This window comes from Fundulus heteroclitus, unplaced genomic scaffold, assembly GCF_011125445.2.
Source record: "Fundulus heteroclitus isolate FHET01 unplaced genomic scaffold, MU-UCD_Fhet_4.1 scaffold_62, whole genome shotgun sequence".
NCBI classification, from domain to species: domain Eukaryota; kingdom Metazoa; phylum Chordata; class Actinopteri; order Cyprinodontiformes; family Fundulidae; genus Fundulus; species Fundulus heteroclitus.
The window spans coordinates 1928362-2000450 of NW_023397055.1; the positions used below are offsets into that span (position 1 = coordinate 1928362).

The following is a 72089-nucleotide window of genomic DNA, read 5'->3' on the forward strand; positions in this document are numbered from 1 at the left end:
AGGAATTTTATTTTATTTTATTTATTTATTTATTTATTTATTTATTTTTCCAGTGTCCTGTCTAACAATGTGGCAGTAAGAATTGATGTCTTAATGCCAGATTGAGCTCGACAGATTTTACTGTCGAGCTCACAAGTTCACAAGTGGAGCAAACAGCTTTCGCCATAATGCTCCGCTTGATTTGTGCATGTAAATAGCTTTATTGTGATTCCTGCAGGGAGAATTTCAAATTATATGGACACTACAATGGGAAAGTAAGAGAGTAAGGAAGAACAAGAAGAGAAAAAATAAAGAAAGAGAAGAGGTGAAAGAAAGAAGAGATAAAAGGAAGATAATGATAAAATGCCCTCTGTCTGCTCCATCACCTGGAAAGAGACACAAAAAGAACAGCACAACCAACAGACATAAAGCAACAGATACAATCGAGTAACACCTTGATACCATTGCTAAATCATATATAATTATGTAAGCTGACATGTGTAATGTGATACCTGAAAAAAGAAAGTGAAAGAAAATAAATAAATAAATTATAGGCTTTCTGTATATAAGTGATCATTTAATACCTGGGACCCAGCACCTGTGGGAGTTTGTGAGAGTGCACTAGTTTAGGTGAGAATTATCCAAGGCAAGGCAAGGCAAGGCAAGGAAAATTTATTTATATAGCACAATTCAGTACAAAGACAATGCAAAGTGCTTTACATGATTAAAATATAGCAAAATAAAACAGAATAAAAGCAAGTAGGAATAAAATATAGATAGAAAATATAAAAACAAAAAAGTGGTGATTCAGTTAACTAGGACAGTTGAAGGCAATTTTAAACAAATGTGTTTTTAATCTTGCTTTAAAGGAACTAAGGTTTTCCGCATCTTTACAGTTTTCTGGAAGTTTGTTCCAGATAAGTGGAGCATAGGAACTAAATGCTGCTTCTCTGTGTTTGGTTCTGGTTCTGGTTCTGCAGAGTAGGCTGGAGCCAGAAGACCTGAGTGGTCTGGATGGTTGATACACTGATAACAAGTCTGTGATGTATTTAGGAGCTAATTCAGGGATTTATAGACTAACAGAAGTATTTTAAAGTCTACTCTCTGAGATACAGGGAGCCAGTGTAAGGACTTTAGAACCGGGTCCATGTTCTCTACGTTCTTAGTCTTAGTGAGGACGCGGGCAGCAGCGTTCTGGATCAGCTGCAGCTGTCTGATCCACTTTTTAGGCAGACCTGTGAAAACACCGTTGTAGTGATCAGTTTGACTAAAATAAACGCATGGATTAGTTTTTCCAGATCCTGCTGAGACATCAGCAGGATCTGGAAGATATAATAGTATAATGAATAGAAGAGAGGAAATATGGATAAACAGGTTGAGGATAGGGCATACTAGTTTAAATACTGGTTTTAAAATAATAGGGAAACATCCAACAGGTAATTGTTCTTATTGTGGAAAAATCGAAGGAGTAGAACATGTTTTGATTTATTGTAGAAAATATATAAAAGAGAGGAAAGAACTGGAAAGGGTATTGGGGAGTTCAGTAAAGGTGGCTGATTTATTAGGGAAGCATCAATCAGATAAAATAATTAAAGCACTTATTAAATATTTAAAAGATACAGAATTAGCTCGGAGGATTTAGTGTGTATGTAAGTGTGAGTGTGTAAGTATAGATATAATTTAGTTTCATTAAGATATAAAGATATATAGGAAAATATATTTCTAAATTACATCTCCGTCCAGTTGATGGCGGTAATGCACACAGGATGTAAACTGCCAGAAAACACAACAGAAGAAGAAGAAGAAGAAGAAGAAGAAGTCATCACTAGTGTTACACCTTCTTCCGTGAATCTGTTGAAGAAAAGTGAGACGCCTCAATTTAACTCGGCTAGAAATTCTTAGTTTGCCTAAATTAGAGTCATAGTTTCCGTTTAAATTACAACAGAGATCCAACAGAGTTTATTGTTAACGTTAAACTCGTTGATGAAGTTAAAGAGGAAATGTCAACTTTTCTAGCTACGGCACTCGTGTTTCTGCTGGTTTTCACCCTCAGTGTTTCTGCTGGTAAGTTCTTTCTTGGACGATAATGAAACGATGAGTTTTCTTTTAAGATGATTTAAACTATTTTCTGTATGGCTTAAATAACGAAGTTATTTCCTGGTATTTGTACTCCACTTCGGTAAAGTTAGAATGATATTCGCAGATTCGGCTTTTCCGGTGTTTTGCGAAATTGAGTTCGCCTGTGATATCCATTCTCTCCTCTCCTCCCCGAAAACTTTGGGAAATAAAGTGCAACTGTTTCCAAATTCTCAAAAATTGTTACCTGTGATCAGGCCAGCTGACAGCTTTGGTAGGGCCCGGGACAACACAGTCTCTCTCTCTCCCCCCCCCCCCCCCCCCCCCCCCCCCTAATACCTGCCGCCACCACACACACACAAAGTCTACTTAACTGCATACTTCATGCCCTGGGAATCTCTGTATTTTATACTGTAATTTTCAACCCATCTATTGAATTTAGTGCACTAGTTGATCTTTTCTTCATCAGAGAACAGCAGCACTGCAGCCAGAATATGGCCTTTTTTGATCTGCTGTATATTAGCCAGTCCTTAACAATTTTTTCCCTTCCATTGCAGGAAGTAGAATATGTTAGATACTTTGGGAATTCTCTGCCCTCTGAATCTCTGAGAAAGGCTTCCTTTTTGCCATTAAACGCACAACATTCACAGATACTTTTGACATTTTAGCTTGATGTATCATGAAACTGTTGATCTTTCGGGTTTTGTGATTTTTATTCTATTATTACAATTATATAATAATAATAATAATAATAATAATAATAATAATAATAATAATAATAATTTTATGTTTTTTTTTCTTCCTAATCCACCTCATATATCTTTCAATCCTTATGTAATTTTGTCTGTGTTGTGTGCACCTGCCTGTTGCTTTAATCCTATAAATATCCCCGTCGTGAGATAAATAAAGGATTAGCTAAATAAAACTTTTTAATAGTATATATGTACTTCTTAAAAGGTTCTTAAAATGTCTTAATTACATTTTCTCTGTGGGCTCCAGTAGCATATGATAGATAATATCTACTTTGAAAGTTAACATTAAGTGCTGCTGAAGATGACCACTGATCTACCTGGATGTTCCATGGAGGACTGAAACGCCTCAGTCAGTGACGTCAGTCTGTGAGTCTGTCGGGGCAATGGGGGGTTTTCACTGACGTCACTGGCCAACTTCCGGTCCGCCATATTGGGTGGTACACTTCCTTATCTCTAGTTGTCGTACACGTATTATCGTATCGCGAATGGATAAGTACGCCAGCACGCTAGAGCGACCAGATAAGGACGTATATCTGAGGAAATGTTCCGTGATCGACCATATGGACCCCTATGCCCTCCATGGTGCCTTGTTTAGCCGTAATCCAGATGATCGGCCAAATGTAGAGCACGGCGACATAGTGCATTACCTGGTGTTCGGTGAAAACCCTCTGCACACTCTTGAGGAAATGAGAGCTTACAAGGATCTAGAGGCTCACAACCAGTTCACATCTGGTTATGTACATCAAGGAAATCGCCATCATACGTGGACGGGTGAGTTTTAATAAGATGGTAAAAATGTAAACAATCCGACGCAAATGTGTCGCATGCTTCTGCGGTGGCTGACGGCCGGCGGTGCACGAAGGCGCTTGGCTGCAAGGCCGATCGACGCCGCTCGCGGCTTTAATTATTTAAGCAGAACAATGACCAGTGCAAAATTAAGTTGTATTTACCGTATTGGCGCCGGTAGGAGCTGCAGATCATAAAGCCAGCAAACAGTGGGAACACAGCAACTCGTTCAAAGGTAAGCTGCGCTCAGACGGGCTCTGGCACATGCTAACCGTCAGTGCTAACAACCACTCACGCATGTAATGTGCTTTTAACTAGCTGCTATGTGTTTCAAACGTTTAGAACACACTCTCATTGACATCGGGATACTGTGGAAAGTTATGTTCGGTCGTCTTACAGCCGCAATCCAAGCGAGCCGACGACTCTTTGTTATCTTATCTCTTGTTCTCCGTGGTTGCGCCTCCAGGCAGGAAAGCGGTGGAAAATTAATCTGTTTCTATGTTTTTCCCAGGGCGATCATGTGTTGCGCTGTTACAGCCCAAAATACAGCAACGGTTTACCATGGTTGAAATCAAGTTAAGGTGAAATTAATCAAATTAAAACACGGCTGAGAGAGGGAGTACAGTATGCGGTAGTAATAGGCAGTAGAGGCGGCGGAGGCAGTCAACATGACAGCCGCGGAAAGTAATAAGTCATAACGCCCAGCCCTATTATTAATATATTCTTCTTACATGTTTTAAATACTTAACAGTTAATTACCTGTGACAAAGTGAGCACCGCAGACTCTGGCGTATTCCAGCTTAACACCGTCCAAATCGGACCTGGATATCCGTGTCAGCCATAGGTGACGGCGTTGTTCAGATAGATGTTTTGTTTTTTCACACTGATTCACTATTACGGCTGGTAGGCGATAGAAAGAGCGTTGATCTCCACCTCCACGGGCCGTGCAACCAACCATTAAACACGTTTTCCCCATTGTTCACTTCCAATACTGCCTAAGGCGTCATACAATGCAGGTCAACGGTGCGAAACGACTGCCACCCAATATGGCGGACGCGCTGAGTAGTCACGTGAGCGTGACGTCACCTGAAAACCAACTATTAGAGAAGTTTCTTCTCCTTTTCTGTTTCTGGACGTCTGCTTGCTCATGGTTTTTCACGTGCTTAGATAAATTTGTTGTGTTTCCACTGCATTTAACCGGCTTTTTACAAAACATACAGCTTGATTTCATGTACGGTATTAAAGCCAAACGCCGCTTATTCCCCTCCTCCCAGTCTGAACAGGAGCCGCGTGGTTGTTTGTGTGTTGAGTGAAGAGAAGCTGAGTGGGCGGGCCAGGCTGAGCCTGCGTGCTGATTGGCTGGTGCCACTGAGCCATGTACGAGAGGGGAGGGGGAGCAGCAGAGAGCCTTGACACACAGACTGCTGCTGCAGTTAGCGCGCGCGCTGACTGACACTGACCATTTTAATGATCAGAGGGTCCGTTTTGGGCCCCCCTTCTGTCGTGGGCCCGGGACAACTGACCCGTTTGTCCCCCCCTGTCGGCGGGCGTGCCTGTGATAGCATGTAGTATACTAGAAAGGTCCTTAATCCAGTAAACTGTCATGTTGTATTACAACAGGATTTAACAGGAAGTCTACACTCTCGTCTTTTGAGAAAGTCTTAATTTTTGTGCCCTGCTATCAGCCATCCTCCTTTTTCAGCAATGTAAAATCATAAATACACACTATGTGTTGGAATCCTGTGTTTGGCGGCTTACTTTTATTTGTCAGGCTTAAGTGACAAAAGTTGTGTCGTTTAAAACAACACAAAACAGCGTAAGAAGACCTCATTAATTTATTTTTATTTTACAATTTTGTAAGCAACAGCTGTTGATTAAACTGAATGTTACAACCATGGTCCGAAATTAACACTCGCCAGTCGCCAAATGCAAGTAATTTTCCCGTTTGGCGAGTGAATTTCAGAGGGCTAGCTGCCACATGGCGAGTAAATGTTTTTACCAAAAAAATTAAAAATAACAAAGCCCATCTGGGCTGCGGATGACCCGTTCACAGCTCTGTCCACCCAGAGCTCAGTCTAGACCCGTCTTCTGTGGAGCAGGAAGCATGGGGGAGAACGGCTCCCAGATGACGCCTTCATTCAGAACCAGTCAGGGCTGCACGCTGGATCAGAAAACAAATCTGCTAACCAAATGCAGTCTAAAACGCCAATTAGTCTGTTTATAAGTTTTGTTCTTATTTATTCTGCATTTTTTTAACTACGTGCGCTGTGTCTCTGTGCTTCACCACTCTTACTGCGCCCCCCGCCCTCTTGGAGCCAGGTGCTTTAATCAGCGGCCAGCCTTCAAAACGTGAATCACTATGTTTAATATTATGCATTTTCCCCACTGTTTATCCAGCAGCTGGATCATGCGTAAAGACGAAGCGTGAACCCGTGCGTGCTTTAAAGTCTAACTCTTGGACTGAATGTATTTTTACGCAGATGCATTCAAATAGTCACCAGAGTAAAGAAATGTATATTATATGTGAATTATGTGCGCCGTTTGGAAGTAATTTCGATAAAACTTGCTGTTGTTATGCCATAAGCTGGTTGAATATGCTTATTATTATTATTATTAATTATAATTTGGTATTATAATTTAAATAATAAATCATTCAACTCAAAATTCCGCTATAACAAATATAGTTCAAATGGTGGTGATGTTAGCTATAAGCTTATAAGTATTTATACCACTAATGTATTAGTTAATTTGCTGTTATGAACTCATGTATGCTGGAATAAATGATCAGGTCGGACTGTTAACCGACCAGGTTTATCCAGCAGGCTGTGAGAACCCCAATGTAACTGCAATTAGAGTTTAAATCCTTATTCCTTATCACCATCCAATGATATTGTCTCTGTATTAATGTCAGATGTTAACTCCAAAGGAGGTTAGCTCTGATTTCTGAATAACCATGTAACTGTGAATTGGACTGAACACAAAACAATGTCTATTCCGCAGTCGTTGGTTTTATTGAACCAAAAGCAATTCCCTGTTACAGTAATTCTCTGATTCAAACAACTTTGGAATTCTTACTCATTACTAAACTAAAACATGCAAAATATATATGTGGAAATAAAGAACAAAACAAAAATAAACAATGGATTAAAATGAGCGGTTAGCAGATCTTAACTTAACTCAAAGTTGTTTAACACCGCCCTCGAAACACCGGCATTTCACGTATCAGCCTTGATAGACAGAACAGCTTCGGGAATCTCACTGGACGCTTTGATGTCTTACACAAAGCTAGTTCAGCTAAGCTACCTACAGTTCAGATATACGTCACCCTCCCAAGATGGCTGCTACGATGACGTATGAGGGGAGGTCCTAATGACGTAACCACGCTTACGCTGATGGGGTAATGCCTCGCTTCGAGAGGGGGCAGCTAACTGGGAGTTTAAAGCAAAGCCCGCGACTTGCTCGGACAAAAGATTAAATCGATAAGAAGAGCGGAAAGAGAGAGGGGGGGAAAGCAGGGGAAAAGATGAAAATAAATGAAGCAGTAACCCACGGCGGGGTTATTGATGAATCACAAATCAAACACAGCAAATCAATTGTAAAATGCATGCACATACAAAGAAAATGTTCAGCAAAATAATTCCAACTTCGTCGTGGAATAAAAGCATTAACCAACACCTACAAAGTTCTACGCCTGCCCAGGCACTTCTAAACACCCTGTTGGTGAAACAGAAATAAAAGGGGAAAAACCCCGTTACTTTGAGGTGCCTCGGGGCTGGATTTGGAGCGCTCCGAGTGTTGCGGCTTTCTGGACGCGTCTTGACGAGCGCAGTTTTCCGCAGGCTGCGGCGGGACGGGGGAGAAGCTCCTTCGTTTCTTCCTCCGGGTTCAACAGTCGCTTTGTTGGCCAGACAAAGCGGGGTCCTCTTCGATCACTGGGAGATACGGCGTCTCTCAGTCTTTTGATCAGAGGGAATTTAAAAGTACTTATTTAAGTCGACCTCCTGTTATAAAGCAGGGAATAACCGTTGCGTCGAAAAATCTCGGTCCAGCGAGCAATCGAACACGTGGCGGGGAATCACCCCAACGGAATCAGCTGTGTGTGTGTCTCCTCGGGTTGGCTAAAAGCCAGGGAAGAAGGAAGATTTTCGTGTGTGATCGGCTTTTATAGCCATCACCATAGCAACCTTATCTTGATCGGCGGCCATTTTGCCGTGTTGCGTGATGGGAGTTGGTGGCCATTTTGACCACATTGCATCATGGGTAACGTAGTCCGTTACGTCCCGAATTGATGTCCGCTTTCTGTCACGTCTGAACTGGCACAACACTGTATAAGTGAAAGAGCCCGAACATTCTTCAATCGGGCAGTTTCGGAATGTGACGTCACAAACAGAACTAGTACCGTGCATCCGGCTGCTAACACTACGACTTTCGCTACCGATTTATTACATTTAATTAATAACTCGTACTCTAGGTACAAAAAAATAATAAAAAAAAAATGTCTGATACATCTACAAACTCCACCTCAAGCATCGGCGACCCCGAAACCGAATATATATACGAAGAAACGGAGTTTGAACAAGGTGAACCTGAGGAGACTATATCTAACGCTGCCCAAGACATAGAGCTAGGGCTGGACAATAATTCAATAACAATATATATCGATCGATAGACGTGTGGCGCGATAGGAAAAAAATAGGGTCGATAAAAGTTCGATAGAAACAATTTTCTTCCTTCCTTTCGGCCTATCATCTTAGTTCACTACTTCCTCTCGACCAATCATAATCGCGGACCCAGGCACGCCGTCACAAAGTGCCGCCCTCTCAAACCACAACACAGAGCACGTGAATATGTCGCAGCAAGTAGCGGCGGAGGAAACGGTCCCAAAACGGGGTTTTACTAGTTCGCCAGTCTGACAGAAATAAACCACAGTGATTTGTAAAACTTGCAAAGAACCGGTAAAAACAAAATCTGGTAACGCAACCTACCAGTATTCATCACGTAAGCCGCTCAGCCGCTCACTCCGCACGCCGCTGCTGCGCGAACTGTGCAGCCCCGCGCGACACCGCGGGCATGCTGCTGTTGTCTGCAGTTAAAGGTATACTATGCAACCGGGGTTGATTTTCCAGCGAGGCTCCCCCCAGAGGGCGAAACTAAAAGTGCACTGTCGTAAAGATGCTCAGCTGTTCTGGTTTCTCCATCAAGCCAGGCGCGGTTGTTTTGAGCTTAGCAGACAGGCGAACGCAACGAAAAGTGGAAAAAACGGCAGTACAAACAATGACTAACACAGTGAAGGTATGAACATCAAGCTTCCCGCAGCGGTATCTTGGCGAGGCGGCGGCCGCCGCGCCAGTTTTTTTAAAATTATTATTATTTTTTTTTTTATGTTGGCGAGACACTACCGCCACCGCCTCGCCAAGCCGCAGCCGCAGCCGCGGTAGCGTCTCACCAACATAATAATAATATAAAATATAATAATAATAATAAAACTCGATACGCTTGCATGTTTATTTGACGTTAACACGCGGTTCTTTGTTGTTGCTTTCGCGCGTGCATATAGTGAATGGCAGGGCAAAAACACATGGAGTTCTCACCGTAAAGCGAGACTTCTGTGTGTGCGGGCCGAGGGCTCTTGCAATTGCAAGTGCGGTATTTCCCCCACAGACCCCCAGGGCGGCCTAGAAAACCTTTGTTCGACCTGAAATGACTCATTTAATCATCCAAAACGGTATGGAACACATTAATTAACTGAAAAATGTTGCATAGTATGCCTTTAAAAAAACCTGGCTTCAAACAATTACTCGCCACTCCGCGAGGTATAAAGTCTGCGATATAAATTTCCGGTATGCAAGTTTTTCTCTAACAGCGCTCCCTAAATTGTGCAACGAGTGCCGTGAATCAGTGCAAAATGAGCTGCAGTCTGTGTCCTTACACGCCACAACCTCGGACCTGCGTCAGCCTCTCAATTATGAAACTTGAGAAGTAATTAGTGAACTATTCCCACCTAAATTGGCTATTTTATTTATTTATTTGGTATATTTATTTCGGTCTTTATTTAATAATAAAGTCTTTATTTAATAACACAACTCAGGTCTCTTAAGTTATTTTTCTTAAAAAATATTCTGTTATGGTTAAAAAAGTTGGTTAAATAAAGATTTAATTGGAATTCTGTGTTTGTGTTCTTTATTAAAATTAAATCATTTAGCAATATCATACAATGTCCAGGCAGAGCTGCACATAAAATATGGTTTTAAATATTTTCAATAATTATCGATATCGAACAATATGCATTTTTTTTGTTATTGATAAGCTTTTTTTCTATATCGTCCAGCCCTACATAGAGCCCTTGCTCCATTGTAAGTACCCCTCAAAATCCTCGCTCGTGAAGTGTGAATTGCATAAAACACTTTTCTCACTGCAGGCAATTCAGTCCTTTCGCGTTTCTTTTACGAATTTATCCCATTTCTTTCGGACCTTTTGATCCACCGGCCAAGTATGTAGCGCTACTTTCTGGCCTGCACTAGACCGCGGTGAAGTTGGCTTGACATGGACATTCAAGCTCCGCGGAGTCAGCGGAGAACTCTTGAGAAACAAAAATCAAATCAGATATGTTGACGGTCCCACCGTGTATGGGAGGAGGGAGCAGCTGAGAGACGCTGGCCGAAATCGGAGTCCCTTAACCGGATCAACCGTGAGCTAGATCCCGCTGACTCCGCGGAGCTTGAATATCCAATGTCAAGCCAACTTCACCGCGGTCTGCACTACAGCCACCAACTACGGCTATTTTTTTTTTTTTTATATACGTAGATGTACAATGTATGCAAGTCCTCTGACATGAGTCTGTGAAAAGGATTAATAGGACAAAAACACCGAAATAACTCTTAGTGAACAATGTTTGTTTTAACCACCCGGGCGGGTCTTCCTCTCTGCTGAGGCGCTGTGTGTCAGACTCCGCTTAATGCTGTTACACAAACATGTCTGAACATCCATCCATCCATTTTCTGACCCGCTTAATCCCTCATGGGGTCGCGGGGGTTGCTCGTGTCTATGTCCCGATATAAAATAATTGTAGCCGTCCAGTGGTTTCATACTTTCGTGCTCTCTCGTGTGTACTGCCTGCCGTGTTTATAAGGCAGCTGTATATGTCGCGGTACGGAACCCTTGGCCAGCATTTCACAGACTCGCTCCGTTCCTTTAGACTTTTGCTGTGTGGATCTGGCAATCTGATACCATCAACCATCAAGTTACTCTTGAAACGATCTTGTGATACGTTATCCAAAGAAGAAAATTACGTCGAGAACTCGTCAGTTTCCTCTGTTTGTGCCCGCTATGTGTTCGCCTTCTGCCTTCCAGTCCGGCGCGCATGCGCGAAAAACCCGGATGAAAACAATAGCAGTGAACTGGTCTATAAGCGACACTACAGCCACCAACTACACACCTACAAGGCATTTTATTTTGGACTTTTTTTTTTTTTTTTTTTTAAAGCGCTTGCTTAAAGTAGACGTGGATCAGCAGATTTGGTGTGTGAAAGAAGATACTGGAAAACATCCATATATATCCATGTTCGCCGTACCGGTTGTACAACGTAAACGCCTGTGTGTTTCTATGCAAGTTCGCTTCGCGCATTCTTGGTGTTCTTGAACTGACGTCACACGTCGGAAATGGCCGATTGTAAACGAAGGCAGCACTCAAACGCCGAATGCCATAATTGGTGTAAAAAATGCGCAATATTTCATATTTAAACTTAATTTGAACACTTTTGATACATGAATATTCAAAGTTTACCTTGTTCTGGAAGTTATTCAACGGTTTTCAGGATTTTTTTTCAGTCCAAGAGTTAGACTTTAAGTGTTGCAGCTAAGGGAAAAATGTTGGACCATAGGCTTTATTAAACTCTGCCTCATGGATAGAATATTGATAATCTGTAGTGTTTTCGTATTGCCTGGATGTGAATCTGATAATTCATATTGTGCCTTTTTATAATAAACTAATATTTTCCTATCAAGGGTAGGAAACAAAGATTTCTTTTACAGGGTCCAGTCAGCCACGCCCCCAACCCCCCCCCCCCCCCCAAATTAACATAATCTCACTCTTAATCTTTGGTAAAAATTGAGAGGTCTGGTGAGGATTAATATTTTGGCCGGTAAAAATATGCCTGGCCAGTTGATTTTTACATCTACCGGCCAACTTGGCCGGTGAATCAGGAAGTTAATTTTGGACACTGCTTGTGGGTCTCCAAGTCCTTGGAGTAAATAATAATATCAAGGTAGATGAACACAAATTGCCCAACCATATCCCTAAGAACCTAATTTTCTAGGGTCTGAAAAAACACTGGTGCATTGCTTAAACCAAATGACATAACTAAATACTCGTAGTGGTTTGGTAAGGGTGTTTAACATGGTTTTCCACTCATCCCCCTCTCTGATACGCACTAAGTCATAGGCATAGATCTGGGCAACAAATATTAGCAGCAATTGTATGGGCGGTAAGGAGGTAACACTGTGGCCTTACACTTATTAAAAACTTCCTTAAAGGGGAAGTCCGGTCAACAAGGAAAAATCAGTGGATCATTAGCTTTAACTAAAACTAATATGTGGTGATTTGATGAAGTTAGCGCTAATCAACAAGTAAGTAAAATCATAAATTGTCGTCTGGATCACTGTGTATGGGGGCATATTTGCCCATATTTGGGCAGTAATGGCCGCCTGACATCATATCCTGTGACGTAACATCACGGTGAGCCGAGGGCAGTTCTCTGCACTTTACAAGCAAACTCAATAGGAGCTGTTGTTCACAGCTGTGATCAGCAACAATTATTTTCGGGTTTCGAGAGGACTTCACCATTGAAATTCGCGAGAGCTATTGTTGAAGCAACAATGTCCACGTGCACGTTGGATGTTTCAATACATTGGGTAAAAGTGGAAAAAACATTCGCTTTTTCACCTTTCCCATTTATCATCCACCACGGGCTGTTTTGTTGGATTAACAACGTGAAGAGAGAGAGGATTTGCCTTCGTGCTTCTGGCCAGAGAGAAAACACGTCGTCTGTAGCCAACATTTGGAAGAATAATGTCTTCAAGATGACATGAGAGTGAGACTTTTCGGTAGGTTTTTCTTTTTTTATTATGTAGAATTTGTGGGAATATTTGTTTACTCAACCAGAGGGGCAGAGTAGAAAGAATGCTCACTGTTGCGAAGCCCACTTGTTTTATACAACTTTGGTCTTATTTTTTTCTAAAGTCACTCGTAAATTTAATGAGTTGTGGGTTGCAGTTTTTTTTGGGGCTTGTTTCTGAAAGTGAAGTGGCTTGTTTTGGCTCTAAACTAAGTGACGCCGAAATATCCCTCCGCCTCATAACGCACTGCAGCTCATCCTGACAGCAGCAGAGAATAAACTCAGAATGAGCCGCTCTGCCCCATATTTTCTGCAGTTTACGGTTGCAATAACAGATGATTCAAGTCAATCAGAATCAGAATCAAGTTTAATCACCAAGTAGGTTTGCACGTACAAGGAATTTGACTTGGTATTGATGGTGCACACAAAAAAATAAGAATACAGTAAAATAAGTAGTAAGAAGGATGTATACACGGAAGCTGTATACACTCAGCAGACTGTGCCTCAATGTAACGCAGAAGCTTGTAAGTCCTGAACGGGGGAGATGGACAGTGTCCAGTTTCATGGGCGGCTCTTGGCCTTGTTCATAAGGCTGGTAGCAGATGGGAAAAAACTGATGGACCGCAGCCTCCTGCCAGAGGGAAGTGACTGAAATAGTCTGTGACTGGGGTGCGAGGGATCAGCCACAATCTTCCCTACTCGCCTCAGAGTCCTGGAGGCGTACAGGTCCTGGAGAGATGGAAGATTGCAGCTAATCACCTTCTCTGTAGACCGGATGACACGCTGCAGTCTGCCCTTGTCCATAGCGGTGGCACCACTTTCATCTTTATTTATATAGCGGCAATTCATGAAACATGTCATCTCAAGGCACTTTACTAAGTCAAAATCAATCAGATCATACAGATTGGGTCAGATTATACAGATTGGTCAAAAAATGTCCTATATGATAACTGCTAAAAGTAGATTAGGCGGTGCAGATCCCCATTTTGAGCAGAGATTGGCAGGGTTCCCACGGGTCCTTGAAATCTTTGAAAGTTTGTGAATCTGAAAAAATAAATTCAAGGCCCTTGAAAGTTCTTGAAAACAGCCAAAAAAAACACCTTGTCCTTGAAAGTCCTTGAATTACTTTGTGGGGTTGAAAGTTCACACGGATGACTTTTACTACCACACGATATTTGAAAATTATGTTGATTCTGCAGACTTGTAATTTGCAAAAGTACGTTCGCTCTTCTTCGTTAGTTGGTAGTCTACGGTTTAGGCCTACGTGCGTCCAATAGGTTACATTCACGCAGTGTTGCCAACTCAGCGACTTTGTCGCTATATTTAGCGACTTTTCAGACCCCTCCAGCGACTCTTTTTCAAAAAAGCGACTAGCGACAAATCTAGCGACTTTTGGACACTCTTAAGTGTAAGCACGTATCGTTCATACTCTTGTCCTCCAGCGGCAGTTGCTGCCGTGGGGCGCCTCCCCCGTCCCAACCCCATTCTCCCGCTACTGCAGGAGCCACAGCATGTTTACCCTCAGCGTCCAGACTGCAAACGAAGCGCGCATGCGCCGGGATTGACGGCGCAGGTTGATCATAAATAACTGATTTTGAAATATTTTATCTTAAATACATAACGGCATTTGATTCACACAGCCACATGTTCATGTTTTACCGTGATTTGTAGGCTCCTTAGTGGACCACAAGAGGAAAAAAAGAAAATGTTAAAAAAAAAGTTGAAAAGAAAAAATTTGTAACTCCGCCATAGTGTCTCTTTATGGTTCATTTTGCCGGTCTCAAACCCGGGTAAAGGAGGAGGGTTTGTAAAATGCACTGAAATTGTGCCTTTAACAAAGGTAACAAAAGCCTGAGAATGATTTAAATATATCTCTGCACAGCTTTCTGGCAACCGTGGCACTTTAAACATAAGTCAAAAACTAGCTTAATCAAAGATGAAAGTGAAACAAATTGATATAATTCTGAACATCTGAATGCTGCACTTTTTTCCATAAAATTCCCTGAAACGGTAGGCTAATGTACATCTTATATGTAATGTAGTATGGCATAGCCATTTACTGTGGATATAAATGTAGGCTATGAATATGATCAATATCAATGTAGGCTATAAATTAAGTCCACTTTCTTGCATTGCTTCTGACCCAACAACTTCTATGCCGTTTAGTCTTTTATTGAATTTGCATTGTATTAAAATATGATAACCTATTCAGCGGTCACAGTAGGTAAATGACGCCACGTGTGGTTCTTGAATTTGAGGAAATTGGTCCTGGAAAGTCATTGAAAGGTCCTTGAATTTGATTTTCACCAAGGTGTGGGAACCCTGGATTGGTTCTAAACATGAGTTTTATACTCATAACATTGCAGAACCTAACCCATAAACTGTACGCCCGCCTATGCATTGAAAATGCATGGCGGAGGCCTTATACTATGCACCCAATAAGGGGTTTTTTATTCATCCGTCACCGTTAATACAGCCCGACTCGTAGGGTCTATATCAAAACGTGCGTCTTGACGCCGCAAAATGTGCTTTTTGTACTTCATGCAATTTAGAGATACCGTAGTGACAAAATTCACCAAAAACCACTTCTTCAAACCACTTTTTCAACACAGTTGACCTCTCAATGCACAGCTGAGCACGGCACTGGTGTTTTGGTCGAGTGGGTTAGGTTTTTGGCTGCCAAGCAGAAGATCCGAGGTTCGAGTCCAAGCTGTGCCAATTTCAGATAATTACATTTATACTCAATAGTTCATTTGCTTTTGGCTTTAAACAACTGTATTTCAATTTAAATCAATACAGTTCACCTCATGCCTTCAACTTTTTTATTCACATATTTCATTTTTTCATGCTACATTGAAGTATTTATTCATGTTTTAAGACCACCAGTTTTCCATACTGCTTCGATGCAGACCTTCTCCTGTCGGCTGTTGGCAATTAGCTCATTAGCAGGCACAATACAGAGTTTGGAGCTCTGCAGCGTCCCACAAGAGTTTGCAGCTGTGCAGACACAAAGTTTTCCCCTTGACTGTCGGCTGTTGGAAATCACCTCATTAGCTGCGTCTCAGATCGAAATACGGAGTTTGCACCTTTGCAGAGACTACGCCTTGTATATATTTAAAAACACGGACGGGACAGTTATGTCTGAAAGTTTCATGCCTCAACATCAAACGGTTTAGGAGCTCTTAAACACAGTTGACATCTCCATAATTCAGAGCTGTGTTTATCGCTGGTCTTTGGTACAGTTGGTTAAATGTTTGACTCCCAGTCAAGAGGTTGTGGATTCGAATCCCGCTCTGGCAATTTCAGATTATTACATTTTTACCCAACATTTAATTTTCCTTTGGGTTAAAATAAGTATTATTTTAAGAATTATTTTCTGTTTAAATATCCAGTCGTATTCAATGAATTAGAACATCTATTTAAATGTTTTTTAGTCTGGAAATGACATGTACCTTTTAAAATTATCCTTAATGCAGGTACCAAACTTGTCCTTAAACACACTAATTGTATTTATTTTACTCCTAAAATGTACTATTTTAACTTTAAATCTTATTTTTATTAGTTGGGATGGCTGCCAGCACAACACTGCATTATGTCCTCATGACAGAAATCAAGGCTTGAAAATAAGTCATCTGCAGGGGTTGGACAATGAAACTAAAACACCTGGTTTTAGACCACAATCACAATCATATGGTGTAGGGCAGGGGTGTAAAACGCAGGGGCCAAATTATCATCATTCAACAATGATTACTGAAAAAAAACATACTTCGTTCAATTGAAAACCTGCAGTTCCTATATTGTCCACGAGTGGTGCTGTGTATTATTCAGAGCCGACAACTAGCAGTCCCGGGTCAGAGGTGAACTCCTCCATCTTGTTTGCTACTAGTTCTAGTAAGAGCTAGTGCTGCCGTTTTTCCTAAGTTACTGAAGGATATTGTTGAATCAAGTCCAATTAACCCAGACGAAGGATTCCATTGGGTGTTTTTCTTGCAACTACTCGATGGTGAGTCGTTTATTTTATGTCGGTTTTATATTATGGTAGAAATGCGGTGGCTAGGCTACACGCCACTGAGCTATATGCTACACGTATTGGCATCTTAAAAATGGTCTTATAGCTTAAAAGATCATTCTACTTTTTTTGATTTTGTGGCCAAATACAAAATATGTTCTAAAGGCGTTAAATAAGCCCTTTGATTTTTCAAAATTTTGTCTTTTAAGGATAATTTTAAGTTACTTTTCACTAAAATTGTCAATGGCCTATGGAAGTCTGGAAGGATGGCAGTTCAACCCTAACAGCAGCACTTAGTGTGCTAAGTCCCACACTTAGTGGGACTTAGTGTTTTTAAGTCCCAAAAACTGTGAATAAATGTTTTTCAACATCTTACAATCACTGTGACCAGTTCCTATGCATAATGCACTTAAATAAATGTTTAACTGAGTAAAAGTATTGTTGAAATTGCAAATACTTTTCTTAAACTCTGAGGTTATTCATAATGTTGTGTGAAAGGGAAATCTGTTTATTATAAAAATCAACAACAAGTCCACGCAATGACGCGCCCATCTTTTCATTCAGAAGATTTGGGGATTTAAAATCCCCAAGCGATGAGAGCCTACGACCAAGAAACTAAGAAAGCTTTGCCTTTGACGGTTATGCGCACCACCAGATGGGCGCCTTCTTCAACTTGAACGATTCTAGTGCTTATTTGTTGTCTTTCTATGTCTCTAAAATGTAAAATTAGGATTAATTTAAATTAAAATGCTTAATACCATGTCTATCTTTGTTTAAGATAGACATGGTATTAAGCCCCCCCCCCCGCCAGTGTCCTGTCTAGCAATGTGGCAATAAGAATTGATGTCTTAATGCCAAATAGAGCTCGACAGATTTTGCTTTCACAAGTGGAGCAATCAGCATTCACCGTAGTGCTCCGCTTGATTTATGCATGCAAATAGTTTTATTGTGATTCCTGCAGGGAGAATTTCAACCACAATCCAACTATCCGCCTGCCTGTACCCGACCCCCGGTCCCACCCCTGGACCAGACGCCCCCCGGATCAGGCCCCCCAGGGAGGGGGGCCACCCAACCAGAACCCCCCTCACCCCCTAAATACCTAATAAACCCCCTAGCCACCCCTCCCCCAACTCCTTTCTGGGGAGAGCAGAGGCGTCAGCCCTAGACCCGGCAAGCCGCTCGCTCCCTACAGCAGCCCCCCGCCAAAACCCTGGACCTGGCGGCCCGCTCCACCTCCAGGCCCCAAACTCGGAGGATCCTCCCTACGCCCGCTCAAATGTTGTTGTTGCATGTTGTTCTCAAGTGTGTTTAAAACTGGGAGCGCTGAATGGGGTGCCCGACACAGCCCACCCCCCGGATATTTATATACAAGGGGACAGATAGGGCATTGGGACTTGCTCTACAGTCGATACCGCGACCTGACGTCACAAACTGGGAGGTGGCAGTACTGTTCTTCACCAAGATGCCCTCATAAAAGGACCTTCAAATGAAAATCCCTCATAATTAAAAAGCTTATCATTTATTGAACAGTATGTAATAATTTTATATTTAAATTACTTGCAGCAGTTTGAATTCTGATTTTGACTGGACTTCTCCTTTAAGCCGGCACTCTGGAAAAGTCTGGATATACCTCCTCTACCTCGTGATCAGGAATCTGCTGGGACTGAGTAGAGCGTAAGCTTAACTCGGAACAATTAGGAGACCAATACAATCCCTCAACCTTTTTCCAGTCTATCTTGGGGTTGTTTCTTTAACCACGTCCCTCCCTCTACTGAGTCTGGCCTTTTAATGGGCAGCTCCTATTACGGTCACAATCACCCCCAAAATACAGACATAAGTTTAGTTGATGTCTTTGAAGCCGCAACTCCCTGGATAAATGTGTCCTTCCCAGCTGCATGGGTTCGAGCACCCGTACCCCCCCCCCCCCCAATTCCAGCGACTGTCTGATGACACCAGGTGAAAGTGTATGATGCATTCTATCAAAGACCTGCCCCCCTGCCTGAGTGACAACAGTCCACGTGTAGCTTACCGACAAGGTAGAACAGGGCTGAAAACGCGCACCAGTTCCTGTGAGACCGCCCGATAACAATGACAGATGCTTGATTCGTTCTGCCATTCTGGTGCGCTCATGCGTCATCGCCAGCGCGGACTTCGCTCACCGCTACCGGGCATAATCCTGTCCAACGTGCATTCCCTGCACAATACACTGTACGAGTTTTTCAGTCGTGGTACTTATATACGTATCAAACTGTGCAGCGGAACCGCGGGGTTTAAAAGTTCACCTCTCACGATCTGTGTTCTTACACTGTACGGCGCGATGCTCGGACGCGACCGGAGTGCTCACACTGTACGTCGTGCCCCCTCCAGAAGAGGGGGGAGAGTTGGGTATTCGCTGGCACCGGGCGTCGGGGGGAACGGAGGGGAGTAAGAAAAGACGAGACACCCAGGCGGCCGTGCGACATGGCAGGGTACCCTGGGTACGGAAACAGATGGCCAGCACGTCGCGCGGACCGGAACGCTCGCCCTCCCCAACCCCACCGCGAGCCGACGTCTGGGCCCCGCGGGTCCAGGGCCGGGCGGAGGTCGCTTTGGGGACGCCCGCTCCCCTCCCTCCCCTGGCGGGAACGGAGAGTAGGGGAGTGCGCCCCCTCGTAACTCTGCTTTAACAGTAGGATGTGCTCATGAAAACCTCACAACGGCCGACTGAATATCAAACATGTTTGATTTTCAACCGACCGTCCGATTCCTGATCTGGAGGTAGTCGTGAGAAGCCAGTCGCCCCTCCTCCCCCCCTGTACGATCAAGCTGAAATTCGGCCCGATTCAAAAAATGCTTGCACGACTGAAGAATCGGCCCGAAAAGGGCAAAAACTCGTACAGTGTAAGCCCGGCTTTAGACACATAACAAATTACAAGCCTAAAGGCCCCCCCCCCCCCCCCCCCCCCCCCCCCATAAACGACCAACGCTTATCCACAGGACTTAATGACTTTAGACCCGTCACCCTGACCTCTGTGGTTATGAAGTCCTTTGAGCGCCTTGTGCTTTCACACCTAAAAGAGATCACTGACCCCTTACAGTTTGCCTACAGAGTCAACAGGTCTGCAGACAACGCTGTCGACTTGGCCCTTCACCACATCCTCCAGGACCTGGACTCTGCAGGAACCTACGCCAGGATCCTGTTTGTGGATTTCAGCTCTGCCTTCAACACAGTCATCCTAGCTCTGCTTCAGGAGAAGCTCTCCCAGCTGAATGTGCCTGACTCCACCTGCAGGTGGATTACAGACTTCCTGTCAGACAGGAAGCAGCACGTGAAGCTGGGAAAACATGTCTCCGACTCACAGCTCATCAGCACTGGTTCCCCCCAGGGCTGTGTTCTTTCTCCGCTGCTCGTCTCCCTGTACACCAACAGCTGCTCCTCCAGTCATCAGTCTGTCAAGCTCCTGAAGTTTGTGGACGACACCACTCTCATTGGCCTTATTTCTGATGGTGACGAGCCTGCCTACAGGTGGGAGGCTGACCATCTGGTGACCTGGTGCAGGGAGAACAACCTGGAGCTAAACACTGTAAAAACAGTGGAGAGGGTTGTGGACTTTAGGAGGAACTGAGCCCCAACTACCCCCATCACCCTCTGTCACTCCACAATTGACACTTGGGAGTCTCTCTGCTTCCTGGGAACTATCATCTCCCAGGACCTAATGTGGGAGCTGAACATCAACTCCCTCACCAAGAAAGCCCAGCCGAGGATGTACAACAGCTGAAGAAATTCCACTTGCCAAGAACAATGATGGTGCAGTTTTACTCCTTTATCATTGAGTCCATCCTCACCTCCTCCATTAAAACCTGGCAAGCTGGTGCCACCGGCAAGGATAAGAGCAGACTGCAGAGTGTCATCTGCAGAGAAGCAGCCTCATTAACAAGGCCAAGAGCCGCCCGTGACACTGCCTCGCTCCCCCGTTCAGGACTTACAAGATTATTCTGTAATGAACAGAAGATGCAGGACCCAGTATTCAAACCAGACACAGCGAGTAAATGTTTAGCTGTTTATTTAAAGCAAAACCACCACAGGTTACGTCAGCGTCTGCGGCCAGGACCTCTGGTAGAGACAGCTGGTATGATCACGTAAATCTTGTGAAGTGCAAATGTCACGAACGTCGTGGTCACTAACCTTCTCGGGATTCTCAGTCTTTGGGGAAACCCCTAGTCTCGACTCGAGCCGGCTGGCAACTGAGCAGACTGCGCGTAAACACTCAGGAAGTCCCAGAGCGGGGCTTTGGCAGTAGTACGGTGGTCAAGGGACAGGCACCGGGTCAGAACAGTGGAGACTGTAACAGGCTGGAAGATCCGGAGGGCAAACCAGAAACCGTAGGCCGGGGCGAGGTCCAGGATCAGCGCCAGGTGATCAGAGGTCCATTGAAGAGCAAAAGGGAAATCCAAGACCGGGTCGGGCACAGTTCCATGTTCGGTAATGGGTAGCTTACAATCAGAATGGGTAAGGGACAGGCTGTAAAGGCAGGTAGTCGGGTCAGGTAGAGATCAGGTATAGCAGACAGGCAGGTCAGGACAAGGCAAGCTTCGAGGTCAAGAGGCAGATACAGGTCATGAATCAGCCAACCAGAAAGTCAAGAAAACAAGCGCTGGAGTAAGTCTCACCACAGGGCTTGAAATAATCTGGCACTGATGTCTGGTCTGAGGACTGGGTATATACTGACCGAAGAAGGTGGATGAGTGGTGATGAGAAACAGCGTGGAGCTGATCAGGTGTGTTGTGTGAGTAATCAGACCAGCATCAGGGCGGAGATCATGACACACTAAACTTTTAAACATTCTGGGTTAACATAGATAGTGGGATTAATCTTGAGTAGAGTGCAGCCAGTTGTACAATGCAGTTCATATCTAACTGAGCTCCTTTCTGTGTCTTTGGATGTGCAAACACAGAAAATCTGTAAGCATGTGAGCTTCTTTTACACGGGAAAGTTATGCAGGTGCATCCAACAGTATATGATCAGAGTTACATACATCAATACAAATTTCCACAATAGGACTACAGTGTCTCAACTACCCTGGTAAGGTCTATTCAGGGGTTCTGGAAAGGAGGGTCCGTCGAATAGTCGAATCTCGGATTCAGGAAGAGCAGTGTGGTTTTCGTCCTGGCCGTGGAACACTGGACCAGCTCTATACCCTCAGCAGGATTCTGGAGGGGGCATGGGAGTTTGCCCAACCAGTCTACATGTGCTTTGTGGATCTGGAGAAGGCATTCGACCGTCTCCCCTGAGGGATCCTGTGGTGGGTACCCCGGGAGTATGGAATACCGGGCCCTTTAATAAGGGCTGTCAGGTCTCTGTACGACCGGTGTTAGAGTCTGGTCCGCATTGCCGGCAGTAATTCGGACTCGTTTCCGGTGAGAGTTGGACTCCGCCAAGGTTGCCCTTTGTCACCGATTCTGTTCATAACTTTTATGGACAGAATTTCTAGGCGCAGCCAAGGTGTTGAGGGGATCCGTTTTGGTGGCCTTAGGATTGAGTCTCTGCTATTCGCGGATGACGTGGTCCTATTGGCTTCATCAGGGCGTGATCTACAGCTCTCACTAGAGCGGTTCGCAGCCGAGTGCGAAGCGGCCGGGATGAAAATCAGTGCCTCCAAATCCGAGACCATGGTCTTGAACCGGAAAAGGGTAGAGTGCCTTCTCCGGGTTGGGGAGGATGTGCTGCCCCTAGTGGAGGAGTTCAAGTATCTTGGGGTCTTGTTCACGAATGAGGGGAGGATGGAGCGGGAGATCGACAGGCGGATTGGTGCAGCGTCTGCTGTGAAGCGGGCGCTGTACCGATCCGTTGTGGTGAAGAGAGAGCTGAGCCAAAAGGCGAAGCTCTCGATTTACCGGTCGATCTACGTTCCTACCCTCATCTATGGTCACGAGCTTTGGGTCGTGACCGAAAGAACGAGATCCCAGATACAAGCGGCTGAAATGAGTTTTCTCCGTAGTGTGTCTGGGCTCTCCCTTAGAGATAGGGTGAGGAGCTCAGTCATCCGGGGAGGACTCAGAGTAGAGCCGCTGCTCCTCCACGTCAAGAGGAGCCAGTTGAGGTGGCTCGGGCATCTGGTTAGGATGCCTCCTGGACGCCTCCCTGGTGAGGTGTTCCGGGCACGTTCCACCGGGAGGAGGCCCAGGGGAAGACCCAGGACACGCTGGAGGGACTATGTCTCCTGGCTGGCCTGGGAACGCCTTGGGATTCCTCCTGAGGAGCTTGCCGAAGTGGCCGGGGAGAGGGACGTCTGGGCCTCCCTACTGAAGCTGCTACCCCCGCAACCCGACCCCGGATAAGCGGAAGAAGACGGACGGACGGGCGGACGGACTACAGTGTTTCCCGCAGGAATTTGCTTAGGCGAGGCGGTGAGTTGGGGGGGGGGGGCGCGACAAGTTTTGCGTGGACCGACTCGCGGAGCGGGGTGGGCTGTATAAGACGACAAGTTTTGCGCGGAACGGCGCGCGGGGGGGGGGGGGTGGACGTACGACAAGTTTTGCGCGGAGCGGGGGCGGGGGGTGGATGACGACAACTTTTGCGCGCAAGGGGGGGGGGGCGTATCCATGTGTTTTTTCCCTGCCATTCACTATATGGACGCGCGAAAGCAACAACAAAAAACTGCGTGTTAACATCAAATAAACATGCAAGCATATCGAGTTAGTTTTTTTTTTTTTTTTTTTGGGAATGTTGCCGAGGCGGTAGCGTGAGTTTAGCGCCAAGATAGCACTACGGGAAACCCTGGACTACGTACTGAGCCCTGAGGAATCCCATCATGTAGAAGAGTTGATGAGGATTCAAAATCAGCTATTTTTACAGTGCTTCTGTCTGACAAGTAAGACCTAAGCAATTTTAATACAGTACCACAAAAACCCAGTTGTGTCTGTAAATCAGGGGTTCCCAAACGTTTTTAGCTGTGCACCCCCTTGAGTATGGAGGACCAATCCTGCCATAATTAAAAATACACACAGAAATAAATGAAGGACTTAATAATATAAAATGGCTTAAGAAAAGTGTCTAATAATATTAATTTGTGTGCCATTTAATGTGACAAAATAATAAAAATAAGATATTTCTTCAACAATTCATCAATTATTCATCAAAAAATATATATTTTAACTTACACTTTTATTTTTACTTCTTGCTTTTATGCTGACTTATTTTTAACCCTTGTATTTCTGAAACAATCATTTATTTCTGCCTCTAACATTTCTAGCTGTTTTTTTACCCAAAGGATTTACACCTGCCCTTTTATTTCCTTTTCCCCTTTTTCCACTTCGTGTATTTCTAGTTCTTGTATTTAAAGCAACATTTTTAAAGCATGTTTTTACTCCACCATAAATATTTCTTTCTATTTTATTTTAAACTTATATTTCTGAAACATATATTTATTTCTGCCTCTAACTTTTCTAGCTGTTTTTTTACCCAAAGGATTTACGCCTGCCCTTTTATTTCCTTTTCCCCCTTTTCCACTTTTTGTATTTCTACTTCTTGTTTTTAAAGCAACATTTCTAAAGCATGTTTTTCCTCCACCATAAATATTTCTTTCTAATTTATTTTAAACTTATATTTCTGAAACAATCATTTATTTCTGCCTCTAACTTTTCTAACTGTTTTTTTACCAACCCAATTTTTGCCTGCCCTTTTTATTTCCTTCTCCCTTTTTTCCACTTCTTGTATTTCTACTTGGTGTTTTTTTACTTCCTCTTTTTCCACTTTGTTTATTTCTACTTTGCGTTTTACTTCCTCTTTTTCCACTTTGTGTATTTCTACTTCGTGTTTTTTTACTTCTTCTTTTTCCACTTCGTGTATTTCCACTTCATGTATTTCTACTTGGTGTTTTTTTACCTCCTCCTTTTCCACTTCGTGTATTTCTGCTTCGTGTTTTATTACTTCCTCCTTTTCCACTTGGTCTGACTGCAGCTGTTAATGTTAATACGATGGCAGGGAGGGAGGGGGGAGAGGGGGGCGGTGTCACCGGCAAAGCTTCACAACTATTGGCCAAGGCCTGCCTCCCCGGAAACGAGCCTGCATCAGCTGGCCGCTTTCCCAGAATGCACCGCGGCCGCAGCTTGCTTATGGACAGCGCTAACAGATCACAGTGGTAAGTTAAAAATTACCTTTTCTGCTGCTGTTGTTCTTTAAAAGTACGTTTGAGGCGACAACATTATACTTTTAAGCTTCCCTATATGGCCTGTTTACAGAGTTAGTGTGTAATTAAAAAAGAACAAGTCCGACATGAGTGGACCACAGTGATCCGCAGATTCATTCGGGAGCGTCAGAAAGCTATGGTGCGTTCAGGAGCATGGGACATTTCATGTTTACAAGGAAAGAGGCATAAAACGGAACAGAACTTCACTCATACAATATTGTGTCTATCCAGAAACAGTGTGGGCTTTCTTACAATACTGAATGCTCTATAATTTTATTTGTGTTATTTTTTGATTATGCACACCTGCTAGCTTTTTATTCTGAAACTTCTAATGTCCCATGCTCCTGAATGCACCATAGCTTTCTGAATGCGCTGTGCTGTGTAGATAGATTCACGTCTGATCTTCCGCTTAAGACAAAGCTTTGCAGTTTCAAAACTCATGTCGGCTCTCACGGTTTACTGTTGTGTGAATGACAAGAGACCACAACAAATAAATCAGCCATTCCTCTAGGGAACGCGAAAACCTTTGCGAGGGAACGCAAAAGTATTCTGAGGTAACGCAAAAAAATATATATTTTCCCCATGTCCCCTAAAGGGCTCTGTATACACTTACCTCGGCCTTGTCGTGTGTCAAGTGCTGCTGGTTCTGATGCCGTTTTTTTGTTGTTTTAATTCGGCAAAACGTTATTGATGTAATTGCAGAGTCCGCCTCCTCGGGTCTTACCGCAGAGTTCTGTTTGTCTGTCGGTGCGGAAAGTAGCAAGTCAACTAATCTAATTGACCTCATTTCTTTTCTGTATATACGCAAGAGGAAGATCGTTAGATTATCCTGGTCTAAAAGACCTCTCGGTTAATAGTTGGCTAAACTCTGTGTTTTTTTTTTTCCTTCTGGATGTTTTAACATCTAGTTAAAGGACAACTATTGTGCTATTTTGTGTTCAAACAGACAGATGTTAAGTCTCCTGAAACCTTTCAGGTAACTGCGTACAATTCAAAACTATTTTTACTGGTGCTTTAAGCCCTAATTTACCCATTGTCTTTGTGGTGCTTTATCGATGACTGCCGGAGTGGCAGATTTTACAGGCACCCTAATTATTTGGTTCTTATTTGCGCCTCTGCTGACTTCAAGATAGCCAGTAAATGTGCTCACAATTTCTCCTTCGCTTGAACGAGGTTAAATGGTTTAGAGTTTATTCTGCTTATATTGAAAAATTGGCTTGCTCACTCGTTCGTTCGTTCGTTCATTGATTAGTTTATGCTATTAACTGTTGCTGTAATGCCTACTTCAACTTTTTCGCCCATTAGTTCTTTCATGATCATAATTATCCCTTATTGATGTAAATGTACTTTTCCCATGTCGTCTGAATCGCATACATTGTTCTTATCCACTTTCTTTTAACGTTTAAACGGCCCCTCTATGTATCCCACTCGTTGCTTTAATCACCAATATTCATAAGTTGTTGAACCTGTTTAGGTTTAGCATAATTTCTTAAGCTACTCTATGCTTTCATCAGGTAAATTAACATTTTGGTGCAAAATTAATTTCTTTTAGCGGTGTTCCCTATTTCTTCACGTGCACGTTGTGTTTTTCGAAGCTTGTCGTATCTTAAAGGTGCCTCTTTGAATCTTAGTCAAACCCCTTGTGGGGCTAATAAAATTCCAAAACATATCTATATATGTTTTAGATGATTTAAATAAAAACTTTGTTAGAAAAGTAAAAGAAAATCCTTCTTATCAGAGGCTCAAATCTCATGGTGATTGGGCCAGAACCTCTCTCCCGAATGCGTTTGACCTTCATATCGCTCGCTAATAACAGCTCTGACTTAAAACAATTAACATCCTAGGGGTTTATTAATAATCTTGATTGCTTTTAATCTGTAAGTTTTCTCCTAAGCGCATCCGCCAATGTGTTTGTTTCTAATGTGTGTTTTGTTTTTTAATTGTGTACAGGAAAATCTGAAGTAAAATGCAGAAGGGGCGTCTGCCAACTCATCTTTGTTTCGTGTTGCGGTCCATTGAAGGTTATCTGATGCCTCTGTCTTTGCCCCCGCAATTAGTTGTCCATTTTCAGTCCTCATGTCTGAGTTCAGTACCACAACATCCTTCCAGGACGAGCATTGTCCATAAATCTTCTTTCTTCAATTGTTGTGTCTGAAACCACAAGGAATTCTGCCAGCATTTTGCCAATATGGATTTTGTCCAAAATCAAATTATCTAATACAAGAATTGTCCATCTTCATCCGTAGTGTAGTGTACTTAAGTTGAAAAGAAAAAAATGAAAACAAAAATTACAAGAAAACTGTCTCAAAACAAAATCAACCACATCGTTCCCTCTAAAATGAACTAATCTTAAAGTTCTTCACCTTTACCCCAAATCTTGATTCAAGCAAAATATTTTCACAGATAGTTCAACCTCTTTGTATAAGTTCAATAATCAAAAATATATTTCTCTTAACCTTGTAGCATCACATTACCCATTAAACCTCTATGCAACTTCTGTAAAAATTACTGATTTTTTGTCCAAAATTTGATTAAAAACTGGATTAGGCAGGAGTCAAGTACATCACCTTTTTTTTTTTTTTCTCTGTCCCCTGGACCACTGTGGCACCGCTTGGTACTCACTTGCATCTGAGAATGTCTAAGAAAAAAAGAGACTAAAATCTCTCCGTTAGCACATTCCAATTATATATGACCAGGTTTCCTTGCAAGAAAAAGGCAGAACACAGGTTAGAAATGTTAATGTGAGTCAGTGGAAAGGGGAACAGTGGGGAGGGGTACATGAAAAATTTCAAAAGCCACCTTTCGACCGCTAGAAGGATACTGAATACTGACTTGTGCTATATAACTAAATTTGCCTTGCCTTGCCTAGAAGGTCTCAATATTACCTGGCCTAAGTTTGTTAAAACTTAGCATAATTTAGTCACCATTGTCAATCCCTGCACGTCCATTTTAGATCATTCTTACCATATGGCCTGAAAGAGCTCACTTCCCAGAGTCTTCTGTTGGAACAAAAGTGGCTTTACAGTTTCATCTCACATCATCTGAAAGAAGTAACTCAGAGAAAAACAATTCTGTTAGTGTATTAGGTGACAAAAGAAAACCTGGTCTTTTTAGTGTCTCTGTCTTTTTAGTGTCTTGGTTCTTAATGTGATATGTCTAAGTTCTTGGTTGGTCCAGGGGATGTAGGAATCTCTCGTTCCTTTTCTTTCAGCTTTTTGGTATTAAAACATCTCCTTCTCTTAAATTATCTGCCGAGCAACCTTAAATGTTGTCACTTTTTTGCCACTGGTGATGCAAAAATTAAAGCAAAGGAATCATTTAACAAAGAAATAAGCAATATATATATATATATATATATATATATATATATATATATATATATATATAAAAACAATAGAATCCCAAAAATAAAAATGTCTCCCAAGGAACGTAATCTGTCTTGTTCCAGTAGATTGTCTTATAGCATTCTTTTGATTTCTTTCTAGCCCTTTTGATCATGCAAATTTAATTATTAATGCTTTTCAATATATACAACATCCAAAATCTCTACTGATCTACTTTCTTAAAGTGACTTGACTTAGTTATTTGTGAGCACTAGCAATGATTTTCTCTTTAACTTTATGAACTTCTAGTGTCTCTCTTCCTTTGAGGGTTTCCCCCCGTGATTCAGATTCAAAAAACACCGTCCAAAACAAAAACAAGATTAGAATTACAACTTTAACCCGTTCAAATCTGGAACTGCCCTCATTTTTGCTGATATTCTGTTCGTGCCCCAGAAACATAACACACTGCCCCAGTTCCAAAATCACGTTTCGATGTTTACATCATGGTCAGATTTGTTTTATCATATCTATTGTCCTGTTTCAGGCTGAACTGTCCCTCTGACGTTCGCCTCAGCTCAGCATAACATAAGATGATTTTGTAACTGATAACATGCTTAATGTGGCCTTCTGATATCTTAATGCTCTTAAATTTTTCTCTTTAGGCAGCTGTAAAATCCTTAGTTAAAAATCTCCCCTTAAACATATCCCATCCGGTTCCATTTCTCCTAAACAATCTCCCATATTCTCCCCATATGCTGTTTGCCCTTTTATTAATGTTCTAAAATTACAATATAAAAGCTTCTACTCTATTATTGTTTCAGCTGTCATGAATGCAACCCTGGGATATTTTTGTTTAAGACACGTTAGCATATCTCAGTGTAACAATTTAATTTGGACGGATATTTAATGTGGGAAGAAAACAAACTGTGTTATTGAAATCTCTCTTTACCTTTCTTCAGCTTTTAGTTAACATAGTTCATGATTAAAAACGTCATTTGAATTACGGAGCTGCAGTCCCCATAAACAAATGAACAATTTGAAACCATGAACATTACTTCACCCAGATGAACGTTTAGTTACATACGATACACACATACGTACAGTTACATACAAACGATGACATTCAGACAGACAAACACGTGCAGGCCTGCTTTTTCACCATCTTAAATAGTTCTATGTTTTTCATAATTTTTAAACGTCTATAGCAACGCCGAAAGATGTATTTTCAATGTGTTAAGTTCCCGCTTAGTTTAAAAGTGGAGAGCGTGCGCTGGCTACGACCCCCGAATGTTTCGTTCAAACACGGTTTTACTCTTCAGCCCCGCAAGGATACAACTGTGTCTCGCAGACACCTGGACGCTTACCCATTTTTTAAAGTTATACGTCACATTTAGTAGTTACGAACAATTTTATCCACAACTGAAGTCGTAGTCTGTCCCCACGTAAACGCTTCCCCGGTGCAACGCCCTTTTAGTTCCGTTTCCGTTTCCTTTTTTATTAAATTTTCGCTTTTCTTTCTCTTTTTAATCCAACTGCCCCGACCAACTGGTTGCACTTTGAACACCCCCTGGCGCCAAAAAAAACCAAAAACACAAATACATCGATCTGTAAGCTCACTTACACACAAAGACCCATTTGCGCACACACACACACACACTCTCAATATCCGCGGATCCAAGCAGTCTCTCCCCCACTCACTCTGACTCAATGATCTCATTTCAACAGACACAAAATGTTGTACAAGACATGACGAAGACAACAATATCAGACAGACAGATTGCGCGTAGTTTAGCGACTTATAGTCCGGAAAATACGGTAAGCTTCCATCCCTCAGGATTATAGTTCTACATCTCCAACAACTTTCTTTAATTTATTTGACAGTGATAGGAGTTACTCCACTCATGTCCTGTCCAGCCTTAAATTTCCATATAACTTTACAGTCTTCCATCATTATGGAGCTAAAGCGGAAATTCAATTGAAGAAACTATTGTTTACCTCCATCCAATCAGCGACTCATTCGCCTCCAACGCAAGTCAATCAGCTTTGAACTGCTCCTCCACGAAGCCAATCAGTGTCCTGGATTCATCTTAAAAGAACTTCAAATCCACATCAGCCTTCTACCCAGCAAGCAAGCAGTCGCTGCACAATGTCTGATCTGGACTCTGATGACTTGATTCAACCCACCTCCATCCCCTTCTCCACCATCGTAGCTCCGTCTGGCTTCCTATGGTGCTCCTTCAACATCGTCCCTATCAGAGTGTAATTCCTCCCAGACTCTGACTGCATTCCCTGTCACATCTCAATCGGTCCAGCAGAAGACCGCCGTGTTGAGGCTGGTTCTGCCAGAGGTTTCTTCCCAAAGGGGAGTTTTTCCTCTCCACTGTTGCTTCATGCTTGCTCATCATGGACAGGTTCATGCAAACCTGTGTTTATCCAAGTTGGACATCTATCTTTGTGTGTCCCCGAGTGAAGCATTGGTATCAGCTCACGCAGTCTACTGTATACTAAACCAACTTCTTCTATCTCCACTTCACCGCCAGTTTCAGGCCTGGGGGAAACATCCCTATTCTCATACACCTGCTTATGTTTCCTGCCGAGGTCTGAGCGTTAAAATCTTAAAATATTGTATCAATAAATTCTTCTAATTGTCTTTTTTTTCTTTTCCGTGTGAGTTTTTCAGATCGAAATTTTCTTGTCTTCGTTCTTCCTCATCATCAAGAGATCTTTTACCAGCGTTTAATCCCCTTTTAATTTTATCTCTTCCCTCTCTTCTGTTTTCTACCATAGACCATCTTATATCCATATTTTCATCTTCCGAACACCCTCACTACAACTAGCCATTGTCTTGATCCACTCACAATTCCAGATTATGCCAAAACCGCCTTTAAGTTCAATTTATTACTCACCAAACAATCTCCGATCGATCAGTTAAACTTGCGCGCAAAATTCCTTCCTCCTTCCGCTTCCTCCCTCTCTGCTCTTCCTGTCAGCAATCAAGCTCATTTACTCCAGCTGCTTCCTGCTGCACTGCAGCGCAATCTGTATCATGTCCCTCAGCTGTTCTCTAGCAGTTATAGTCAGCCTCTGGCAGGCAGACAGGGCCAGATAATTGCAAGCCACCAAGCGAATATTATCCAGCACGTCATTCTTACCTGACCACGTCTTCATTTCATGGCTTGTCCCTATTGCCTTGCCTCGTCAGATTTCCCTATTTTCTGGACAACGACCTGCTCCTTGACTTCTGCCTCCTGCCAAGGCCCCGGATTACTAGTGTTGACAATAAAAAATATATCTTAGTTGGGGTTACTGAGGAAAGCATAGTGGTGTCTGTCTCTCCCTGCTGCAGCGTAACATAAACATGGCGTTTTATTGCCTAAATTGGGGGGGGGGGCGTCAGAAAGAGTTCCTTTGTCCGAAACAGATTTCTCCCTCCTCCTAACAAAACATGGGAGTGTCCTACCCTTTAAAAAATGTGTTCAGAGTTGTGTCCGTCAGACAGACTCCTACATCGCGCGGTGAAATCATCTGTAATGGTAATGTAATACTCTGTCTCCATATTTAATTTCTATAAATTAAATATGCATATCAAACTGTTCTACCTCTTGATCAATGCTTTCCTCATTTATTGCCAAATCTGGAACCGGGGTAAGATGGGTTTCAATAGACATGTAGCAGCAGGCCCGTAAACCCAATCGTTATCATGGGGCCGTGACCGTCGGATTTTGGCAGTAAGCAGAGGAAATGTTTGAATATTGGACACGAAGGGAGGCTTGTCAATAGCATCACAGGGTCGACCCAAAACGGGTAAGGAGACCTTTATTCTTCATTGGTGAAATGTTAGATGTGTAGGCTAAATTAAGTGGTGCTGTGGATGAGACGCTCTCTTCTCAAAATATCAGAGGCTGAACAGTACAACTAGGTTTGAATGAAATTTATGTTGAAACCAAGAAATGATTGAATGGGATTTATATGTATGTCCACGTCAAAAAACCGTAAAATAAGATAGAAACGATAAAAGAGATAAGAGCCAAGAAGCCGTAAGTGGTGAGGCTGTCGAAAAATAAAATAAAAGACAATAAAAAAGTTAAAATACAAAGACAAAAAAAGAGTCTCGAGACTTGGCTGCCTCTGCTCCAGACTGACGAGTACTGGTGACTTTAGAGCTGGGATGGGAAACTTTCCCTGAGAAAGGAGACTCTTAAAAGTAGTTTAGCGATAGGAACTGCCAAGAATACATAACATCTAAAAGTTGAGGCTAAGAACAGTTAAGATCCTAAATGGTGAAGCTGTTATAGAAGAAAATAGAGAACTAAAAGGGGCCCCAGGAGAACAATAGGATTGTTTTCTAGCTCCAGAATGGGATTCTGGAGCACGACGGTTAGACGAGGAGATATTAAAATAAGACAAAGTTCCATCGAGTGGAAGGGTACTGAAAGTAGACCCTCTGCGCGTGCAAGGCTGTGTCTTAAACATTGTTTGTCCTGTTCTGACTAATATTTTGAATGTCTCGGTTGTGAATGAGAAACACAGACTGATTGGGCCTGCGGATCTGCAAAGTGTGGGTGTCTCTGTGTGTATTTCTGCGTGGGGTGTGTGTGTCCTCATGAGGGTGTCAATTTCCCAACGTGCATGGTCCTCAGGATAAGAGAAGTGCTGTGGTGCAGAGTGCATTTGGTTGAGTAAAAAGTGATGGGTAAAAACATGGGTAAAAAACTAAGGGAAATTTGGAAATCATTGGAAAAAAGGTCAATGCAGTAATGATGTTTGTTAAAGTGCAGGTGGAGTTTTAATGCAGACAAGCGATTAGAGGTATTGGCTGCAAGATGATTGGGTGAGTTGCATTGGAAAGCGCACGGCCGGCTGCATTTTGGTGAGTTTTGTAGAAAAATGTATATTTTAAATTATAGCCTAAAAGATAGAAAGAGGTTAGAAGTTTGGAAAAGTTGCTGAAAATTTGGGAGAACATTAAACATGCCTTCTGTAAGAGAGTAATTTTAATTAGTGTTATCTATTGCAAAATAGCATTTTAAAATGCCTAATGAATGTCTACACTGTCAGAAATAAAATATAATTTGTGATTAAATAGTGATTAAAAGGTTTTCATTGTTTGATTACATTAAATTACATTTTTATTACAATTCAAATACATCATTTGAACATAAATAGAAATGAGATGAACAAAAAGTTCTCTAAATAAACTTGTCAGTATATTTACCCTGCATCTGACATTGATTATTGTACGTTGTCTGAAAAGGGGTACGAAGAAGTAAAACTTATTTATCATACCCCTTCTCCCTCTAATTACTCTTAAAGTAAGGTGAAGTACTTGGCAGCAGTGTCTTAGGCGGTGTGCTTCTATTCACCTTTAAGGCAAGGCAAGGCCAATTAATTTATATAGCACAATTCAGTACAAAGACAATGCAAAGTGCTTTACATGATTAAAATATAGCAAAATAAAACAGAATAAAAGCAAGTAGGAATAAAATATAGATAGAAAATAGAACAAAAAAGTGGTGATTCAGTTAACTAGAACAGTTGAAGGCAATTTTAAACAATTGTGTTTTTAATGTTGATTTAAAGGAACTTAGGCTTTCCACATCTTTACAGTTTTCTGGAAGTTTGTTCCAGATCAGTGGAGCATAGGAACTAAATGCTGCTTCTCCTTGTTTAGTTCTGGTTCTAGGTATGCAGGTATGCTTTAAGCATTTTACTGGGACTGTAGAAGAACAGAGGAAGGTAAACTGGTCCCTCCATCACGGTGCAAATAGGTGGATATGAAGCAAAGGTCAATGCATCTTTTTCTCTGTGCGTCTTGGTGCTTTTACACAGCAGCCTGGAAGTGAAGCGCTTTATGCAGCAATCAAAAGCCAGAGATGGCTGTCATCGTTTGTGTTTCTGCCTTAGTTTAGGTTCTGTTTTGGATTCTTTCTTGTTTGGTTTCTGTTAGTTTATGCACTAGTCTTGATTTGAGTTATGTCAGGATCTCGGCACTGGTGGCTGGTCTAAATACTCACTCCACACACCTACTTAGCTCTGCTCAGTTAACGTTACTCGCTCATCTGATCCACCTGCATTTGTCATTATATTACAGCCTTCAGACCAGTCATTAGTGCCAGATAATTTCAAGCCTTTTGGCGAATCATCTCTAGTGTTCTTATTTTCTGATACCGATCCTGAACCAGGTTGCCTGCTAACCTGTGTACCAGTCCTACCCTGTTTTTGGATTATTCAAGCTTTCCTGGCCCCGTTTCTGTTTACCCTGCTAGCCTGTGTACCGACCTGGACTGTTTTATTACCACCGAACCCGTCTAACCTTGTTTAGCCGGACTGCTTATCTGTCAACCTGGTTCCATCCCACAACCGTCTCTGTAATAAACCTTCTTTAATCTCATACACTTGTCTGACTGAATACTAGGTCCTCGGTCTTGGTTGTTGATAAGTGGCATCACACAAGCAAATTTCATATGAATGTTTTGGCTACAGACATTATGTGCAACACAGAAAACATTTTCTTCAGCTCTTTTCTCTGGAGTGTGCATTTATGTATGTATTTATCTGCAACTTTCCTTTTTTTAATAAGAGTTATTGAAAGCATTTCTGTAAATATGAAAATGCATGTGTACAATATTCTTTATTCATTTTCTGCAAATTGTATTAATTATAGTTCATTATTTTTCCTATTATTTATTTATCCTCAATAAAGTTATGTTAGGTAGAGGCGCCTTTAACCCCCTTCTGGCAGCTGAAGCTAATTTCCCTATGTTAAGATGACAATTTTTATGTTATCTACATATTGATAATTGTGTGATTTGTTTTCGAAGTTAATTTGCTAATTTCCTCCACTGTTTAGGTGGTGGATCAGCCAATCAGCTTTCTTTTTCCTTCATCTTCCTGCTTAAGACATTCGTCTCACTAAAGTTTTATCTCACTAATCCCAACATTTTGTCACTTTAGGACCTCTCTGAAGGCCCAAGATGCTTTGTGAATAACTTATCTTACTGATTCTAAGATTTTTCCTAAAATGATGTCTCTAAGAGCTGCTTTTAGTCTGAGGATTCTTTGTAAGTACAGACACAGCTCAGTAAACTATCCCTCAGTAACTAGAACCGTTTCCTCCACAGAAATAATCAGCAGTCATGTAAAGGTCCCAACAAACTGATCTGCTGTTGTACCACAGTAACCATAAAATACCAAGATCTGGGTCCGTTCTTCGTACGTTGCTTAAAACATCCAAGATCAAATGACACATCCAAGATGATTTCATCCGGCTAATCCTGATCCGGCTAATTGGGTTCTTCGAACACACCTGTTGTTTACGATTAGTATGGCTGGATTGAGTTATCTGAGACAACTGCGCGTTCATGCGTTTGTTTAAAAGGGGAAATGTATCGATAGTAGAAACATTGATCAGCAGCGCTGCTATTGGCTGTTCAGCATGGCCAAAGAACGCCCACAGTTTTTCTCCCAGCAGAACACGAGCTTTTAATGGAAGGTTATGCTGAATTTGAGTCATTAATTAAAACACCTCAAAATCTGTTAAAGCCAGGAGAGAGGGCTGGCAAAAAGCAGCAGACAAATTAATGCATAAATACTGTCCATGGTAGATGTTTCTATCACTTTCTACAGTATTAATTTTTGCATTTTAATAATCTCATATTTACTTTGTTCTTTTATGTCAGAGCCTCCACGGGACCCACTAGAACACGGGGACAAGTAAAAGTGAAATACAAGAATATTCTACAAAATGGTAGCCTTTAATTATTATACTGTATTTTAAAAAGGCACTTGTTATGTCAAGAGATCCAAATTTCAGTGTCATTCCTTAGATACGGGAAGTAAAGGACCCGTGCAAACTGGGAATTTTAACAAAAAAAAAAACAATCTTTATCCATAAAAATGAAAATTTTCCTTTTCCAAGTCATCCACAGTTTACACGGTAAACTGTATTGCTCCGTGGCTAGATAATCCATCCATAGTTTTTTCTAATACAATATACGGCTCGACAGGAAGCAAGCCTTTCAAAGTAAAACTAAACTTCACAATAAAATGGCCCGAACAAATCTTCTTACTGAATAGGATAAAAATAAAAAGCAAACCACCATACAAATAACTTAAAATTTTAGATTTATGGCTCCAACACCACTTTTTCCTCTTTAAAAGCCACTGTTAAATGATGTGTTTGTCTGTTTATAACAGCCACCAAGAAAAATCTCTACACTGTCGCGCTGCTCTAAAGGATCATGTCTATTGCGCAATACGCGATTAATTCGAAAAACTCTGCAAATTATTCTTGCAGCTTCCGCAACAGGTTGCTGTCGTAATAATGAACATGGCTACGACAGACTTCCCATCTCCTCCGCTTATACAGCCGTGATCTAATCTTGTTTACATGAAATAAGCCTGCTCTGGAGCAGGCTCAAGCTGGCACACTTGTTGCTATGACAACAAGTGCAGGAAGTCTTTCGAAGAACCAAACGATCCAAGATCATGCCAAATCGTCAACAATGAAATCCTGCTAACTGAGTTAGCGACGTACGAAGAACGGACCCCTGGTTTTAACTGTTACTGGTTGATGAAATAATTGTTTCTTTACACATTAATCCTTCTTTGGATAAACTATAAATATAGTGAATAATCAGAGTGTCACTTCTACCTCTTCTTTAGCCGTTCAGATGTCAGAAAAAAGAGTTTGTTTTACTGATGGCAAGATGTCTTTATTTTTCTTTTCTTTACAGGATCATGATGCCGCCGTCTTACAGCTTGACATGACTCTTACGCCACCTACGCCACCGTCGAACTGAAATACAACATAAACTTATAGTAACAGCAAAACAGTAAACAAAGAAAGTTATATTAACATACAAAAAAAAACATACCTCGCTGGCTGACCCAGGCATAGAAGTAGAAATTAACAAACAGACATCTTCCGCTTCCTTCTTTGCTGCTGCTCCACAGCACAGCTTCCCTGCTTATAACTTATCTTGCTGACACATAATTAGCACCTCAGTCACAGCTGTGCACGTATCACAGGTGTGCACTAAGAGCTGTCTTAGTGAGAAATCTACATAATGAAAAATAAAATAAACAAACTGCCATTCTGGCAGTAAAACAGAGCTCCTCTCTAACTTCTCTGCTCTGTGTTGTTTTCTCTCCTGCAGGTCAGATAATCATCACAGCAGAACCAGGAGACAACGTCATTCTGACATGTAGAGCAGCTGAGAACAAAGATGTTAAAGTTGTAGAGTGGAGCAGAACTGATCTGGGGTCAGATCAATATGTACTTCTGTACAGAGACAGACAGTCTGTTCCAGAGCTACAGTCTCCATCCTTTATTAACCGGGTGGATCTGCTGGACGTGGAGAATGGAGACGTGTCTTTGGTTCTGAAGAACGTGACGACTAATGATAGAGGAACATATGAGTGTCGAGTCGTTCATGGAGGAGATAATCGCAGGAAGATTCAGGACACTAAGCCCATCTGCATCATTAACCTGAGCGTTGAAGCAGGTGAGTCTGTCTGTGGATCAGAAGCTCCTGCAGCTTCCTGGTTGTTGATGGAAGAGAGAAACAGATCAGATGTTAGATGATGGAGATGGACAGAAAGACTTCAATGAATCCTGGTTTTCATTTCTGTCAGAACCATCCTAGAACTGAACAATTTGACAGTTTTCTTCCAGAAAGTCCAACAGAAATGTAGAACGTCATCCAGCTGCTTTGATTTAGTTCAAGAAGCATCAGATGCTGCTTTGCTGCTGCTGCTAAAATCATCAGTTACTTATTTTTAATTGTTTTTACTAATCAGAATATTCTTATTCCAGAGAATAGCTTTTTCTCCTTGTTGAACATAAAGTGCAACTAACAAACAAGTCTATGTATTAAACAGTTTGATCAGTACTTAATGCAGTGGTGAGATTCCTGGAAATTATTTGGTAAAAAGTATGATTGTATAAGCAATAATAAAATTAGTTTATCTCACTGCTACAACTGTCATTTTCATTCAGTCAAGAAGTAGGAAGGAAGAAAGGCAGTTAGCCTTCAAATTACAGTATACATTCTAAAAAATATATATATAATTACATTATCTCAGTGCTGCAGCTCTCTTCCCTTCCATGTGGAGGCAAACCAATTTTAAACATTTTACCAACAGCATTAATTGTAAAGTAGCTAAACATTGTGGACCTTTGTGATTTGGAAATTGTGTTCTTTGAAATTTGGATTATGCAAATTATATTAATTGTCTAGCCCTGCTGTTTACAGAGAAATCTTTGTTGATACTTTAAACAACTGTTCCTGGTATTCCCTGTAGATTAAATCTTGTGTTCGTGGCTGATAATCACATGAAATTATCATATTCTTGTGCTGAAACTTTCTAACAGAGATGATCTGATCAATCAGCCAGAGATGGAAGCAGAGACTTCTGGTTCTTCTCTGGTCTGGAACATGATGAATGTCTGCTGAGGCCTGGAGACAGAATATGGTTCTGGTTGGGTTTCAACTATTAATAATAAAATGAGAAAATAGCTATTGTTGTTTTAAATCAACAAGGGCTGCAACTAACGATTATTTAAATAATCGATTAATCGGTTGATTATTTTTACGTTTAAGCGATGATTCGGTAAAAAAACTTTGGTCTAACAGAGCATATAAGCACACACAAACATTGCTACTTAGGTGTTCTTTTTCAATATTAGGTGATGCTTATTTTTGCTTCAAATAAAGAAGTTTATGGTGACTAGATTATTAGTCAATAATTTAATAGTCAATGATGTCTATGTCAACAGTGAACAAAATTTAAGCTGTAAAACTGGGGGGTCAATGCAGTTTGGTTGAGCCTCCCCCTTGAACTAGTGCATCTATTCTAGGGAAATAATTAAGCATAAAATGAAACCAGAGCAGAAACACCACTTCTGACAATTAAATAAACCTCCAGCCCATTTCATAGACGGTTTCAGCACAAGCAGTATTTTATGTAAATACCACATGCTGCGTTTGTCTGTCTACATATTTTATTTCCAAGGACATTTAATTCCAGGGGCAGTTCTAGACAGGGGCCAACAGGAGCCAGGGCCCTTGTTGAAGTGGTCTTTTCCCCTGTACTAAAGACGTGATATTAAATACATTTCTTACGATGACATAAAAATGGTATAACTTAATGGTGAGTTGGGCCAATTCTATTTTTCACCTTTACAGTTTTACTCTAATACTAATTTAAAAATTAAGCTGTTTCATGTTTAGCTCCAGCAATATTGAGATAGGATCAGGGGTCTGCCGCCTGCAGTTCAAGAGCTACAAAATGTTCTTTGGCTCATTTAACATATTAAACGATAAAATATTGACCCGTTTAGTTTTGCTTTTCCAATCTTTTGTCCTGTGCCCCAATGAAAAAACACTGGGCCCACCTTGTACCCCCCCCAGCTGTCAATGGGTGGGAGGCGGGGTACACCCTGGACAGGTCGCTAGTCTATCGAAACACAGAGACAGACAGGACAAATAACCACATCTAAGGAGAATTTAGAGAGGCCCAAATTATAACCATCAGAATTAAATTGTATTCTGATTCAGAGGGCTGGTTTATAATCCATAATCCAATCAGCATCCATCTAAACACTTGTTTCTCATTAACTCATGAACTTGAAGCGCCTGCATGTGGGGGATGGAGTTGCAGTGCTGTGGAGCACAGAACATTTTGGGAGGATCATAATGAATAGCAGCAGCAGGAGTTTTCCACCATCTCAGAACCATTCTCTGGACACGCAACAGAATACACCTCTGCACTTGTTTTTTTCCGCATGACAAAGTACAAAACTTCTGCCATTGTTTTATGCAAATGGAACAATTCTGCTAATGTCAGAAAGTTTCTACTTTGAATAAACTTTGGTCCAAGTAAACACATGTCACGATCAGATTATTATATTTTGAGACCGAATATCTTTCCTTTTAATCCAAGCACATTTTAAGCAGATTAGGGTATGTTTCACCTCTTAAACAAGCTCCTGTCATTAACCAGCTAACAAGCTAACAGGTACATTAGTCGAGCTACCAGATGTTCAGGCGGCACCTTGAAGCACAACTTCGGCCATGCAGGAGTCCACTTACAGCCCCGAGCCAAGTACTGTTCACGTTTTCTCACTGTGAAACAAAAAAATCGTCAGACATTGTAACAACTTGAGCTTTCTTCACCCTCATCAATGACTCCAAGTTGTTTCAGGTTAGATATGTTCACATTACTTATTTTTTTGTTTTTGTGAAGGGCAAAGTGCTCCCTACCTTTTGAGGACTTGCTGCAATCAGCTGGCTCTGTGATGTCAATTGTAGAATTTACTACAAAACAGCAATATTTGAAAATACCGCCCCCACTTTGTTTACATTGCTCTGGAGTCAGTCAGCATTGCCGAAAGCAGGTGAGGTAAATGGCTCTGCGACATGGCACACAACGAATCTATGATGAAATTCATTGCCAACACTTTTGTCAGTCATTAAAGATGCATTGTTGCAGCCCTAAATTCAACTCTACAGAAATAACCAGTGTGCATTTAAAGTTCCCAACAAACTGCTCTCCTGTTATAGCACAGTAACCATAGAATTTGAAGATCTGGTTTTAACTGTTATTAATTCAATAAGAAAGTGAGAGTAATTATTTAATCAACTAGTGTTTCTGTTTCTAAAGCAGGATTAGACATTAAATGATTCTTACAGTGAATAATCAGAGCTCCTCTCTAACTTCTCTGCTCTGTGTTGTTTTCTCTCCTGTAGGTCCGAGAATCATCAGAGCAGAACCAGGAGACAACGTCACTCTGCCATGTAGAGCAGCTGAGAACAAAGATGTTATAGTTGTAGAGTGGAGCAGAACTGATCTGGAGTCAGATCATTATGTTCTTCTGTACAGGGACAGTCAGTTTGATCCAGAGGGTCAGCCTCCATCCTTTAGGAACCGGGTGGATCTGCTGGACGTGAAGAATGGAGACGTGTCTTTGGTTCTGAAGAACGTGACGACTGATGATACAGGAACATATGAGTGTCGGGTCATTCAGGGAGGAAATAATCGCAGGAAGATTCAGGATACTAAGCCCATCTGCACCATTAACCTGAGCGTTGGACCAGGTGAGTCTGTCTGTGGATCAGAAGCTCCTGCAGCTTCCTGGTTGTTGATGGAAGAGAGAAACAGATCAGATGTTAGATGATGGAGATGGACAGAAAGACTTCAATGAATCCTGGTTTTCATTTCTGACAGAACCATCCTAGAACTGAACAATTTGACAGTTTTCTTCCAGAAAGTCCAACAGAAATGTAGAACGTCATCCAGCTGCTTTGATTTAGTTCAAGAAGCATCAGATGCTGCTTTGCTGCTGCTGCTAAAATCATCTATTATTACAGTTCTACTGATGTGCTCTAAGACATTTATTTATTATTGAAGACATAGAAACAAATGTGGAGAATCAGAAGATAAATGAGGGCTGGCAGTGACTCTGTTTAAAATCAGTCTCCATGTCATTCCAGTCATTTACCAATCAGCTGATTTCAGGTAAAGATGCTGAAATCAATGCAGAATAAAGTCTATTTCAGTCCCCAGTAGTCAGACATCAGATATGTAGAGCAGCATCATGTGATCTGCTCCTGGCCAGCACCAAGATGGACTCCTGGCTTTCAGAGAACAGCTTCTGGATCAGAGGATTGTTGCTGTTCTGGAGCAGAACAGCAACAATCCTCCAGAACTTTCCTCAGGATCCTGTTAAAGGTGGAGAAAGATTTCTACCATCAAGCTGTTTAGTACGGTGGCCGACAGGTGCAAATGCGCAGCAAAAGAGAAAACATGCAAACAAAAAAAAGACACGCGCACAAATAAAATGCAGCAAACAAAAAAGAAGACACCCCCGAATGAAATGCAGCAAACAAAAAGTTTTTCGATTTCTTTTTTCCATTTTCTTTTTAAGATTGAAAGACGAAGACGCTTTCATGGCTGGCCCGGAAGTGCGGGAAAATATTTCAAAATAAAAGCCTAGATGTACACGTAACATAATGCAAGTCTGAAGAAAAAAAATGAAGCGGAGAGATTTCTTTTGAATAAAAAGAGGACCTTTTTAGGTTGCAACATGATAGTTTATTGTACATACGTGAGCTTTATTACATTATTGTGTGTTTTATTGGTGGAACATGAAACACAAAGGCTGATCAAATGCTGTATACAAAAATATGGAAGCATTATTTGAAGATTTTTCTCATCAAGCAAAACCCACCTTCACATAGGATTACTGTCTATACGTGTCTTGTTTTTAGTGAACAGTATATATTGTTGAAGCTAACAGAGAAACAAAGTTGTTTTTATTGATTTAATTGATTTATCTTCACCAACAACAAAAAGAAATAGGGGAGACCGGGGCACTTTTTACACTCATACATAAATATTGGAATCAAAACACCATATATAAAAAACATATGTACCAGATGTAAGAGCAAAGTCTCAGGTATATATTTTGTATTCTGGTATTTTTCATATCTTATTCCTGTGCAGAGTTATAAGCGATCTAATGGAGATTGTCACCATGTGACAAGTTGCCCCTCCAAAGGGTGAGTTCTCACACGGGGTTTTGCAAACAATAAAAAAAGGGCAAAATGAATTTTGTTGTTATTTTTAATGTTAAGTGAATAAATGACAATAACTCACTTTTACTATTTATGAAATAAATATGCAACATGCATTACGAAACTGACACTTAAACTTTGAATACAAACAAAAGAAAATCTCAGAGTCAGACTCCTCATCTGAGTTGCAGTTTGGGCATAGCTTATGTAGACTGAATTGCCAGGAGCACATGCTTCATATGAAATAACATGAAATAAAATTAAATATTATGAAACATTGATTGATAGCTGTCTCACCCTGAATTTCCGCTGGTGTGAATGTTTTACAGTATCACCCCAAAGTACGGTAATTGACATTAAAGTCCTTCGCTGTACTTCTGTTCGACTTGTGACCTAGGGTCACCTGCCTGACTGCCCTCAGCATCACGTCAGGTGCTGCACGGCCATGCTCTGTTTTTCTTTTATAACTCCTGACCATCTTCTCACTTTGTCCTCTCTTTTAAATTGCTCTTTTTTCTGAAAAAAATTTAAAATATTTAGTAGGATGTATGGATTTAAATTATTTTTAAAAATGATCATTTTGTGACAACTTGCCCCAAAATGATCATGTTTGCTAATGCTAGCTTTTTTTTTTGCTAATGCTGCTTTTAAGACTAATCTTAAAACTTTCCTTTTTGACAAAGCTTATAGTTAGAGTGTCTCATGTTACCCTGAGCTACCTCTATAGTTATGCTGCTATAGGCTTAGGCTACTGGAGGACATCAGGGTCTATTTTTCTCACTCTGCTGATTTCTCCTGTTCTCCAGTTTTGCATTGCATTGAAATGACTGTTGCCATTTCAGCTTTTAACTTTTTGTTCTCTCTTTTTCTTCATAGTCTGACGTTCTGTTAGCTGTGACATCATCCAGAGAAGACGGCTCACCCGCTACTTCCATCTAATGTAGAACAGATTACTAGATCAATGTGTGCTTCTGTGCTTTTTTGTCTCTCTTGTTGTGTCTCTGGTCTGTCTTCTGTAACCCCAGTCGGTCGAGGCAGATGACCGTTCATACTGAGCCCGGTTCTGCCGGAGGTTTTCCTTCCCGTTAATGGGGAGTTTTTCTTTCCACTGTCGCTTCATGCTTGCTCAGTATGAGGGATTGCAGCAAAGCCATGTACAATGCAGACGACTCTCCCTGTGGCTCTACGCTTCTCCAGGAGTGAATGCTGCTTGTCGGGACTTTGAAGCAATCAACTGGTTTCCTTATATAGGACATTTATGACCAATCTGTATAATATGATTGAACTTGACTTTTTAAAGTGTCTCGAGATGACATGTTTCATGAATTGGCGCTATATAAATAAAATTGAATTGAATAGCTCTATCTTAATGTTAGGCTTAATCAAAACAATGACTGAAGTATGACTGGATGCCTTAATATCTACTTTAACAAGTCCATATGTATAACTGCTAGAATTTTTATCTGAATGAAGGTAATTTTAAAAAATATAGAGTTAATATTTTTTAATTTTTTTACTTTGGGTAGTGGAAAATGGTCCATTGGTGCTCATTTAAACTTACAATGTCCTGTCCTCTTCTCACTCAGTCCGTGAGACCTGACCATGCAAAGGAAGAAAACTAGTATTCCACTTTTTGGTTGCACCCTCTGCTGGAGAAGATAATTGCAATGTGACAACTAGCCCCGGTCTCCCCTACTGCCACCGGGATAGAGTGCCTCATATATTTCCTATTTGTCGTACAAAAGATGATAATTAAAAAGTGAAACTGTTCCCTGTCTGGACTAGAAAAGCATCTATAGCGGCTTTCACGGGAGTTCCTCAGTGCTTCCTCTCTCCTTGATGGAAATTTTTATTACATTTTTACTAAACAAGTGTTACAATCTCCCTTATTGAATAGCCTATAGATGGAGATTCTAATTCATAAAGAAACTGAGATCCAATCTAACCAATAGCTAGATACGCTGCATTGCCTAGCTTTTTTTAAGTCTGTTTTAGAAAGTGCAATTATTTGCTCATTTGCTGAAAGAACCGATCCAGAAAGCTGGTCCTGTGCTGAGGATCCACTACCGGAACCGCTGAGCTGATTGTCCATAAAAAAATGCTGCATAAGCTACTGAAGATGATGGATAACTTCCTTCTCTCCAAAACACAGTGAAGAATCAAAAGAGCAAGGGACTTCTTCATGTTCTTTAAGATGATAGCTCCTCAAGATCCTTCCTGCCAGCAGCTCACATTCTTCTACTATATTTTGATTGATTTTTTTTAATATATTTAAATTTCCCTTAAGGTACTAAGAATTTTTAATATTTATTTTGGCTTGAACTATTGAAGATTTGTGGTTATTTCACACATTTATATGAGACCAAGTGGTTAATATTTTATTGAAATGTTGTCACATTTAACAGCAACAGGTTTTCATCTCAACCTTCATCCTGCCCAGACATTACCCCCCCCCCCCCCCCCAAAACAATAAAACACACAATAACGTAATAAAGCTCACGTTTTTTTTTTTTTTTTACAATAAACTATCATGTTGCAACGTAAAAAGGTTCTCTTTTTATTCAAAAGACATCTCTCTGCTTCATTTTTATTTCAGGCTTGCATTATGTTACGCGTACATCTAGGCCTTTATTTTGAAATATTTTTCTGCACTTCCGTGCCAGCCGTGAAAACCGTCTTCTTCTTTCAATCTGAAGAAGAAAATGGAAAAATGAATGGGCAAAATCGAAAAACGGGCCGTTTTTTTCATTAAGTTTTTCTGGTTTTCCGTTTCTAAATTGTGTTGACAAAAACGGAAAAACTGCTTTGTTTTGGAAAAAAATCGAATTGCCTTAAGGTACACGGACCGCACTTCCGTTTTCAACACTTTTTTGCTGTGTCTCAATTCGGCGGCTGCGTCCTTCGAAGGACGCATTTTAAGGCCGGTGACGTCACAACGATGCGCGGAGGCTGTCCCATTTGGCAAAAATTCTGAGGATGCTTAAAATGCAGCCTTCAAATGCGTCCTCCTTTTCCCCGAATTCTGAGGATGCACCGCGACCATCCTTACTGGCCTCGCCTGCCATAAGATTTCCCGAGGTGCTTTGCGCGCTTTTTTTTTAGTAGTTTAAGAAGAAGAAAGAAGGCGGATTTTCATCAAGACTAAAGGAAAGCAGCAGCAGCGCTGGCAGTAGTGCTGAGTACAGCTATGTAAGTAGTTTGTTTTTATTTTATTTGTTAACTGAACATTATTAAAATACATGACGGTAACGGAGCCACCGGAATTTGTAGGACCAGCTAAAGCTAAAGCTTGGAGCTAATCTGTTGATACGAGACTTTTAGCAACATTAAAAGACTGAATAAAAATGTCACAATTTTTTATTTTAACCTACATCTTATTGTAACTGTGCTGATAGCCATGTCCCTCACAAATCCGATCAATTTATTCTCATACAGTTTATTACAAATGATTAGAACTGTCAAAGCTTAATGCAGCTGAAGAAATAACATCAGTCCAGCTGTACTGGGCTGTTAATACTGCAAAAGTTTTGTTTGAATACTCAATAACGTATAGTTAATTTACAGTACAGTATAATAAGGTTTAAAGTATAATTCACTTGAAGAACAACACTGGCGTAATTATACAGAACAGTCATTTTGCCTGTTGACATAACAGAAATATGCTTTACATGTCATTTTGTTCTAGGGAGCAGGGAGCATACAGAGGAGTTGATAAAACTCCGTGGGCAAAATAACCACCTCTTTACCGGGGCCAAAAACACTGCTGCAGTCTGATGGAGGTAAGAGTTGAGACATAATTCCATATACATGTTGCATTTGTATGTAAAAGTCACACAAGTTCAAAGAAGTCCTGTTCAAACACCAACGTACAAATATAATCTTTTGATCACATCAAATGATGCCCAGATGTTACTTTTTTTTAATCTTATAGTTGTGATAGTAGGGATCCTTGTGTGTTTATCTCTTCTCGTTTCTCTTGTTTAGAACAATCCTGCAAAAAACTGGCCTGGAGGGTGAAGTTGAGCCACAACAGGCCAAAAAAAAGTGGGACAACTTGGAAAAAAAATACAAAGTATGTTCAGGTTTGGCTAATGTAATGAAATACACACACACACACACACACACACACATATATATATATATATATATATATATATATATATATATATATATATATATATATATATATATATATATAAACACTCCTTTTTTCTAGCTTCAAAGAAACACTACAGAAAATTGCATCTGTTGACACAAATTGTTTTCCTCTACTTTAGGAATGCAAAGATCCAGGGACAGGGCAGGGGGTCAGTGGGAAGCCTACTGCTGCCAACTGGCCATGGTTTATCCTCAGGTTCTGTGTTACTGTTATTGTTAAATTAAATTATTAAATTGTTTATAAAAGTTATTGTTGTCTGTGTGTTCTTAAAGTCTTTTAACCTTTTACATCATCTGTTTCATCACTTCTTTACAAATTAAGTAAACTTAGAACAACTTCTCAGTGATAACATCAATTTATTTTTAGGGAAACAAGTATTTACAATAAACTATCAAAAACATTTTAACTATTTACAGAAGATATAAAATAAATATTACTAAAGAATATATATATATATATATATATATATATATATATATATATATATATATATAATACAATTTTGACTGAGCAGGAGTCCCTGGTGGTGCTGCTGGACTGGATGGGATGCCACACAGATGACCTTGGAGTCTTCTGACTGCGAGTGGGACATCATCTGGGGGGTGGGGGATGCCTCTCTCCACTGTTCACCACATCGTCCATCAGGGTTTGCAGGGCTGACCCAATCGACGGCTGCCATGTTACTAAAAATGTTTAAGACGACGCAGAAAATGACTTTACTACAACTGTTTTCATAACCCTTACATGAGAAAAGCTAAAAAGTGATTATACTTGCCATCTAAATGTAATCGTGGTCGGGTAGACCCTCCTCCAGGGCAGACACCTCGGCAGACAGCTGGTCCCGCCAGGGAGCACCACTGACTGCCTCCAACACGTTCTCCCCCTCCTCATCCTCTGGCATGTCGTCCTGCACTTCATCGTCTGGGGCCATGATGTCACTGGCTCCCAGGCAGATGTTGTGCATTTAAGTTGATGCAGCAGTACATCGGCCTTGTCTGGATAGAGACATGAAGATTAAGAACAACAGGATTAGATGATAGCAATGTCATTTTAGCTGATATAATTCTAGTGAATGTTAACCCCTTAACGCCTGGTGTTGCTAATTTGTGACCAAACAATTCTGGCCTTTACTTATTTTACTTCATCTAGATCCCCTATTTAACTTTTTTTTTTACGTTTTTATATTTAGATTTATATTTCCTGTATTATTTTTTCGTTATATAATTACAAATAAAATCCGGCAGTAAGGGGATAACAATTTAGACAAATAATGATTTATTTCTCGATATTAGTTTTATTTGGCTTCTCAACACATTAGTGATAGTGAAAGTAGTGATTTAAGTCAGTTATTTACAGGGTTTGTACACATTTAACTATTCAATTCAAATTACTAAAGTTACAAACATAAGCCTATATCAAGTCTTACAAATAAATATAACATTTTATATTTAAACATATTCATCAATCTGCTGACAAGCGTTTGTTTAATAACTGGTATATTATGATCATTAGCAGGTCCCTGTGGGTGAAAATAATAGCAGGTAAATGTTACCTCTCCACTGCGCTCCTCCAGCCTGAGGAAAATTCGTCGCCGGTTTTACTGCCGCCGAAGCCGGCTAAACTGACTCTCCTCCTCCAATAACAAGTAAATAAAAAAAATAATTCAATATCCATTTTTTTGCGTCGTTTATCGGCGCTGGTGCTGGTTTTCCCCGGGCTTGGGGTAGACGTGATGACGTCGTGTCGCAACCAGGAAGTGCTCCAAAGGCTAGACCGTCCCATTTACCAACGGCTGAGGATCCTCCGGAGCATCCTCCGATGGCTGGGTCCTCCTAAGGCTGAGTAGGCTGGGTCCTTCGAAGGACGCAGCCGCCGAATTGAGACACAGCTTTTGTTTGCTGCATTTCATTCGGGGGTGTCTTCTTTTTTGTTTGCGTGTTTTCTCTTTTGCTGCGCATTTGCACCTGTCGGCCACCGTAGTTTAGTCACTTTAAGCAACATGACAAGCTGCAGAGCTGCACTACAAGGTCACCTTCAAGAACTGCTGCTATGGTCTGCTGCTGTCTACAACATTTAATCTAGTGGACCTTCAGAGGAGGGAGCGTAATAGAAAGGTGGAGGAAACAGAGCTGGAGATGCTGATGAGACTCTGGAGGAAGCAGCTGCTCTGAGATCAGAGATCAGTAGATGATGTGGGACAGCAGCTTCTCTATCGTCTCCTAGCTGAAACATCAGACTAACTCCTGATTCTCTTCTGCAGGAAACAAGGATGAAATAAAGGAGGGTGGATGGATCAAGACTGGACTGATAATTGGTGTCTCAGTTTGTGCTGTTGCTCTTGTGGTTGTTGGTGGTGTTGCTGCTGTGTTCTATAAGAAGTCCAGATATTCATCACTGAAATCCAAATGTCCTCCAGCAGTAGCAGCAGCAGTTATTGGTGAGATATCGCTGAAAGAACTGGTTGAGAAAAATCCATAATGCTGACCTGGGAGAAGCTTTCAACACATCAACATGGAGGATAAACTAACTTCTAGCTGATGGTGTTTCTCTGCTGCAGTCAGAGATTTCTGACAGTTTTAACTGGTTCTTAAAAGCAGAGTTAGCAAAGCTTAAACATACTCAGATGTAATCAGTTGCATTTTAGGAAGCTTCAGGCGCTCATTACATTTATTTTAAGCTTTTTATGTGATTTTTGTTTCTTCATCATCAGGTCACACAGCAGGGCAGAGTTTATACTCTGAAGCTTAAACTTCTCAGTTCTCAGTTAGATGAAGTTCACCTTTCTACTGATATTCTAATCAATATGTGGTCTGAAGGCGCCTCCTTGACACCATTTCATGTTACTTTGCCAGAAGCCTTTTCCAGAAAACTTGTCTACTGTTTTAGGACAGTGGATAAGGGTTCATATCTCATTTATATCTTATTGGTGTTGGTATCATTTTACATCATCCTACAGCCCCACTCAACCATATGGGGGGTGGTGGCCTAGTGGTTAGAGCAGCTTGCACTCTGGGAAGGATGCAAGTACCCGGTTCAATCCCCACTGCCTGCACTCTGGGTCCCTGAGCAAGACCTTTAACCCCTGATTGCTCCCCAGGGCCGCACATGGCAGCCCACTGCTCCCCAAGGGGATGGGTTAAAAGCAGAGAACAAATTTTGTTGCTGTTAGGTTAATTGGCTTGTTTAAATTGTCCTTAGGTGTGAGTGTGTGTGTGTGAATGGTTGTTTGTCTCTGTGTTGCCCTGCGACGGACTGGCGACCTGTCCAGGGTGAACCCCTGGAGGTAGGCACCAGCGGTCAGAAAATGGATGTATGGATGAAATTTCATTGCAATGACAATAAAGACGATATTATTATTATTTTATATTATAATTATAATATTTACGATTATTATTATTATTATTATAAAAGTGCAGAAAGCCTGCATTCCTTTAAATCAAAATTAAAAACATTTGTTTGGGATTGGCTTCGACTGTTCTAGTTAAACTTTATTACTGAAACATCATTAGTTCACTTTGTAGTCCAACTGTTTTTACTTGCTTGATTTTAGTTTCTAGGGTGGCCGATACATCGAGTATACTCGATGTATCTCAAGTTTTCTTCTGCGCCATGATTAAAATGACTTTATTGCGACAGAGTGTAAATTTTCATGGCAAGATTTTGCCGCTGTATTTAATTCACTGAGTTTAGTTTTTCCCACATGCTGTGAACGCATCACTCGTTCCTCCTCCAAACCAGAAAGAGTTCTGGCGCCCACACACAACAACGAACCCGTACGCTTATGTACGTTGATTGACAGCGAGAACTATGGCGACAGCGAGCTTTTCAGGCCGTGGTTTGGATTTCACAAGAAGGATGTCGAACAAAATGCGGTAATTTGCAAAACTTGCCGTAACAACATTGCCACAAAAAGTAGCAGTAGTACAAATTTGTTCCACCTAAAAAGTCATCCAGTGCAAAAGGAAGAGTCTTGTAAACTCAGTGTGTTGACCCCCCCCCCCCACACACACACACACACGTACCAAAGGAAACAAAAAAAATTCTAAAATAAATTCAGCTTCTTCTCTATTTATTTTAAATATCAAGCTTTTTGAACTGGGACACAAGTCCAAATATCACACCACAACCTACAAATATAAGCTGGTAATACGATAACAATCATAGAAAAATATCTACTTTGTTGGGAGAAGTAATGATCAGAGGACGCGTCTGCCATTTGTGCAGCTCTCCAGTCTATCACTGAAGGAGTTCTCCATTCCTGTAACAGCTAAATCCATGAGATGGGTCTCATGGTGCGACTCCAAATCTGTGTCAAATTGTTCTACTACATTAGCTTGATGGGGCATAGTCATTTTTATCCCATTTTAAGACTTTCTTTATTTTTAAAGAATTTTTATTATAGAAAAATGTGATATTTCTTCAATAGCTTCCAGGTCATGTGACCCACTGACTTCAAAATTATGTCAAATTGTTCTACTACATTAGCTTGATGGGGCACACTCATTTATATCCAATTTTAAGCCTTTTTCTATTTTTAAAGAATTTTTATTATAAAAATAATTGATATTTCTTCAATAGCTTCCAGGTCATGTGACCCACTGACTTAAAATCTGTGTCAAATTGTTCTACTACTTTACCTTGATGGGGCATAGCCTTGATGTTGTTGAAACAAAGGACAGTTTTATTGACAACATATAACTGTAAAGTATTTATTTTGAACAGTGTTGAAAAATTCCCCATTGATGGTAAGGAAAGACTTCCAGCAGATCCAGGCTCAGTATGAACGGTCATCTGTCTCGGCCGACTGGGGTTACAGAAGACAGAGCAGAGACACAACAAGAGAAACAAAAAAGCACAGAAGCACACATTGATCTAGTAATCTGTTCTACATTAGATGGTAGTAGCGGGTGAGCCGTCTTCTCTGGATGATGTCACAGTTAACAGAAGACCAGACCAGGTGTGCCTACTATGAAGAAAAAAGAGAGAGCACAAAATGTTAAAAGCTGAAATGAAGACAAGCAATGCAAAACTGGAGAGCAGTAGGAGAATTAAGCAGAGTGAGAAAAATAGACCCTGATGTCCTCCAGTAGCCTAAGCCTATAGCACCATAACTATAGAGGTAGCTCAGGGTAACATGAGCCACTCTAACTATAAGCTTTGTCAAAAAGGAAAGTTTTAAGCTTAGTCTTAAAAGTAGACGGGGTGTCTGCCTCACGGACCAAAACTGGGAGTTGGTTCCACAGGAGAGGAGGCTGATAGCTAAAGGATCTGCCTCCCATTCTACTTTTAGAGACTCTAGGAACCACTAGCAGACCTGCAGTCTGAGAGCGAAGTGCTCTGTTAGGAACATACGGGGTAATCAGAGCTCTAAAACATGATGGAGCTTGATTATTAAGGGCTTTATTCGTTAGAATTTTTTTAATTCTATTGTATAAATTACAACTTCAAAACTATCTAGAGTTAGTCCCTATGTATGCATACTCTCACCCAGTCTGTAATTGGAGGTCCAGCAAATGGTGGCTTGCAGGCAGCACACATTGTGGAACATGTGTAGTCATCAAACACTGATAAAGAAAGGAAAACAACCATACATATACAATCCCTGGCAAAAATTATGGAATCACCGGCCCTGGAGGATGTTCAGTCAGTTGTTGAATTTTGTAGAAAAAAAAAAAACAGATCACAAATATGACACAAAACTAAAGTAATTTCAAATGACAACTGTCTGGCTTTAAGAAACACTAAAAGAAATCAAGAAATAAAATTGATAGTCGGTAACGGTTACTTTTTTAGACCAAGCAGAGGGAAAATAATATGTAATCATTCAATTCTGAGGAAAAATGATGGAATCACCCTGCATCAAATTGGACCTGCTCGTTAGTCTGCAATAAAAAGGAGTGATGACATCTTGGAAATGGCTCCAACACGAGAGATATCAGCTGAAACAAAGGAGAGGATTATCAAACTCTTAAAAGAGTGTAAGTCATCACGCAATGTTGCAAAAGATGTTGGTTGTTCACAGTCAGCTGTGTCTAAAATCTGGACCAAATACAAACGACATTGGAAGGTTGTTAAAGGCAAACATACTGGTAGACCAAGGAAGACATCACAGCGTCAAGACAGAAAACTTAAAGCAATATGTCTCAAAAACCGAAAATTCACAACAAAAGAAATGAGGAACGAATGGGAGGAAACTGGAGTCAATGTCTGTGACAGAACTGTAAGAAACAGCCTAAAGGAAATGGATTTACATACAGGAAAGCTAAAAGTAGCCATCATTAACACCTAAACAAAAAAAACAAGGTTACAAGGAAAGCAATCGTGGACTGTGGATGACTGGATGAAAGTCATATTCAGTGATGAATCTCGATTCTGCATTGGGCAAGGTGATGATGCTAAAACTTTTGTTTGGTGCTGTTCAAATAAGACTTGTAAAGATGACTGCCTGAAGAGAACATGCACATTTCCACAGTCATTGATGATATCGGGCTGCATGTCAGGTTAAGGCACTGGAGAGATGGCTGTCATTACATCTTCAATAAATGCAGGAGTTTACATAGAGATTTTGGACACTTTTCTTATCCCATCAATTGAAAGGATGTTTGGGAATGATGAAATAATTTTTCAAGATGATAATGCAGCTTGCCATAGAGCAAAAACTGTGAAAGCATTCCTTGAAAAAGACACAATGTCAATGTCCTGGCCTGCAAATAGTCCGGATCTTAATCAAATTGAAAATCTTTGGTGGAATGTGAAGAAAATGGTCCATGACGAGGCTCCAACCTGCAAAGCTGATCTGGCAACAGCAATCAGAGAAAGTTGGAGCCAGATTGATGAAAAGTACTGTTTATCACTCATTAAGTCCATGCCTCAGAGACTGCAAGCTGTTATAAAAGCCAGAGGTGGTGCAACAAAATACTAGTGATGTGTTGGAGCGTTCTTTTGTTTTTCATGATTCCATAAGTTTTTCCTCAGAATTGAGTGATTCCATATTATTTTCCCTCTGCTTGGTCAAAAAAGTAACCGTTACTGACTACCAATTTTTTTTCTTGATTTCTTTTAGAACGTTGGAGATAGGCACCAGCGACCCCATGAGGGATTAAGCGGGTCAGAAAATTAATGTATGGATTTCTTTTAGTATTTCTTAAATTTCATAAAGTCAGACAGTTGCCATTTGAAATGACTTTAGTTTTGTCATATTTGTGATCTGTCTTTTTTCTACAAAATTAAACAACTGAATGAACATCCTCCGAGGCTGGTGATTGCATAATTTTTGCCAGGGGTTTTATGTTTGTTTGTGTGTGTGTGTATATATATATATATATATATATATAATATGTGTATATATATATATGTGTGTGTGTGTGTGTAAATGTGCAACAATGTTTACACAATGTGTAAATTTGAAGCATAAATATAGACAAACTACAGGTAGTGTTGAAGTTGTAATTTATAGATGACAAGCAAATAAACACCCTAATCTGTGACAGGAGAGGAGTGTTTACTGTATTACTATAAAACTGAAATGGTATCTTTTCTTCTCTCCTGGAAAGATCTATGGGAGATGGAACCATTCAGGGAAAGCTTTACCATCAGAGCTGCTTATGATGTTTTACCGTCACCTGCAAACCTAAGCCAATGGTATGGCTTACGACCCCACATGCTCCTTGTGTCCAAGCCCAGCAAAACTAAAGCACATCTTAGTGGGATGCAAGACCAGCCTTACCCAAGGTCGCTACACCTGGCGACACAACCAGGTGCTCAGAAGTCTTGCAGCAGTGCTTGAATGCCAGCAGATGAGTGCAAATGCGCCCCCTCCCCAATTCCACCGGCAGCCAACACTTTTTGTTCAAGAGGGTCAAGCCAGCTTCACCATCACCAGTAGGGCTGACATTGGGCAGCTGGGCAGAGCACAGGACTGGAAAATGCTGCCAGACCTGGACAAAAACTGTGCTTTCCACAGAAAATTGCATCCATCAACCTGCGTCCAGACCTCGTTCTGTGATCTTCCTCACTCAAGCATGTGTACATCATTGAGCTCACGGTACCCTGGGCAGGTGCCGTAGAGGAAGCCTTTGAGCGGAAGAAGCTGAGGTACACCAATCTTGCAGCAGACGCCCAACAGCAAGGATGGAACGTGAAGGTACGACCGGTGGAAGTAGGCTGCAGGGGATTCGTAGCCACCTCAACATCAAGGCTACTCAGGGAGATGGGGGTGCAGGGGAAGGCCCACAGGCAGGCAATTAAGGACCTCTCCAAGGCTGCTGAAAAGGGGAGCCAGTGGCTGTGGACCAAGAAGAAGGACCTGGCCTGGGGCTCAAGTGTGTGATGGTTGATGGGAGTGAACCTGGGACGCTGGGATTCACTGCTGAACCGTCTGGAGGTGTCGTGGGCCTATCAGCGAAACACCCAAGAAGGAGGGCGCCCACTTGAGAACCCAAGGGATGCCCTCACCCACTTGATGGCCACAGTGTCTCGTCGGTGCCTTAGGTATCTATTGGGATAACATCTTGTCCTACTCAACAGATCTGTTGTATTTTAACAGATCCAGTGTGACAACTGTGACAGATGGTACCATGCCTTGACATAAAGAGCACAGAAGATGAAAAAGCTAAGAAAGGCAGGTGGAACTGTCCATTGTGCAACTAATATGCAAACTTTGTACTCAGTTAAACACTGTTCAAAATAAATACTATACAGTAATATGTTGCCAATAAAACTGCAATTTGTTTCAACAACATCAAGGCTGTACTTCATCTAGCTAATGTAGTAGAACAATTTCGCACAGATTTGAAGTCAGTCAAAATCTTTAAAAATAATCGAAGGCTTAAAATTGGATAAAAATGAGTGTGCCTCATCTGGCTAAAGTAGTAGAACAATTTGACATAATTTTGAAGTCAGTGGGTCACATGACCTGGAAGCTATTGAAGAAATATCACATTTTTCTATAATAAAAATTCTTTAAAAATAAAGAAAGTCTTAAAATGGGATAACTATTTGTGTGCCTTACAGATGTTATTTATTGGCATAATTTCCTATTAGTTTTGTCTTATCTGATCACTACATAAGGAATTTATTGATTTTTATTTCTCAGGAGTGCTTGGTTCAAAACTTTTTTGACGGTCCCTAACTGCACCGCCGCGTGTGGGAGAAGGGAGCCGCTGAGAGACTCTGGCCGAAAACGGAGTCCTTCAACCGGATCAACCGTGAGCTAGATCCCGCTGACTCCGCGGAGCTTGAATGTCCAATGTCCAATATCAAACTAACTTCACCGCGGTAAATTCAGCATAACCTTCCATTAAAGCTCGTGTTCTGCTTGGGAGAAAAACTGTGGGCGTTCTTTAGCCGGATCATGATTAGCCGGATGAAATCATCTTGGATGTTTTAAGCAACGTAGGCTACGAAGAACGGACCCCAGGAGGATCCTCCATGAAACCACAGTAACTCTCAGTCTCTTTCTGCTGCTGGATGATGTTTATCAGAGTCATGTGACCACATTTCCTTACAATACACCAGGGGTCCGTTCTTCGTACGTTGCCTAAAACATCTGAGATCAAATGACACATCCAAGATGATTTCATCCGGCTAATCCTGATCCGGCTAATTGGGTTCTTTGAACACACCTGTTGTTTATGATTAGTATGTCTGGATTGAGTTATCTGAGATAACTGCGCGTTCATGCGTTTGTTTAAAAGGGGAAATGTATCGATAGTAGAAACAATGATCAGCAGCGCTGCTATTGGCTGTTCAGCATGAACAAAGAAAGCCCACAGTTTTTCTCCCAAGCAGAACAAGAGCTTTTAATGGAAGGTTATGCCGAATTTGAGTCATTAATTAAAACACCTCAAAATCTGTTAAAGCCAGGAGAGAGGGCTGGCAAAAAGCAGCAGACAAATTAATGTGTAAATACTGTCCATGGTAGATGTTTCTATCACTTTCTACAGTATGAATTTTTGCATTTTAATAATCTCATATTTACTTTGTTCTTTTATGTCAGAGCCTCCATGGGACCCACTAGAACATGGGGACAAGTAAAAGTGAAGTACAAGAATATTCTACAAAACGGTAGCCTTTAATTATTATACTTTATTTTAAAAAGGCACTTGTTATGGCAACAGATCCAAATTTCAGTGTCATTCCTTAGATACGGGAAGTAAAGGACGCGTGCAAACTGGGAATTTTAACCAAAAAAAAATTCTTTATCTATAAAAAATGAAAATCTTCCTTTTCCAAGTCATCCACAGTTTACACGGTAAAACTGTATTGCTCCGTGTCTAGATAATCCATCCATAGTTTTTTCTAATACAATATACGGCTCGACAGGAAGCAAGCCTTTCAAAGTAAAACTAAACTTCACAATAAAATGGCCTGAACAAATCTTACTGAATAGGATAAAAATAAAAAGCAAACCACCATACAAATAACTTAAATATTTTAGATTTATGGCTCTAACACCACTTTTTCCTCTTTAAAAGCCACTGTTAAATGATGTGTTTCTCTTTTATAACAGCCACCAAGAGAAATCTCTCTACAATTACACTGTCGCGCTGCGCTAAAGGATCCTGTCTATTGCGCAATACGCGATTAATTCGAAAAACTTTGCAAATTATTCTTGCAGCTTACGCAACAGGTTGCTGTCATAAAAATGGACATGGCTACGGCAGACTTCCCTATCTCCTCCGCTTATACAGCCGTGATCTAATCTTGTTTACATGAAATAAACCTGCTCTCGAGCAGGTTTAAGCTGGCGCACATGTTGCTATGACAACAAGTCCAGGATGAGTTTCGAAGAACCAAACGATCCAAGATCATGCCAAATCGTCAACAATCAAATCCTGCTAACTGAGTTAGCGACGTATGAAGGACGGACCCCAACACTAAAATGTCCCCTTGAAATAAACAAAGCCCAGATGGAGCGGATGAAAGATCCACAGCAACTGGAGACATTTCCTTCACAGAAGATCTAAGAACTGTAAAAAGACCAGCAGGCATGGAAAGGACCAAAAAGCTGCTCTTACAGCGGGTCTGACTTCAAATGAAAAGTCACATTGAAATATATTAAGTTTTGTTTTGTAAATGAAGAAGGTTCCATCTCCATATGTTAATGCACTGATTCTAGTTGTAACCTTAATTCATGAAGTTCACCAGCAGAAGGAGCTTCTCCCAGTGCATTGATGTGTTTGCTGCTGAGATAAATTTATTCTTTTGTAGTAAAAGTTGTCAATTAAGCAGTAAAAAGGAGACGGGTAACAATGGCATGAAAGATGCTGCATTTATATTGGTTGCTCAAAACTGCTATAACGGTAAAAATAGTTCTACATTAGAATGACAGTAGATTAAAATCTTTTGTTTCTAATACAAAAATAGAATGAGAAGTGAATAAAAATAAGCATTGTAAAACCAACAAAGAGATGTGTAATATGTAAAATAACCTGATTTTCTGATAAATCAGATCAGAGCCTGCCTGCTCATAGACAACTCATGTCTTTTTTCTTTTTTCTCCAGCAAAAATAAAGACCCAGCAAAGGCTTGAAACAGACATTTAGAAATTACACCCAAGGATAAACCAGACTTGAACAAATCCACCATTCTCTTCCTGATATCTTGGCTGATTTCTTTTGATTTTTCCATTTTGTTCTACAAAGAGTGTCTTAGGTGCCTTTATAACATCCACAGGTGTCTCAGATCAACTCAATTGTTGTCAATAAACCAATCAGAAGCTTGCAAAGATATGACATCATCATCACCTGGGCGTTCCCAGATATTTTAAAACTGTAAGTGATCTTAGTGTATGTAAACTTCTCAATATGAAGAAAGTAATAAATTATTGTATTATTATCCTCCTTTCATCATTCTGACGTTTAACAAATAGAAATAATTTGAGTAATTCTAACAGACTTAAAATAGGAAACATTTCTGGCATTTAGATTTCAAAACGTTCACAACTTACTGATGTTAGACTCAAAGGATGAATAGATTATGGGACGTAAGAATAAGATTTATTCATCCTAGAGGCTAAACTCTGCTGCCCCCTAGTGAACAAATACTGTTAGTAACCTGTCATCTTTGAAACCATAAAAACAAAAGAAAAGTCAGATTTGTTAATTTCTATTTCTTGTACAAATTCTAGAAATTATTAATGGAACTGTAAAATAAATTCAGCACAAATTTTTAAGCACAGATTTACTTCCTTTAGTTTGTCTCAAATGCGTTCATAATGATCTGACTCTCCATCAGCTCACCTGTTCATATATTCAAGAAAAAAACTGGAAAATAAATAATTTAGGGAACTAAACATCCTCTTGAGCAGCGATAGCCTCCAACATGAACAAAGCAGGATGACAAAGTGGCTTCATGAAGTCGGCTGATCTCAGAGCAGTGAAGAAATGTCAGAAGAAGCTCTCAGCAACAACAATAGAGACATGGGAAACTGAAACTGAAGACATTTCTACCAACTATTCCTCCTGTCCAGGCAGCCACATATCAAAGAAATGGTTCAGCCTGCTGTAACCACTGGAGAATGCTACTATTCACCTGGTACCACTCCTATAAACCAAGTTAGTCATAACCAGCACCCACCTCCTGAGAATGAGAGTAAATTAAAGGTATACTATGCAACCGGGGTTGATTTTCCAGCGAGGCTCCCCCCAGAGGGCAAAAGTAAAAGTGCACTGTCGTAAAGATGCTCAGCTGTTCTGGTTTCTCCATCACGCCAGGCGCGGTTGTTTTGAGCTTAGCAGACAGGCGAACGCAACGAAAAGTGGAAAAAACGGCAGTACAAACAATGACTAACACAGTGAAGGTATGAACATCAAGCTTCCCGCAGCGCTATCTTGGCGAGGCGGCCGCCGCCGCCACCGCCTCGCCAGTTTTATTATTATTATTATTTTTTCTTTATGTTGGCGAGACGATAACGCCACCGCCTCGCCAAGCCGCGGCCGACGCGCTTCGCCGCGGCCGCGGCGGTGGCGTCTCGCCAACATAAAAAAAAAAAAAAAAAAAATAATAATAATAATAATAATAAAACTCGATATGCTTGCATGTTTATTTGACGTTAACACGCGGTTCTTTGTTGTTGCTTTCGCGCGTGCATATAGTGAATAGCAGGGCAAAAACACATGGAGTTCTCGCCGTAAAGCGAGACTTCTGTGGGTGCGAGCCGTGAGCTCTTACAATTGCAAGTGCGGTATTTCCCCCACAGACCACCAGGGCGGCCGAGAAAACCTTTGTTCGACCTGAAATGACTCATTTAATCATCCAAAACGGTATGGAACACATTAATTAACTGAAAAATGTTGCATAGTATGCCTTTAAAATATTTAGTTTCTAATACAAAAATGGACTGAGAGGTAAATAAGACGAAGCATTGTAAAACCAATGAAGAGATTTGTAATATGTAAAACAATCAGATTTTCTGATAAATCAGATCAGAGCGTGCCTGCTATCAGACAATCATGTCTCTTCTTACTTTTTTATCCAGCAAAAATATAGACCCAGCAAAGGCTAGACACACAGGCATTTAGAAATTACACCCAAGGATAAACCAGACTTGAACAAATCCACAATTATCTTCCTGATATCTTAACTGATTTCTTTTGATCTTCCCATTATTTTCTACAAAGAGTGTCTTAGGTGTCTTTATAACATCCACAGGTGTCTCAAATCAACTCAATTGTTGTCAATAAACCAATCAGAAGCTTCCAAAGACATGACATCATCATCTTGGCGTTCCCAGATATTTTAAAGCTATGAGTGATCTTAGTGTATGTAAACATTTTAATATGAAGATAGTAATAAATTATAGTCAAAAGTAATCCTCCTTTTATCATTCTGACGTTTAACAAATTGAAATAATGTGAGTAATTCTAACAGACTTAAAATAAGAAATAAATTCTGATAAAGAAACATTTCTGGCATTTAGATTTAAAAACGTTCACAATTTACTGATGTTAGACTCAAAGGATGAATAGATTATGGGAATAAGAATAAGATTTATTTATCCTAGAGACTGAACTCTGCTGCCACCTAGTGGACAAATACTGTTAGTGACCTGTCATCTTTGAAACCATAAAAACAAAAGAAAAGTCAGATTTGTTAATTTCTATTTCTTGTACAAATTATCAAAATTATTAATGGAACTGTAAAATAAATTTAGCTCAAATTTTCAAGCACAGATTCACTTCCTTTAGTTTGTCTCAAATGTGTTCATAATGATCCGACTCTCCATCAGCTCACCTGCTCATATATTCAAGACAAACGCTGGAAAAGAAATAATTTAGGGAACTTAACATCCTCCTTAGCAGTGAGAACCTCCATGGCTGAAAATAAACAGGAAGGGGCAGCACCCAAACCAGCTCCAACGTGAACAAAACAGGATGACAAAGTGGCTTCATGAAGTCGTCTGATGTCAGAGCAGTGCAGAAATGTAAGAAGCTCTCAGCAGCAACAATGGAGACATGGGAAACTGAAACTGAAGACATTTCTACCAACTGGACCTCTCAGCCATCAACTATTTCTCACTGTCACCAAAGCAATGCAGAGGAGTGAACAGGCCCTTCTAGCAGTGTTTTAAAAAGAAATGGGTCATGATTTCTGTTTTTTTCATAATTTTACTGATTTCTGCTGGGCACAATGGAAAATGTTGATGAATCACAGGGAAAATCTGATTACCAAAGGCTTTGTCATGTCCTACAAAGGAAATCAGCACTTTTATTTGACCTGCTTCTCTTTTATAATGTTAAAAAATGTTTGTATGAATTGTGCTAAAATCCCAGGTCCTCATGACATCCTGACCACTAAAACCTTTGTGAAACAAACATGCTTCAGCTGATTCAGTCCAGATTTGCTGCACTTATAGTCTAGATGTGGATATACAAAGTCTGAGGCCTCTCTTATATTTCCAAAAGGGGTTTTGTGCAGTTTTGCAGTGCTTATTTTGAAAGACATTTAGTTGAGGCTAAGAATTTTTTCTTCCTTTAATCACCTATAAATTAGACATCGTCTCACCATCAGAACCAGCAGCTGAACCACAACAATGACAAATGGAAGAGACAGGAGAAGGTAGGGAGGAGATGTATGGGAGGAAGGTGAAGGAGAAAGAAATGTGGTCGGGGCAGTGGTTGAGGGTTTCACTAAAATAAAGATATTTATTAAATTATCTCCACAGTTCAGATATTTACTCTAGAGATGAAGGACTTCTGTTTTTACTTCCTGACCTGAGACAGAGATCCTGCTGAATGGAGACTCTCCATGACCAAGTGGTACCAGACCGATATATCTGGACTTAGCTACATTCTCTTGTGTTGGAGTTTTCCCTGTTGAGAGTGTCGCCTCTTTGCAGTTACTTAAAAGTCCATTGGTGATTTTAGAAAGGTAAAACAGAAAATAGACTCCATGAACCTCTGTAGTTTCTCTTTACTAGCGTTGCCTGGTCTAGTTTTACTCCATCAGACCTACTATTCTTCTCTGACCTTCTACATCAGCTCCACCTGAACTCTTATTTAATAGATTTCTGGATCTTCTATCTAACTGAAATGTGAATGTTGTTACCAAGATGTAAAATGTTTTAATAAAAATGATGTACTAAATGGGTAAAGATCAGATGAAAATATTTCTCATGCCTTGTGGTGGATCGAGGTAAAATGCATGAAGAGTCACAGGAATTAATTCAAAAGTTGGGTTTTTATTTTTAACCCAAACTTACAAAAACGGTGGGTTCCAGAGTTATAAAAGAGGTCAAAAAGGAAAGAAAATGAAACAAAGCAGTGAAGTTAAGTTTGGCAATAAACTAATCTAAGAACAATGAAAACACACCAACCTCTAAATACAAACCCTAAGTGAAATGCAAAAATAAAAAAGAAAGAAAATTACAAATGCCCCCTTCCAGCAACAGCAAGTGGATAAGTCCAATTTTGTCTTCCTGTAATTAGGAGATCTGAGCCCTGGCTGCCATCTTTTGTCTGGCCAAACTCTCAGGCATCTTGGAAGGTAAGAAACAAAGACTAGTAACAAAAACACAAAGAAAATATGGATAAGTGGCTATAAGTACACAAGTGAACTAAATGTGCGTGCTTACAAATAGAATACATGTACTTAAAGGAAGAATAAAGTTTTATTGCAAACTAGAGAATTAATTGAAGAGGCAGTATTACACAAACAAAACCAGTTGATCTGCAGTTCTATATAAAGCTCAGTATGATCCAAACTCCTCTGGTCAGATTCAAACACAATTGCATCCAATCCAATCCAGAGTCTTGTTATCATGATTGAAGAAGGAATCATGATAATAACTACGGAGGCAGGCAGTTCAGTTAAAGCGTTTATTGTTATTTGTGGATCTGTACATTAAAGGATGTTGACTGGTCAGGTTGTTCTGGGCTCTGCTGGGAAGATGAGGAGACTGGTGAATAAACGGAGGTGATTGCTGGGAATAGTGCAGGGCTGATGAACTCACGGAGAAGGAGGCTTGGGTCCGATCTTTGGAGGGTGGTGTCCAGTGGTCCGGGTGAAAGGTGCCGGTCCGGTCTCTCTCTCTCTAGTTGGTGGTTCGAGGGTGGACAGGCAGGTGAGCACAGGCAGGAGGGCTAAGCGGAGGATTGGTCCGAGGTCCTTCTCTGGTTCCGGGTTTGAATGCTTGGAGGTTCTCAGATTGGAGTCCAGGATCTTGGCAAGGCGTCTCTGGGTATGAATCCAGGGCAATGGAAGGAAGGAACATAGGCTAGGTTAGACTCAGGTTTAGAAGGTTTCAGGAACAAGTCAAGGTGTTGGTCTGTACCACGCAGAAGCGTTAATGAACTGACGCCCTCCTCCTGGTTCCAGCTCCTTAAGAAGAATCAGCTCAGCTCAGATGTGGTGCACCTGCCCGTCCAGCCCTGCTGAGGAGAGAGAGAGAAAGAAAACCAGACCTGCACCCAGACATAGGAGTATAACACTTATAAAGTCCAGTTCAGATGATCACTTCTTCCCAGTGATCTCAGGAAGTTGTTATTATGAGTTCAGATGTTTTCCAAACTGGGAGAAGAAGAAAACAGCCAGGAGGAGAAGAGTGATGAGATGATCACTTCAGAAGTGATGCTCTGTGGTGACATCATCATAATCCTCGTCCAATCCCTGATCAGCCTTGGTGGGTGGAGTCATCACCATGGCAACAGGTAGGTCACTTCCTGCAGTCACAGAAAATTATAAAAGAAGGAAATGGTGAAAATTCAGAACCTTTCTTTCATGAGACGGTAAGGGGATTATTTTCCATCTCTTTTAAAAAACAAACGCAATTGCTCAAAAATGCTTGCAAGCTTTTAAAATTTAAACCCCATTTAAAGAATACCACAAGAAATTTCAAAATAAAACTGTAAACTTAAAAAGTTGTAATAAGTAAAAGCCAGTAGAAATAATGAATTATATTTAATCCTTAAGGCAAATAAAACAGGATTTGCAATACAGAACAGTGACTAAGGTTTTAACATTAAATTACATTAATTTCAATTAAAATTAATTCAAATACATTTTCAGATGAAATACGGACTCTCGTGCTGGGAGGAGGAGGGGCATAATGATTTTAACCTGGTGAACAGAAGACCGGGCTGAGCGATTTGCAGCTGGTCAATGGAAGTCCTCTAGTCAAGGTTGGACAGAGGCTATCCACTAGTTTAGTGGGTGAAAGTGCAGGAATGCTGAAGTTCCTGACTTGTTTGTAGACATATGTAGATTTGAAAGGAGATCTCGATCATTATACCTAAACGATCATCAGATGTGAAGCCTTTCATTTAGTTGGTCGACCTCGCGGAGGACAAATAATAAAAAAAAGGTCTGGAAGCAGAATAGTCAGTATAATGGGTCAAAGGCAGAGTTCCCAGGGTCAAGCCTTGCCCCAGGGTGAGACGTTCAATTTCATGCTGGAAAAGTAGGGGCCCGAAAGCCCCTACTTTGCATAAATGCATAAATGATTGGATTAAACATGCAGATTTCCCACATAGGGTTAATTTTTTATTGCAGTACTGCTACTAAATAATAAAAATTTAAAAAAGAAAAGAGTAAATTCAATAAAATTAATAAAAAAAGGAAATGGAAACGGAACTAAAAGGGCGTTGCACCGGGAAGCGTTTACATGGGGACCGACTAGGCATTCTGTTATGGATAAAAGTGTTCTGAACTGCTAATAGCAACATATAACTTTAATAAATGGATAAGCGTCCAGGTGTCTGCGAGACAAAGAGTTGTATCCTTGCGGGGCTGAAGCGTAGAACTGTGTGTGGACAAAGCATTCTGGGGTCGTAGCCAGCGCACGCTCTCCCTCTTTAAACTAAGTGGGAACTTAACACGTTGAAAATATATCTTTCGGCGTTGACATAGAAGTTTTGAAGAAATATGAAAAAAAAAAAAACAAGATCTGTGTAAGATAGTGAAAAAACAGGCCTGTGTGTGTTTGTTTGTCTGAATGTCATCATTTGTATGTAACTGTATGTATCATGTGTAACTAAATGTTCGTCTGTGTGAAGTAATTCAGTTAAAATTATAAATTTCATGGTTTCAAAAATGTTCATTTGTTTTGGGAGACAGCAGCTCCAAATTCAAATGCATTTTTAAGCATAAAATAGGTTAACTAAAAAGCTAAAGGAAAGAGAGACTTCAATAATAAAGGTTGTTTTTTTACCACATTAAATATCCGGCCAAAATTAAATTGATACACGGAGAGATTAACAGGGCTTGAACGAAAATATTTCAGCTTTGTTAGAAAATTGGAACTGGCAATAAGCCGTACATAAAAGCTTGTTGGGTTTGTCATGATTTGTTTACCGAAGAACTCAGGAAGCGCACACGGGACTAAAGTTTAAGAGTTTTTATTTAAAGGAAGTGTGCTGGATGGCGGATAATGAAGACCGGAGGTTCAGGGCTGCAGAAGGTCAGGGATGTAGGTGATGGCAGGAGCTGACGGCCCGGAGCGAGAGTCCATAATAATCTTAGTGGCCAGGAAGCTCAGTGCTACTTAGTTAGCAGATTGCAGGAGACACCAGGGCACTGAGCAGAGCTTTCTCAGAGCGGCTAGTCAGGTTAGCAGTTCTCTGGAGACACTGAGGCACTGGGCTGAGCTTCTCCAGGGCAGCTAGTCAGGTTAGCAGATCTCTGGAGACACTGTGGCACAGAGCAGGGCTTCACCAGAGCAGCTTGTCAGGTTAGCAATTCACTGAAGACACCTGGACAAGGAGCAGAGCTTCTCCAGGAACAAACCACAGAATAAAAAGACTTACAGAGGGACTGACATGGAGTGGTGGATAGCAGATGACGGCCCAGTGCTGAACTGAAGACAGAGGGAGGTTTAAATAGAGCACTAACAGGTGAAACAAGGGTCTGACTAATTAACAAGCAAATGATTATCAGGTGTGACTGACTGCTGAGGAGGTGAAGTGAAAATTGACAGAAAATAACTGATGACTGAAAACAATAAATAAAGTTAAACCTAACTCAAAAGAGATGAAAAAATGAAAATAACAGAAAAACAAAGCCAAACCAAAACTCAACCATGACAGGGTTTACTCCACTACAGAATTAGGCAGAGATCCTATCACTTGTTTTTTAGCCCTAAAGTAATATAAAATTACTGAGATCTTATTGCTTGCAAAAAATAATGATTCATCACAAACCAGTCCATTTGGAAGAAGTTTAGATATAAATGATCTTTGATTTAAATACATATAAAAAACTGTGTTTTGGTTTTGAAAAAAACTGTGTGGAACTAAATATGGTTGCTTTTCTAAGGGTTTTTTATTCATTTATTTTATTTCTTTTTACTTAGAATTTGAATGCAGCTAAAGAGGAATTTTGAAAAGTGTCAGAATATCAGAAGGCCACATTAAACACGTCATCAGTTACAAAATCATCTGATGTTATCCAGTTATGCTGAGCTGAGGTGAGACAAAAGATATGATAACTCTGACCATGATGTAAACATCTGAATGTTTATAGCGAGGCTGGGTCAGTGTGTTCTGGCTTAGGGGCACGAAAAGTATGTCAGAGGGAAAAAATAAAATAAAGCGAGCTTCTGAAGGGTTAAATTCTAATTCTAATCTCGGTTTGTTTTGGGCAGCCTTCTCAATGTGCTTACAGGGAAAACTCATCATTTATAGAAAAACACTAGAAGTTCAAAAAACTAAAAGAGAAATTTGTTGCTTTGAAGTTTTGCCCTAGACCAATTGAGATCGAAGTTATATATAAATAAAAGTATTACTAACAGTAAATGCACATGGTCAAAGAACCAGAAAGAAGTCAAAAGTTTGTAAGTCAGTAATCTTTGTTATATTGGAAAATACATAATTGTGCTCCATTGGAGACATTTTTTTGTTATTCGGTTATTTATTTGTTTTCTTTCTTTTGGAGGTGTTTTGAACAGAGTTTCAAAGGAAAGCTGAGGAATGGATTTTCCCAGGATCAGCCGAGAGCATCACGTTAAAGTGACACTAAGAGTACCAGGTTTTGATTGCATGCTACTAACATTTTGTTTTTCTCAGAGTTATTGCTTTCAGATTAAAGGAGACGCCACCTTTCTTTTTTTTTCTTTTTTTTTTTTCTTTTTTTTTTTCCCTGTGTCCTATCTAGCAATATGGCAATAGGAATTGATGTCTCAATGCCAGATAGAGCTCGACAGATTTTGCTTTTACAAGTGGAGCAAACAGCTTTCGCCATAGTGCTCCACTTGATTTATGCTTGTAAATAGCTTTATTATGATTCCTGCAAGGAGAATTTCAAATTATATGGAATGACAATGGGAGAGTGAAGGAAGAACAAAAAGTGAAAGAAAAGAAAAAAAAAAGAGTAGAGGTGAAAGAAAGAGGAGATAAAAGGGAGAGAATGATAAAACCTTCTTTGTCTGCTCCATCACCTGGAAAGAGACACAAAAAGAACAGCACAACCAACAGACATAAAGCAACAGATACACTCGAATAACACCTAGATGCCATTGCTAAATCATACATATTATTATGTAAGCTGACATGTGTAATGTGGTATTTGAAAAAAGAAAGTGAAAGAACATAAATAAATAAATAAATAAATTATAAGATTACTGTATATAAGTGAACACTTAATACCTGGGACCCAGCACCTGTGGGAGATGTGAAAGTGCACTAGTTTAGGTGAAGATTATCCAGAAATAGCTTGATAGTGATTGTGGAGAACCGAGGACCCACCTTCCCCGAGCACAGAGGCAGGCGTCAGGGGACCCGTAACCCCGGACTCCCAAAGGGGTCCCTAAAGCAGGTCACCCAGGAGGGGCCGACACAGGATATCTGCAACCCCCCCCCCCCAAGGAAGGAGCAGAGACGACCCCGAGGAAATCCCCCAGCCACCGCAATGCCGACGCCCTCAAGAGCCGCGGAGACGAGCCCGTGGGCTCCGCCGGCAGCTAGCCCCGCTGAAGTGGTCCCGGCCATGGGCCCTGAGGGCCAGAGGCCCCAGGGGCGCCCCGCCCCCGCGACGGGGGCCCCGGCCGCCCCCCGGGGGGCCAGGCCCCGCGAAGAGGCCGCCGGGAGTGGGCCGGCGCACGCCCGGGAACCCGTCCCAAACCCGAAGCCAACCAATGCGCCAGGGGGCCAAGGCGCCTGCCAACGAAGTGGAGGAGGGCAGGACGTGGGGGGATGGGCTCCGCACCTAGCGGAGACTTGAGATGTTCTTGGGAGAGGGAGCGGACCACACCCATACCTGGAAAAAAAAAAAAAAAAAAAAAAAAAAGGAAAACTCATTCACCCCATCCCTCCCTTGTGCCCCACTCACCACACACAGAGAAAAAAAAAAGACGCTGTACACACATTCCCACATAACTCTCACATCCAACACTGACCAAAGGGGGGGGGGGTCACCCCAAATCGACTATACGACTGCTTGTGCCCGACCCCCGGCCCCAGACCAGACGCCCCCCGGACCGGGCCCCCCCAATAGGGCGGGCCAACACGACCCGCACGAGCCACCCGGCCAGAGCCCCCCCCTCCCCCTAAATACCTAATAAACCCCCTCCCTCCCCCCACCTTACCCTTGCCATCCCTGCCCCCCGCCCCTCCTGGGGGGAGCGGAGGCATCAGCCCCAGACCTGGCAAGCCGCTGACTACACACCACAGCCCCCCGCCAAGACCCCGGACACAGTGGCCCGCACCTCCTCCAGGCCCCAGACTCCTTGCCGCCATCGGAGAACGGGGGTGTGCAGAAGACCCCGATCCTCCCTACGCCTGCTCAAATGTTGTGTTGTTGCATGTTGTTCTCAAGTGCGTTTAAAAACTGGGAGCGCCGAAGGGGATGCACGGCACAGCCCACCCCCCTTTCGAAAGGTAGCTGTTGCCAGCGCACCCCCTCCGGGCGACTGCCCAGAACCCTCAATGTCTAAGTGGGAGAGGAGGTGAAGGGAGCCGTCCGAGGTGAGGCCCACACAACATAAGCCCCCCCCCCCCAGACGTCTTCCCCCCACCCCCCCTACCATGGCCTATATGAGTGTGCGATGTGAAAAATGTTTAAAGTGAAAGTATCTAAGATGCATGATAAAATTGGGGAGAGGGGCGTCACCAGAAAGTGGCAACCTCCAGTAACGCCCCCTCCCTCAGGACCTACATGTGTGGCGGCGTGATGGAGCAGGCAGAGGGAGGAGTCCGGGGATGGGGAGCAAATGACTGGGAAGCCAACCCAGGGAGCCAGCTCCCCTACTGACTCCAATAGGCACCCCCGCTCCCTGAAAGCCCCACCCAGAGAAGGGGGCCTCGCCAGCGGCACCACCGTAGCCCGGGGGCCAGGGAGAGGCCGCAGGGCCCGCCAGCCAACCACCCACCAGGACCAACACCTCAACCCCCCCCCAGCCCACCCACCAAGCCTACTTAAACTAAATAAATAAATAAATATAATAATAATAATAATAATAATAATAATAATAAGAGGGGGGACCCTGGCCAGCCGGCCAGCACGAGCCATCCCAAACCCCACCCCCCAGGTGAAACCCGCTCCGGAAGACGACACGGACCAGGACCGGGACAGGGGGCCGGACACAAGCCCACCAGAACGTTAAACCCCCCCAACCCCCCCCCCCACCCGTAGATTTAATCCCTCCCCAACACTAACGTTCAAACAACTCACCATACATTCGACAGTAGACATCCAGGCTGGGTAGGTCCCTACTCCCCCTCCTTTCCCCCTCCCCCCACTGGCAGAGTGCCGATCCAATGAAGGAGAAGAGCATCTGCCCAGAGATGTTAATGACCATGCCTCCCTACCAGCTCAACGGGCCCCGAGGCCCCCCAGCGCACCAGAGGCCCCGTGCAGGGGCGGACACCCGGGCGCGCGCCGCCCCACACCAAAAGCGGCACACCCCCTGGAACCGGAACCCCCGAGGCCCCGCGCCCGAGGGCGGCGCGCCCCAGGGACCCCAGACCCACCCCGGCCCCACCCAGCGGCAGCACAGCTACCAAGTCAGTAACCCACGTCCGTCAACACGCAGCTCCCAAAGAGCGCCGCAAGCGGCTGCTGTAGGCCACCCGTAGGCCTCCCAAACTCCTCCCAGATGGGGGCAAAAGACCCCGGAGCCGGATCCACCAGGCGCCCTACTCCAGGTGCCCCCAGGGCCCCAGGAACCCCTCCATCCAGCCACTGCGCCCTGCAGGAAGCAACCCACCGCCCCCTATTCCATTAAGTGATGGTGTTGATCAGAGGAGCCCAAAGAGACCAATCAGATGTGGAAGCAGATGCTGTCTCTAGATTAATATGATCCAACAAAAGATCTCTATACTGATTGATACTGAGATTTTGTTTACTTTTCCAATTCATGAGGATAGTTTTCTTTGCGATACATAAAGCAGTAAAAACCATGTAAACTATTTATTTTTTCAGAGGACTTTCCTCAAAATTACCGAGCAGGCAAACTGATGGGGAAGGTGTAATTTTACAGCTCAAGCACTTTGATAAGTCCTTACATATCTGTGTCCAGAACCTCTGGACTGGTGTGCATAACCATAACGCATGAAAATAATTATCAGGATGATTGCCTATGCAGTGTGGGCAGATATTAGATTGTGTCAGACCCATCTTGAATAATCTTTGTCCTGTGTAGTGTACTCTGTGAAGGATTTTGTATTGTATTAGTTGTAAGTTGGTGTTTCTAGTCAATTTGAAAGTTCTTAGACATGTCTGACCCCAGAAATTTTGTTCAAAGGTGCCTGATAAATCCTTTTCCCACTTCATTATAGGAAGAGATATCGAATCATCTATTTTAGTCAGTGTCCTGTATGATTTAGACAGTAGTTTGGGGGGGGGGGGGGGGTTAAATCTAAGAACTCTATTATATTAGTTGGGACTTGTAAACCACCATTAATATGCTTATATTTATTTTTAATTATAGATTTAAGTTGTTCATATTCCAAGAATTTATTTTTACTAATGCCATATTGCATATTTAGTTTAGCAAAATTGATGAACTCGGTTCCGTCAAGTAGATGTTCCAGATATTTAATACCTTTATTCTTCCAGTATGTAAAGTTTATCATTTTATTATTTTGTAGGATATCAGGGTTATTCCAGATAGGTGTACGACTGCATGGGATAAGGGATGACTTTTTCATTTTGAGGAACTTCCACCATGCTGTCAGAGTAGAACTAATGTTGATATTTTTGAAGCATGTATGCCGTTTTATATTTAAGCTAATAAACGGCAGATCTGAAATCATGATATTATTGCACATTTCCTGTTCTATATCTAACCAAGGCTCATCTAAAAGACTATTTTTTATCCATTTAGAGATGTATTGTAGCCTATTTGCTAAGTAATAGTTATGGAAGTTAGGCAGATCTAATCCTCCCCTGTCTTTAGTCCTCTGTATTGTCTTTAAGCTAATACGTGGGGGTTTATCTTTCCAAAGAAATTTAGAAATGGCAGAGTCAAGAGATTTAAACCAGTCAGATGATGGTTTATTGGGGACCATTGAAAATAAATAATTAATTCTAGGTAGGACCATCATTTTTATTGAAGCTACCCTACCCATAAGTGTGATTGGAAGCGATTTCCTTCTTTCAAGGTCCTCTTCTATCCTGTTTAAAAGTGGGGCATGGTTAAGTTTAAGTAAATCTGTTAATTTATTCGACACAGTAATTCCTAAATATTTAATATTTCCTGATTGCATTTGTAAA

The 72089-nt window shown here is 41.4% G+C and overlaps 2 protein-coding genes and 2 long non-coding RNA genes across 6 annotated transcripts in view; 2 read left to right on the plus strand and 2 right to left on the minus strand.

Moving 5' to 3' along the window:
- The first annotated feature begins 1812 nt into the window (after nucleotides 1-1812).
- LOC118561363 (coxsackievirus and adenovirus receptor homolog) lies at nucleotides 1813-41965 on the plus strand. Its single transcript, XM_036133418.1, has 3 exons — nucleotides 1813-2043; nucleotides 37364-37711; nucleotides 40958-41965. The coding sequence occupies exons 1-3, from the start codon at nucleotides 1980-1982 to the stop codon at nucleotides 41383-41385; spliced, it is 840 nt and encodes a 279-aa protein (XP_035989311.1). The 5' UTR covers nucleotides 1813-1979; the 3' UTR covers nucleotides 41386-41965.
- Nucleotides 41966-45854: 3889 nt separating this feature from the next.
- Nucleotides 45855-47192, plus strand: LOC118561365. 3 transcript variants are annotated; one of them, XR_004929993.1, is made up of 3 exons: nucleotides 45855-45973; nucleotides 46470-46856; nucleotides 47062-47192. It is a non-coding gene; the product is annotated as an uncharacterized LOC118561365 (long non-coding RNA). The 3 variants fall into 3 exon arrangements; XR_004929992.1 differs by having other exon boundaries at nucleotides 45856-45973; nucleotides 46470-46563; nucleotides 46769-47192; XR_004929991.1 differs by having other exon boundaries at nucleotides 45856-45973; nucleotides 46470-47192.
- Nucleotides 47193-47718: 526 nt separating this feature from the next.
- On the minus strand, nucleotides 47719-48721 carry LOC118561367. Its single transcript, XR_004929996.1, has 2 exons — nucleotides 48496-48721; nucleotides 47719-47938 (listed from the first exon to the last, which is right to left on the minus strand). It is a non-coding gene; the product is annotated as an uncharacterized LOC118561367 (long non-coding RNA).
- An 18775-nt stretch (nucleotides 48722-67496) lies between these two features.
- The window catches only part of LOC118561372 (putative uncharacterized protein DDB_G0271982), a gene marked incomplete at its 3' end in the record, with an annotated part of 11063 nt that continues 6470 nt past the window's right edge, over nucleotides 67497-72089 (minus strand). Inside the window, 2 exon segments of the mRNA XM_036133427.1 lie at nucleotides 67497-67528; nucleotides 69138-69153. Of these exon segments, the coding sequence (XP_035989320.1) occupies nucleotides 67497-67528; nucleotides 69138-69153 (48 nt within the window).

Bases quoted from the DNA above. Each gene is read 5' to 3' on its own strand.
- LOC118561363 (XM_036133418.1), top strand. From the start codon at position 1,980: ATGTCAACTTTTCTAGCTACGGCACTCGTGTTTCTGCTGGTTTTCACC. The intron at 2,044-37,363 runs GTAAGTTCTTTC...TCTCTCCTGCAG, and splicing joins CACCCTCAGTGTTTCTGCTG to GTCAGATAATCATCACAGCA. The intron at 37,712-40,957 runs GTGAGTCTGTCT...TCTCTCCTGTAG, and splicing joins TAACCTGAGCGTTGAAGCAG to GTCCGAGAATCATCAGAGCA.